General features: G+C 38.5%; 2 protein-coding genes across 6 annotated transcripts; both read right to left on the reverse strand.

Annotated features, from left to right (window-relative positions):
• Positions 1-10,381: 10,381 nt before the first annotated feature.
• RDH14 (retinol dehydrogenase 14) lies at positions 10,382-17,084 on the reverse strand. 2 transcript variants are annotated; one of them, XM_017871432.1, is made up of 2 exons: positions 16,695-17,084; positions 10,382-11,464 (listed from the first exon to the last, which is right to left on the reverse strand). In XM_017871432.1, exons 1-2 carry the CDS (start codon positions 17,058-17,060, stop codon positions 10,847-10,849), a joined length of 984 nt encoding a protein of 327 aa, XP_017726921.1. In that variant the 5' UTR covers positions 17,061-17,084; the 3' UTR covers positions 10,382-10,846. The 2 variants fall into 2 exon arrangements, with proteins under 2 accessions (XP_017726921.1, XP_017726920.1); XM_017871431.1 differs by having other exon boundaries at positions 16,246-16,842.
• A 1,828-nt stretch (positions 17,085-18,912) lies between these two features.
• NT5C1B (5'-nucleotidase, cytosolic IB) lies at positions 18,913-45,593 on the reverse strand. 4 transcript variants are annotated; one of them, XM_017871428.1, is made up of 10 exons: positions 45,455-45,593; positions 43,524-43,613; positions 43,015-43,194; positions 42,279-42,416; positions 40,522-40,986; positions 40,075-40,242; positions 38,844-38,973; positions 32,817-32,939; positions 32,228-32,412; positions 18,913-20,150 (listed from the first exon to the last, which is right to left on the reverse strand). In XM_017871428.1, the coding sequence occupies exons 1-10, from the start codon at positions 45,482-45,484 to the stop codon at positions 19,827-19,829; spliced, it is 1,833 nt and encodes a 610-aa protein (XP_017726917.1). In that variant the 5' UTR covers positions 45,485-45,593; the 3' UTR covers positions 18,913-19,826. The 4 variants fall into 4 exon arrangements, with proteins under 4 accessions (XP_017726917.1, XP_017726916.1, XP_017726919.1 ...); XM_017871427.1 differs by having other exon boundaries at positions 42,273-42,416; XM_017871430.1 differs by lacking the exon at positions 43,015-43,194.
• Between the last annotated feature and the right edge of the window lie 26,496 nt (positions 45,594-72,089).

A 72,089-nucleotide genomic window follows, 5' to 3' on the forward strand; every position in this document is an offset into this window, starting at 1 on the left:
TAACCAAGGATTCGGTCATGAATGTCTTTCTAATCCATTCACACTACCCAAAACACTTATGCAGGATGATCCATCACGAGTCATTCTATAGTCCTAATCATGCTGGCTGCTGAAGGAAGCCTCATATTTATTACATTTTTCCTAAATGGAAAACAGCTGTGATAAATTAATCTGTTCACCAGAAATCTCATATTAGGAAATGAAGTATCATATTTCTCATATAGGAATATCTATATCCTGATATAGATTTTTCTCAACTGTCAATGTCTAAAACTGTGAATAATATCTTCCTATACCTTAGCTGTGTCTTTGAATGCGACTGGTTCACTTGGCCCCTTGTACTTCTCTGTCATACAGCAGAGACAAAATGTTTCCTCAGTCAGGCTAGAAACATTTAAATGATAAAAACATATTTAAAAAGAAAATGTCACTCAGATGCAGTAAAGTCGGCAAAACAGAATGCATAATTACAAGGCCCACTTAAAGAGACACATCCAGAGCATAAATCTCCTGCTTAAGGTTGGGCCTAATGCAGATACTACTGCTAATGCCACTAAACATTCCGTCTCAGAAGTCACTTCCTGTGCTCTGATTCTAGAAGAACTAATTAAGATTCCGGGTATAAGTTGCCTTTCCAAATGGATTTTCTTTATTGGGATACATTTTGCTACCCAAAGAAAATTTTCCTGTTCTTTTGTTGGTTTCTCATTATTGACAGATATTTTGACAAATTCAAATATCTGAGGCTACTAAGCTAAGGCTTAAACATTGTAAAATTGTGATTAAAGAAATGTCATACTGATTGCCTCTCTTCCCCCAACCCACCCCCAGTCCTTCAAGTGGTAATATTCAATTTCTTTGTGCCTTCTATATATGCCGTGGCTTGGTCATTTGCAAAGTGATTTTAATTACCAACTTATGTTTTTCCTTTCTGGTCAGTAATCCTGCTAGACTACATTCATTATATAAAACAGAATCCATCCCAGATATTTTAAGGAGAGAGGAACAGAAAACAGTAAAGTAAGTATATATAAAATAATGGGAAGGGCTGGAAGAATTGCTTAGGTTCTAGAAATAGAAATGACTCCAAGAATACACAAGAACTGACCTGCGAGGGGAAGGTACTACTTCTGCCCAAATCTGCAACTTCAGAAAGGTGTAAGAACTAAAGGCTGCCAATGGAAATATAAGTTAAAACACATGGATTCATGTGTGTCATACTAGGATCAAAACATCAGGGAACTGGGATCAGGATACTACCGCCACTGCAACCTCCTCTCAACACCCATCAGGAGGTGAGTGGACATGGAATCATTGTAGACTCTGCCCCAGTTGCCTCTTGTTATAAAAACAAAGAAAACAGAAGTAAACCAAAAAATGACTCTGTTTCTATGGCCTTTCTTGCTAGCAGAAAATAGCTAAAAACAGTAGGTAAAAAGGCCTGCTCAATTGTCCCCTCAACATCTAATTTCATGGGTATATGTTTGCTGGAAACTGGTTTTCATTCATGACGTAGGCAACATAGTTTTTGTTTTTGTTTTAAATTGTCCAACTCATGCAAGATAAAAAAGGCCACTCTAGATGTAGGTAGGAAAGAAAACTGAATACCAATTCATCATATCCAAGATATTTCATGTTCCATTTGTCTTATGTTCCTATGTTCCTACAAATGTAAAATAACAATTTATGCGAGATACCCTATCTTGCACACAGTCTACTCTTTGCATGCAGTCTCTTAAGGCAGATGTATGTATGCATTGGAGAATATGGTTGAAATTGTACCCTGGAGTTGGTTGTAAATTATTATACTTAGTAGCATACTGCATGAGATTCTGTGTCATACTATACCTGAGGATGCTATAACTAATGATTAAGTATGTAATAGGTTCATCATTGAACATCCCTATGCCATATATAGGCTGAAGAAAAAGCCAGACAAACCTCCACTGAAAAAAGAGCACACTCATATGACTTTTACATCCCACATTTACTTTAATGAAATATGGATCCCCAATCTGCTGTTTCTTTCCTTTCTACTATGCTACAATACTTTTCCTATTTAAGAATAATCACTTTTTTGGTAGCTTCAGTTATTTGTTTCAAAATGTCCAATACAGTTATCTTCCTCTTTTCCAGTTCATAAAGAGAAGATGCAAACTGTGTGTTCATTGAAGAATGAAAATATATATCCAACCCTTCTCCAAAAGGCCTCAGTGACTTTTGCAACATCCTCAACTTCATTTATCTATAGGACGGCTTTTGATAGCTTTATGTAAGCTTTTTAAAGTTCAGCCAAGCCAGCTGCGTGATCAACACAAAGACAATAGCTCCCACACACAGGGTTACATGGATTAAAGAACCCGATCCATCAGTAAACCTGCCAGATGGCAGTGGAAGAAAGCTTGTAACTCTCTCACTTTCATTTCAACAGCAGCAAACAATGTTCAATGTTTAAAATAAACTCTTCCAGATGAGCTAAAGATAAACTCTGAGGTGGGTGGACTCTATCTTGCTAGGCTGCAGCTCTGAAGTGTTTGATTACATTAACACAAAACCCCTGGGTAGAACCCACTTCTGTCAACAGAATGCCTAGACTCAAACACCTACTACACGAAGCCATTTCCTGTGCTTTCATGGGTTGGTGGCAGAAACTCGCTTTGCTTTTTTCACAAACTAATAATGATTATATATTTTTCTGTGCTCAATATTTCCTCAAACCGTGTGGATAACTTCAAGATATAACTAAAATGCCAACATATATGTATGTCTGCACAGATAAAATATTTTGAATCTGTTTACAACTTAAAATTCTACTATTTATTCACCTTACTATTCTCATAGTAGCAAAAGCGGGGGGGCTATTAGGGGAGAGATTTTAGAAAAACCAAATTCCATTCTTTAAAAGCTGAGAACTATCACATCTGGTTTTTATTAACCAAAAAGAACAAGACGAAAGGTACAGTGGCTAAAGTTCAACATTATAAAAGGGAAGGTAGAAACTTCTTCGTTTTAATAGACTCTAAAACCAACTCAGGACAAAGTAGGCTGGAATAGTTCATATGTAACATGGCAACTTCCAAATATAAAATGACATACTGAAAAATAACTTTATTAAACATTCAGAAACTTATTTATCACAATAGGAGCTTTTTAAATGAGAGAGAGGGAAACAAAGCTGATGATGAAACTAAATTTTAAGAACTGGCTACAAAAACACTTTAGGACCAAATATATCAAGTTATCAATTCAATATATTGGTGCATTTTAAAAAGTAAAACTATTCCCAAATTTAGATTAGAACTCCTTGGAAAATATGCTTCACCACACAGAACACACTTATTGTCAATCCCACCAAACAAAAACTCTTCTGATATGAAGTGATACCCCTGCTGTACAATAGAAGCATTCTTATTTTGAATTGATTGGTTACATTTAAAAGTTGATTGAAGCAGAAAGTAAAAAAGATGAATTATATGTACCACAAAATGTTTGAACTTAAAACATATAACATGTTCATTTCTTTGTCTGTCTTCTAATATAAGGCTACGGGTTCAGCTGGTATCTTTGTTTTTTTCCTTTTTGAACATGGAATCACTTGGAATTTCATTGTCTTACATTGTTCAAGAATACCTTGTTTTATTATGCTTCACTTGACTGTGCTTTGCAGATACTGCATTTTATTTTTTAAAACAAACTGAAGGTTTGTGGCAACCCTGCAGGAAGCAAGTCCATTGTGACATTTTTTCAATGGTTTGTGCTCACTTCATGTCTCTATGTCTTATTTTGGTAATGCTCAGCAATATTTCAAACTTTATGGCCTGGGGCAGTGGCTGATGCCTGTAATCCCAGCACTTTGGGAGGCTGAGGCAGGTGGAATCACGAGGTCAGGAGATCAGGACCATTCTGGCTAACATGGTGAAACCCTGTCTCTACTAAAAATATAAAAAATTAGCTGGGCATGGTGGCAGCCGCCTATAGTCCCAGCTACTCAGGAGGCTGAGGCGGGAGAATGGCGTGAACCCAGGAGGCGGAGCTTGCAGTGAGCAGAGATCGCGCCACTGCACTCCAGCCTGGGCGACAGAGCAAGCCTCCGTCTCGAAAAAAATATGTATTTCAAACTTTATTATATTATCTGTAATGGTGATTTGTAATCAGTGGTCTTTGATGTTATCATAGTAATCGTTTTGGGGCACTAGGAGCCCTGCCCATATAAGATGGCGAATGTAATTGATAAATGTTGTGTGTGTTCGACTGCTCCAGTCATTCCCACATCTCTTTCCCTCTCCTCGGGTCTCCCTATTCCCTGAGACACAACAATAGGCGTTCAAGTGAAAGAAAGAGTCTCACATCTTTCAATTTAAATAAAAAACTAGGAACTATTAAGCTTAGTGAGGAAGACATGTCGAAAGCCAAGAAAGGCCAAAAGTGAGGCCTCTTGTGCCAAACAGTTGACCAAGTTGTGAATGCAAAGGAAAAGTTCTTGAAAGAAATTAAACATGCGATTCCAGGAAACACATGAATTATAAGCAAGTGAAACAGCCTAATGTTGCTGATATGGAGAAAGTTTTAGTGGGCTGCCTAAAGTGATCTTCTAAGATCAAACCAGCCACAATATTCCCTAAAACCAAAACCTGATTCAGAGCAAGGCCCTAATTCAACTCTATCTGGGTTGAGAGAGGTGAGAAAGCTGCAGAAGAAAAGTTTGAAGCTAACAGAGGTTGGTTCATGAGGTTTAGGGAAAGAAGCCATATCTGCAACATTAAAGTGCAAGGTGAAGCAGCAAGTGCTAATGCAGAAGCTATAGCAAGTTATCCAGAAGAGCTAGCTAAGAACACTGATGAAGGCGGCCACACTAAGTGATATGGTTTGGCTGTGCCCCACTCAAATCTCATTTTGAATTGTAGCTTCCACAATTCCCACGTGTTGTGGCAGGGACCCGTGGGACGTAATTGAATCATACGGATGGGTCTTTCCTGTGCTGTTCTTGTGGTAGTGAATAAGTCTCATGAAATCTGGTGGGTTTACAAGGGGAAACCCCTTTTGCTTGTCTCTCATTTTCTCTCTTCCCTGCAGCCATGTAAGACGTGCCTTTCACCTTCTGTCATGATTGTGAGGCCTCCCCAGCCACGTGGAACTGTGAGTCCATTAAACTTCTTTTTCTTTATAAATTGCCCAGCCTTGGGTATGTCTTTATCAGCAGCATGAAAATGGACTAATACACTAAGCAACAGATTTTTAATGCAGACATAATAGCTTTCCATTGGAAGAAGATGCGGTCCGAGGCTTTTAGAGCTAGAGACAAGTCAATGCATGGAAACAAAGCTTCAAAGGACAGTCTGACTCTCTTGTTTAGGGCTAATACAGCTGGTGACTTTAAGTTGAAGTCAATGCACATACTAAAAATTCTAAGGCCTGTAAGAATTATGTTTAATCTACTCTGCCTATGTGCTATAAGGGGAACAGCAAGGTCTGGATGATAGCACATCTGTTTACAGCATGGTTTACTGAAATTTTAAGTCCACTGTTAAGACCTACTGCTTAGAAAAGATGCCTTTCAAAATATTACTGCTCATTGACAACGCACATAGCCACCCAAGAACTCTGATGAAGATGTATAAAATGATTAATGTTTTCATATCTGCTGATACATCTAGTCTGTAGCCCATGGATCAAGGAGTAATTTTGACTTTAAAGTCTTATTATTTAAGGAAAACAACATTTTCTAAGGCTAAAGCTGCCACAGATATTCCTCTGATGGATGTGGGCAAAATAAATTGAAAAATCTTCTGGGAAAGTATTAACCATTCTAGATGCCATTAAGAACATTCATAATTCGTATGAGTAGGTCAAAATATCAACAGAAGTTAGAAAAAATCTGAGTCCAGCCCTCCCTCATGGATGACTTTGAGGGTTCAAACCTTCTTTGGAGGAAGTAAACACAGATGAGGTAAAAATCACAAGAGAATTGGAAGTGGAGCCTAAAAGGTGAGTGAACTGCTGCAATCTCATGATAAAACTTGAAGAGATGAGGAATTGTTTCTTAGGGATGAGCAAAGAAAGTGGTTTCTGGAGATGGAATCTACTCCTGGTGAAAAGGCTGTGAACATTTCTGAAATGACAGCAAAGGATTTGGAATATTACATAAACTTCTTAGTTGAGAAGGCAGCAACAGGGTTTGATAGGATTGACTTCAATTTTGAAAGAAGTCCTACTGCGGGTAAATACCACCACATGCTACAGATACATATTTCATAGAAGGAAGAGTTTATCTATTTGGCAACTTGCATTGTTGTCGGATTTTCAGACATTGCTCCAGCCAACCCAGCCTTCAGCAACCACCACCCTGAAGTCAGCAGCCATCGGGGTGAGACCCTCCACCAGAAGAGAGAGAATGACTCACTGAAGGCTCAGATAATTGTTAGAGGTTTTTTAGCAAAAAAAAGTATTTTTAGATTAAGGTATGTACATTGTTTTTAGACATAAGGCTCTTATACACCTAACAGACAACAGTATAGTATAAATATAACTTTTACAAGCACGGAGAAACAAAAAAGCTTGTGTAACTCACTGTATTGTAATATTTGCTTTATTGTGGTGATCTGGAACAAAATCAGAAGTACCTCTCAGGTATTCCTGTACTCACTTAAATAGTAACATCGGATTTCTAGTTTTGTCTTAAAATGGACTCAAAGTTTAAAGTTACTTGCAAAGCACTAACTACAGACTCCTTTTATATTTTTGTATTTATTTTAAGTATTTGATAGTTGTTTGGAAACTTTAGTCAACAGTAAATTTTTAATGACTTGCTTTCATTTACTTTTCACAAAACTACTTTTCTACTTTTCATATAAATTCCCTTTGTACTCACATTTCATTGACTTGCAGTATGATTAATAATTTGTAATATGATTATTAACCAGCACAGCTGACACATGCATGCACAAATTGGGTTGGGTTTTCTTTGTTGCCTTCTGCACGTCTGGAACTAGAATAATGCCTGGTTACATAATAGGTACTCAATAAATATTTGCTAAGTGAATAACAAATGGTACACAACTTACTCTTAAGTATATAATAGAACAAGAGGAAGCAGAAGGGCTGTTGTGTGCTAGAAGAAAGCCTATCAGCCTAGAGTTTCACATGCTATGTGCATTAGCATTTTTTTTTTTTTTTTTTTTTTTTTTTTAGAAAAGAGAATGGAGAATCAGTTATTATTGCAAATCTCTTAGATGGTAGTTGCTTAAAAGTGCTTCCACTGCACTTTGATTACACATCTGGCTTAGTAAAAGCTTTTCCTTACCGTCTGCATAAAACTAAGCATTCCGTCTTAGTTTCCTCTAGGAGTAAACTACCTTTCTCCATGTTAATCTGTAACTAATTTAACTCCCCACTGCCCAGAGAAGGTTTGTGGAACATCTGAAGCTATCTGTGGGGGACAAGCTCCTGAAGGGTGATTAGTAACATGTTCTCTCTTCAGTGTTCCACAGGACATTTGGAATCAATTAAATATTCAAATACAGAGTCCCTCAGATCTATGGCCAGGCCCAGCAAGTTTGTCAGGGGAGGGAGTTGAAGGCAGATAATTGCTCTTCCTCACACCAGAATCTATAGCTGGAGACAGACTTTTAAAATATACTCTCTAGGCTTCCTGGTCTGCAAGCAAATAGTTGTCCACAATTAGAAATAATATAGAAAAACAACAGCAGCCTTATAGAGTAATAGGAATCACAGCATATATGACGACTACTCCCAAACAAGGTGTTTTAAAGGTAAACAAGTAGGTGAGTACATTGGGCCTGGAAGACTGTACCAGTCATTTCAGTACAATAGTATGGTATGTGCTGGCTACAAATGGTTTTACATTTTAAAAGATTATAAAAGAAATCTGGCCTTTTAGATGAAGTCTGCTGAGGCTTGGTTTAGAGTTTTGTTTCCATCATATGTACTTGCTTAATCATTAGCATCGCTAATGACTATCACTGCTAATAGACAGTAATGATTATGTGCATTGTGGAAGGAGAAATGGATGTGTGCCCATATGTGCCAGGCACTTTGCTAAATGCTTTACCTACTCTGACGCTTTCATTCACTGAGCAATCCTTTAGACACTTACATTTCAATATAGAGCCAAAAAAAAAAAAAAAAAAAAAAAGCTCAGAAAGGTTAAGTAACTTGCCAAGGTTACAGGAAGCATTACACAGTAGAGTTGTTAGTCAAACCCAGTGTGGGGGTGTGTTTAAGCTGTGAAACCCCTTGTCCAATTAAATGCTACTGAGAACCCCACTATATAAAATAGTTACTCTGAGCGAAGTTGAAACAGAAGGCCAGCAACCTTAACCCTTCTCAGAATAAGCTGCTTGAAACAGGAGTCAATTTTCAAAAAAAAAAAAAAAAAAAAAAATAAAGCCGAAAACCAGAATGGAAAAGGGGTTTTCACCTAATTTTTTCCTTTTCTGGCACAATACAGTCTCCCCTCTAATATATTGCTGAGGGTGAGAACAAGTATCAAAACAACAGGACTGCCTTTTACTTATTTCTTTGCCCAGTAAAATGGTTTAAAGTGAGTCAGCAAAAGAGAGAATGAAGGAGGGGAAGTTAAGGACTTCTTCAAAATCTAACTCATCATTTTGGAGCTCTTAGTCCTCAATTCCATCAAACAGTGGTGGGAAGGACATCTTCCAAATGGCAGCTCATTTTACCTTCATAGTTGGTGTTTCCAGATAAGTTTCTAGTTTTCCATCATGGTAAGTTAATATATTGTTTTATTATGGTGCCACAAACAAGAACTCTGAAAGGCTCAACTCTTACAAAAGGTCCAAATCCCCTGAAAAGCATCAAGTATCAAAATGCAGCCAGAAAAGATGGTATTAAATGAAAAAAAGGGGCTTCCTTTTAATGAAGTCGAGGTGTAGGACAGATTTATTAGCTTCCATTTTTCCAAGTTGCATTCTGGTATATTTCCTGCCCATATTTCTAAGTTCAGCAGTTCTCTTTGTAGGATTACTTTTTAAAAATACAATGTTTCAAAGAACATGATGCAGCTATATCCACTACACCTGCAGAGACACACCTGTGATGATATGCTGTTTCTCCAATTCACAAGGCAATGCTCTAACAGAAAACAGACCTTCTGCATGATATGCCAAGATCCTGCCATTCTTGAAAATAACTGATACTCATAAGCTGATATTATAAATGGTCTTAAAAATAACAACCAATAAGAATTATCCCTGGACTAGTCATTAAATTCAGTGTAACTGTCTATACTTTAGTGTTATAATTCCTTTTTCCAATATGGGATAGTGAAACAAATAATTGAAATTAAGTACTTTTGATGTTGTAACACAGATGCCTACAATATTACGATTTGGGCTCCATTATTCTTATGCATGCCATTATTTACTGATTTTTTACTATGTGGTGGGCAGTATACTTGATTCTTGAGGGAGGAAAGCTAATAATAAATCTCTTTTCCTTAGAGAATTTCTATTCTGATCATCTAACTGAACCTGTGAATGAACTCCTAAACTCCTAGTAAAAGTACGAAGATCAAGGGGGGAAAAAAGAGAGAATTGTCTCTGCCTACAAGGGTTGGAGAAAGGAACACATTTGAAAGGGACCTAAAGGCTAAGTTGTATTTCCAAGGAGAAAGGAGAGGGTATTCCAGACTGAAAGAACACTATAAAGAAAGAAAGGCCCAAAGCTAGTGAGTAGGTGACTGTTCTAAAATCAGGACTGGGTTATCTGATGGGATGACCAGAGATGTACTGTCCAAGATACCAGTTGTTAGACATATGCCTATTTAAATTAACATTACATATAATTAGAAATTCAGTTCTCAGTTGAATTTGAAGTACTTAATAACCCCATGTTTCTAGAGTCCACCACATCAGATAATGCAGAGTATTCCTCCCCTAACTGCAAAGTTCTACTGAACAGTGCTGAGTGTGAGAGTATAGGGTAAGCATGGTGCCGTCTCATGGAGCCTCAACTCTATCTTCAACAGTTTAATCTTCAGTTGAAATAAAAGTGGTTTATAAACCACTATATTCTAAGAAATCCCTTTAGGAAGAGCCTTTGGGGACTCCACCTTGGCAGCACTGCAATAACCTGCTTTACCCCTCCAGCTTCTACATTTCAGTGAAACACTTCTTTTGAAGAAAGAATTCCGCAGATTTTTTTTTTTTTTTTTTTAAGGCTCAAAACCCACTGTTTTTTAAGCAGGAATGTGATAGATTTGGGTTTCTGTCAGAAATATTATCTCTCAGAGCAGTATACAAGATATGTGGCAAGAAGAGACTGGGCAGACCAAGATCAGCAGAGGCTAATGGTGATATGATAAAGGACTGTATTCAGTGAAGCCTCCAAAGAAATACACAGCTAAGAATTTGTATCAGTAAATTTATTCTAAGTAAGGCTTGTGTGCACACACCAGGCAGATTATTTCCACACAAACACCAAACGTTGTAGTAAAATAGTTAACTCTTTGGCCATGAAACTCAAAAATACTTGAAAAACTTCTCGATAGCACTTTGACTCACTTAATTCTGACAAATATTAATATGTCATCCATGCTTGCCCAGTTATAATTTACAATATAATTGTATTTTCCATTGTACTTATTATTCATTATACTTACTATATATATTTAAAAATCTTTGCTGAAATTCTCTTATCCCAAAAATAATTTTTCAGTAACTCCAAAATATCCACATGTACCTCTTAGCAGTGCTACTGCAACATCAAAATTCTTTTTCTTCAAGTAACAAGTTCTCAAGCCACACCATTCCTGATCACAGATATAACTGATATGCAGTTTTATAAACAGCTCTTTTACTCCTTGTTCCTATTTTAGCAGGCCAACCATCACTTCACTGATATCCCAGAGTTTTCTTGCAACAGATTCATCCACAGCTTTGGGCAATAATTCTTCCTCTTTACAATCCCCAAAATATCTTCCTGACACTCCTTCTACTTCAGGTGAAGAGGCCAAATAAATGGAAGTCTGGGCACCTTCTACTGGAGTTTTGAAAAAAGCCCATGACACCAAATTGAAGAGTGGTCTGACCAACAGTGGAATGTGTATGTGCCTCCCCAGATTTGTCCGTACAATACCAGGATGCAACACATTGACGGTGACATTCGTGCCTTCTAAGCGGCGGGCTAGTTCCCTGGTGAAAAGAATGTTAGCCAGTTTGCTCCGGCTATAACAAAAGCTTTTATTATAGCTTTGTTCACTGTTCAAGTCATCAAAGTTGATGTCTCCATATTTATAAAGTTTGGAAGAAACTACCACAATCCTGCTGGGAGCTGAACTTTTGAGGAGTCCAAGGAGAAGATTGGTGAGTAGAAAGTGCCCCAGATGGTTCACTCCGAACTGCATCTCAAACCCATCTTCAGTCTTCATGTAAGGGCACTGGAAGATCCCTGCATTATTGATCAAGACATCCAGCCTAGGCTCTTCCTTTAAATGTCGAAAAGACAATGGCAGAATTAAGAACACATGCCTTGTATTGCTTTTTCTGTTCATGATAATTACATTTTAATAAAAATGGGAACGTGAGACTAAAAGCATTTAATTTGTTGTTGATCTATCAATCAGATAACTACTTGAAACACTGGCAATTTTGTGTTTAATTAATGGGGAAAGGGATTCCTCTGCAGGATGTTCCTCAGATAAATACTGATATTCATGATCTTTCATTCAACAGCTCTTTTTTCTCATTTATTAAAATGATATACAGAAAGACATTTATCCAGTCATCTTCCAATAAAAGATGTAGAAACTAACTGTAAGACTTAATTTCTGGTTTTATGCTTTTATAACATTTACAAATATATAAACTTTAACATTGCACTAGAAAGTTGACTATGTGATCAGTACCAAGATCTTTCTCAAAACAGAAATACAGTCAATTTGAGGACAAGGTGCTCCTATAATCCCATATTTCTCCCTTTAATTTCAGTTAAACTAGGAAAATATCAATTTGGGAGTTATCAGGTTAATACTGAGATCGTATCAAAATTATAATAAGTGTACCTATGATAAAATGTTTAAAAATACTTGCAAACTACTAAAATTCTACCAACAGCCTCCATGAGCTTCCAATAATTGAGAGAAAAATAGAAAAAAAAAAACAGATGCACAAGCTTGATAGGAGCCTGGCTTTGTGCTTGTCACATGTCACCACATCTAATTCCAACAACTCTATAAGCAAATGAAGCTCATAGGCTAGGTGACTTAACCAGTATCAGAGCTCCTAAGTAGCAAAATAAGATCAGATCTGAAGATTAAGTCTTTGGCACCAAGGCCTATTTTCTTAATTAGTAAGCTGGCATGGTTTTCTAATTGGGATTTTCGAAACAGCTAGAGAGGCAATGAAAGCTAGACAGACCATATGCAGTAGAAAACAGATAAGCATAGTTTATTCCCAGAGCTACTAGTTATCAACACTAAAGGAAACTTATGGTTGCTTTATTCCGTAGTTCTCTCAGGGGAAATGGCACCATGGGGGTGGAACAACTTCAAGTCATTTTCTTAAAACTGAAACAAGCAATAGAAAAGGTCAGAAATGCAAACAACACTGGAGAGAACATCATGAATAAATCGAGATTCACAAAGAATAATCAAAGATTAAGAAAAAAATTAAATAGGTAATATAAAAATATCCAGCATAAAGGGGACTCTAATTTAGGAGATCTGTATCATCAACATTTTATACTTTGAACATATGCTTTTGTATCTTTCCAAATTAAAGTCCTAAAATTTAGACTGTTCTCATAGGGATATCTTTTTATTCCTTAAATCATGTAAGATCATCTTCTCTAGCCTTTTCTCGGTTGTTCTATGTTTCTTTTGATGGACAAAAAATGCACAACATGTTCCAAGTGTAAAGACACTGTGATGACCCATGATTAATTTGAGGTCAACTTTCAAATTTCACTGGCCCTTCTGCCAACTATAAGTGAAAAGAAAAATGTGTTACATTTCACAACTGTTATCAAAGCCCACCTGTCAGAGGATTAACTATTTCTCATTCTGCCCTGTCTGAGCAACTTTGGGTTTTCCAATAGTCAACTTCAAAAAGAAGGCAAGAGTTCACTCATGGGGAAAGAAAGGAGTATTCTTTTCACAAATCCTTTGGAAGAGTTTCCTGAATTAATCATTTGTTAGCCAGCATTCTTTGCTGGGCTTGTGTCATTTTAAAATTTTATCATTTACTATTTTTTAAATTCTAGGAGATAAATGAAATAAATACCAAGAATACCAACCTGTGGGAAATCTAAATTTCCATTTTTTTTCCTTCTAATTATAGTTACTTAACTTCAGTGCCAGGCAGGAACTGAAATACTTAGAAGCAAGGACAACTTAGTTATCTCTTTGTGTCCTCACTTTTTAATTAGTTCTGCCTCAAGTGCCAAAGAAGCACACCCAGTCCCAACTATATTTTAAAGAGGAACAGAAAGACCCACTTTTAATGCTTCCAAAATCTCACTGATGAGTATTATTTCTTAACCTGTGTTACACAATAATTAAATACTAGCAGTAAAGAAAAAAACAACTCTCTCAAAAAACCAACAAACAAAAAACAGCTCCCAAACTGTGGCCTACAGCATTTAGCAAACTCTCAGGGTGTTGTGGAATATTTTAAATTTTCGAGGGAAACACAGTGATACTTGCTCAATACCTCAAAAACTACTAGCTCCAAGTGGTTCACAGCTTGAACATTACATTGTGCTATATTCCTTTCAATGACATTATTTCTTTGTGGAGCTGACTTTTAAGCAGCTGTTAGCAGTTGCTGTAATAAAAAACAAGAACAATGCTAAAAATCTACCTAGAAGAGGAAATGAGGGTGGCAGTGTCCAATCTGATTCCAAGGTTTCAGACACTGGTGTAATGACCAACAGGGATACATTTCCCATTAGTAGTTATGGCTGTTTAAGAATAAAATAAAGATATTATTTTTTCTTTCAATTATATGCTATCTTCTCAAATAGCTACTAAGTTGTTAGGATGTAACTACTTATTAGGTTGTGTCAAAGGAAAATAAATCTCAGAACCCAAAATCACTAAGTCAAAGGTTAAAGTCAAGCTGGGAACTGCCTCAGACAAACGTGCCTCCCATTTTATTCCTAAATAAGATAGCTACAAAGAAAAAGAAGCTACATACCACCCTCACGATTTGCCCACATGGGCCTCAAGATCTTTACCCTAAAACAGTTCTGTTGAATTTCACCCTGGCAATGTATTAATAAATTGATAGCTCATCTTCACAAGTGCCAAACAAAAGACAGAACACTAAAGTCATCCTTCTGCTCACCTGAGACAAATGCTTATCTGATTGCTGCCTCTGCCCTATTGTTTATGTGAAAATGCAGACTCACTGAGCCAGTCTAAGACATAAGTGATTATTCCTCTATCCCTCCTGCACATGTAAATTGTACATTCAGTGAAAGGCTAATCAAAGACCCAAAAGAATGCAACCTTTTGTCTCCCATCTACCTATGACCTGGAAGCCCCTACTTCGAGTTGTCTCACTTTTCCAGGAGAACCAATGTATATCTTACCCATTTGATTGATGTCTCATGTCTCCCTAAAATGTATAAAACCAAGCTGTGCCCCCACCTTGGGCACATGTCCTCAGGACCTCCTGAGGTTCTGCCACGGATGCATCCTTAACCTTGGCAAAACAAACTTTCTAAATTTATTGAGACCTATATCAGATACTTTTGGTTTTACAGTTGTTTGGACTTAACTACGTAACAAATGAACTGGGAAATATTTCTGGGCTAAAGGCATCATGAAAAAATTACTGAGAAAATCTGGGAACCTCTTCTCTAGACTCAAGAGACTCCATGTCATATAGGCACCTTTCTTGTCCCAGCTAATTTTAAATTTCACTCTTCTGAACAAACGCCCTCTGAGTGCCAGTTATCCCTGCAAGAAACCCTTCTACCTCAGTCTCAGCAGAAAACATCCACTTACTGTGGAAATACTTACCATTTGCACAAAGAAATCCTCACACCTCACTGCCAGGCAGCAGGAGGAAAGAACAGGGGTTAAAAGCAACTGTTCTGCAGACAGACCACAAGCAAGTTTCTTAGCCTTCCTATGCCTCAGTTTCCTTGCGTTGTAAAGTGGGGATAATAATGCCTACTCCACAGGGTTACTGTGTAGCTTCAATGACAAGTTATAGGCAAGGACACTTCATTTTCATTTAAAACAAAAAGGAAAATCTGAGATGCTTGGCACAACTCCTGGCACACAGATCTTCAATAAATGCTGGATATTATTATTATTATTATTATTTTGAGACGGAGTCTCGCTCTGTCGCCCAGGCTGGAGTGCAGTGGGGTGATCTCAGCTCACTGCAAGCTCCGCCTCCCGGGTTCACGCCAGTCTCCTGCCTTCAGCCTCCGGAGTAGCTGGGACTACAGGCGCCCGCCACCTCGCCCGGCTAGTTTTTTGTATTTTTTTTTAGTAGAGACGGGGTTTCACCGTGTTAGCCAGGATGGTCTCGATCTCCTGACCTCGTGATCCGCCCGTCTCGGCCTCCCAAAGTGCTGGGATTACAGGCTTGAGCCACCGCGCCCGGCCTGGATATTATTTTTATTCCTGTCCCTGTATGGAGCATGACCACTGGATTCCAAGCTCTATTCTACTTGGAAATCAGGCCACAGTCCCGTTAAGGATGGTGCGGAGTTTACCGGTGACAGCGAGCGCCCTACCCCAGCAGAAAAGGAGCAGAGGACGCGGGAGGGAGAACTTTTTTTTAAAGGACTGATCTGAGGTCCTTGGCTAGCAACTTCCCCCAGTGCTCTGGGGTTCTGAAGACACAGCTCTGTGCAAATTCACTTCTGACACAGGAGAAACAATTCAGAGGCCATGGATCTACTCCAGGACGGTCCTCACATAACGAAATGAAATGTTCAGAACCTGGTTTATTTTTCTCTTGGGCCCATTTCTTTCTCGACATCCTTAGAGGACAGAAGGCAGCCCTCCCAGTTAATCTTTCCTTCTCAACCCTGCAGCTTCCCGGCCACCTCTAAGTGGCTTTTTGGACTCCTCTCACCCTCAGTGGTTCCCAAGGTGACACCCTGAACCCCAGGGCGGTACCTCGAGGCTCCGCCCCAGCCCGCAGTCCCCTCCCACCCCGTGCCCACCCAGGCCCTCCCCACCAGCCCAGGCCCTGCCCGCCAGCCCAGGCCCTGCCCGCCATCCCGGCCCCCCGAGGCCCACACCTGGAGCATTTCCTGGCAGAAGGCGCGCACCGAGCGCAGCGAGGCGAGGTCCAGCTCCCGGACTATGAGCTCGCCCGCCCCGCTGACGCCGGGCTCTGGGCCGCACTCTGCGTCCTGGCGGAGCTCGCGACGGAGCTGACCCGCCGCCTCCTCGGCGCGCGCGCGGTCCCGGCAGCCCATGATCACGCGCGCCCCCAGGCGCACCAGCTGCGCGGCCGTAGCGCGGCCCAGGCCGCTGTTTGCCCCGGTGATCAGCACAGTCTTCCCGTGCATGAGGCCGGGGTCCCCGTCTCCGCGCAGCCGCTGGACCCCGGACCCCGCGAACCGCCGGGCCGCCAGCCACAGCGCCCCGCCCAGAGCGGCCAGTACTGCCGCCGCAGTGGCCACTGCCATCGTCGGGCCGAGGGCCCACCAGTCCCTCCACGGGAGTTCCGAAGCCGCCGCCTTACCGGAACCCAGGAGACACCTGTACGCGGAGAACTCTGGGGCGCGGCGGGTCGGCCCCTGACGGTGTGCGTGGGGCATCCTGGGACTTGTAGTTTCCCTCTGGGGGCGCCTGATTGGTTGGGAGAGTTCAGCGCCCCGGGTCCTTTGCCGTCCGTGAAACCTGCTCCCAGCTTGATGATGGAGGCTGGGCACCCAGTACAGTGTTCAGGCTGCTGGGGTTCATACGTATTGAAATCCCAGAGTCGGGGCGCACTTCCCCGTGGGAATGCCTGATGAGTACTTTGAATTACAGATCTCTGTACAGGCCCTGTACAAATGCCACTCCTCAGGGCATTTCGTGTGTTTTCCTTTGAGGGCTCCTGGGACATGTAAATTCAGTTCAACTCACCTTCTGGGGAATGGGCCCTGACAAGCTGAAGTCTGAGGTAGGACTGTTTTTCATAGATGAGGCAAAGAATTAAGCAACATGAATCAGTTGGAAATAGAATGGGCGAGTAGTTCTCAAACTTAAATGCACATTAGAATCACCTGGAGGACTTGCGGTGGGGGTTCAGGGTGGGGGAATGAAACAAAACGAAAACAAAAAACCAGGGCCCCAGTATTAGGGTTTCTAATTCAATAGGTACAGGAAGGGGCCTGATAATTTGTACTTCTAACAAGTTCCCAGGTGCTGCTGCTGCAGATCTGGGAACCACACTTTGAGAACCACTGAACAAGGCATTATGTCACTGGTCCCTACTAAAAAAAAGAAAATAATCTTCAAATGATCTTGACACTGCCAGAGGTACAGTGGGAAAAGGTTGGACTTATTGTAAATATAGGCTTCTGAGCAGGCCATTTACAAATGCCCCCCACCCTCTCCATAGGACTATTACACACAACGATGGAAGGCAAAGTGCTTGGCTCACTGTAAAATGCCTCATTAATATCAGGGTTAGTGTCACAGGGACCCATCTTTAAGCTACAAATTTCATAGCTGTAGACGAAGCTACTTTTGAAGACTCATTCGTTCATCTGCCTCTCCATCCAGTATGTGTCTGGCCTGTTCCCTGTTCCCTGTTAGAGAAATGGGACACCATTTCTGCTCTCAGGGTGCTTACTTTCTGGAACTGGGATCTCCGACTTCCCACCCTCCACCCATTGCAGGTTCTTCAGACAAGGAAAAAGAGCCACAGCTTGTATAGTTTGAGACAAACTCCCCAATAATTGTGATAATCCATCTTCCACTCCCTTACATTTGGGAAGGATGTAACATGCAATAGTCAGAATACAAAGAAAAAGGGATGGATTCCAGGAGGTTTCTTATGATTAATGAGAATAGAGCTCAGAGGTGGGAAAGAGCACTCTTACTGGGGATTACACAAGGCACCAGGAACAGGAATCATGAGAGGTGGTCCTACACCACCCTATCCCCAATTTGAAGCTGCTACTCAAACTCAGTGATCCCCCAGCGTGTCTGTTTCCACTTTATTGTCCTTTCTTCCCATCCACATCTTGCCCATCCATCAAAATCACAGGCTACCTCAAGTCTTTCTATTATGACCACTTCCAGCCTATGAAGATCTCTGCTCCCTTCATGTGTGACCCTCACTGGCACTGAAGACAAACAGCCTTCTAGTGTTGACTGTTTGAGTTTGCAACATTTGACTTCCTTGACCAGATTGTTAAGGTTTTCAGTTTCCTAGAGGATAGGGTTTTGTGTGCATACCTCTTGTGGTCTTTGCATGGGAGGACACCTACAAAATGGTAGGTACTCAGTAAGTGTCATGTGTCACAACTGATATATTTTGGACTGCTTTACATAAAATTAGGGAGCATCAGAAGATGTGTTTCAGCTGTGGTCTTCTCTCATCTAGAGTCAGGGGTAGAATACATATGTCCAGGTGGAGTAGAGATGAAGGTGGAGGTAGAGAGAGCAGGAGAGGGTAGGAGGAAAACAGGAGGGAGGAATCCTTAGTTAATCCTGCGGTGTAACTGCTGTGTAGTTTATGCATGGAACTTAATGAAATGATTAATCTGTACCAGATGGGTCCAAAGGCCATGAAATTAATAACTCTATTTGGAAGGGAGGAAAGAGACCTCATTATAACTTTTGAAGTAAGATTTGAATTTGAATCTAATTAGTCTTAACACTCATTAGCTCTGTATCCTTAAACAAGCTATCTAATTAACCTTTTTGAATCTTAGGCTCCTCATTGATAAAAAGGAAGGTAATAATAATACTATGTAACAAACATTTAATTTGATAAGAAAATGAAGTAACATGTGAAAATAACCAGGTCACTGTGCCTAACATATATTTAATGACCAACCAATTTTCGTTGAAAACAAAACAAAAATTGCATGAGAATGACAATGAAGGACCAGGATTCTACACTTTATGTCACATTTTGAAGTGGTAGCGTAGGGTCTTTTTTTTTTTTTTTTTTCCATACAAATATGGATGTGCCAGCCTGCCAGGCCCAAAGCCAGAGACTTCAAATATGAAACTCTGTGGACCAGAGGCATTTAACCCACCAAGTAATTTTCAGAGAACCTTTCTTAAGAGTTTCTGTTTAAGGCTTATCTTAGAAAGTACCCTGGAGGAACAACCAGATGATTTATTTCTAAATGAGCAGTATCAAAATTGTTATGCAGGTAGAGTGAAATTCTCATTTTGCTTTGTTTAAAAGGCTGGCCATAGCAGTCACAGAATACAAAGCTCCAGTTTTCAAGAGTGTACTTAACCATACTCCTTCTACCTTTGAAGACACTATTCTACAATGCTGATGGGTAACAATTCATTCTTATCTACAAACATCCAAAAATGAGCAGTGCTGCATGAAACTAAGTAAGCTTCTAAAACAGTCCCTTAAGCATGCAAATATTCAAGTTCTAAACTTAAAGAGTCATCATTATGGCTTACACAGAGATAGGTGCAACGACATTCAACAATATTGGTAGTTCAAAGAGAAATAGTTTGATAGTAACTTGAGGGTTCAAAAGATTTTCCAAAAAATCAAGAGGAAACCTTTCCAAAGAAGCTAAGTTTTAAGGTCCAATTTTCTGAAATACCTATCTAATAATCCTAGAGAGTCAAAAGAAGTGGCTTCTGTAATACCAGACTATTACCACTTTATTTCTTCTCCCTGCCCCTAACTACTGAATTTTTTATTAAAGCCATAAGCTGCGATGGAACCTAACTTCTGTGCCCCTTCAATGTGGAACATGTGGTCATCAAAGAAGATGTGGGGCCGGATCTTCACCAAGATGGGACTTTTGGGGGCTCCAGCAAGGAAAAGAGCTTCGTCTATCTCTAGACCCCAGCGTCGAAGGGTCTTCAGCACACGGGCGCCTGAACTGGCTGCACTCCTAGCTGTAACCAGGTAGGTCCTGATAGGACAAAGTAACCGTTCATTTTTGGCATAGAACTTCTTTTGCAGTCTGCCTAAATCTTCCAGAAAGCCTTTCAGGGGACCCTGTAAAAGGAACATATATCACAGCTGTGATACAGTGAGCCAAAGAAAGTGAATGCTAAAAAGCAGAGACCCATAAGATACAATACAAAGGATATAATACAGCATGACATGCAGTGTTGTGAAGCTGATGGCAAAAGGCTAAAACTCGATAGGAATTTATGTGAATATGTTGTCTGATATGGAACCATCCTTGCATTCGTGGAATGTGCCTAAAATGACCATATGATTTAACATGTAAACCTATATACTTTAAATATGAAAGAATGTTCAATAAATAATTAAGCCAGGACAACAGACATAAACTATCCATGGTAAGCTGGAATAGCGGGTCATTCTAAATAAACTCTAATTAGTTACCAAAGCACTACTCTTTTAATTTGCTTTTTGTGAATGTGCATTTTAACTTTATAAAGTATATGCTTTTGTCTAGCTTAATGCTGTTTGACTTGAATCTAACTGTGTCTTTCATTTTTAACCTTTCCAAACACTTAGTTTTAGTATCTCTTGTGTAGAGCCCAGAATTGGATTTTGCTATGTGATACAACCTGAAAATCTTATTTTTTAAAACAATAGTTAAGTTTTTGTTCATTTACATTTCTTTGTATTACAAATATACTTGAGATTGTTTCTGTCTTGTGGTTTTATTGCATTTTCCATGTTTTAAAGATTTGAAAGGATTGTTCAATAATCTATGTATTTCTTCTTTGTAGTTGTATATGGGTGGTTCTTCTGACATTTAAGAAGGTTTACATTATTTCCTTCTATAAATTACCTTTACAACGATAACCTTTTATAGTACCCTCAGTCCTCTATTTTTTAAAAAGAATCCCAGATCTATTATTCTTCATAATGAGAAATAATGAAAGCAGGGTATTTCTTCAATGTGTCTGTAGTCCTCTATTTCTTCTCCACCATCTAATTTTTGTCATTTATTTACTTTTCCTTGGTGTTTATTTACTTTTGCATTATTATATTTTGTTTTATTTCTATTTATCAAGTTTACATTTCATCCTTTGATTGGCTATTGTAACTGAAAATTCCAGCATACTTCTTCCGTAGACCTTCTTTCCCCATATTTTTCCATTTTTTGTTAGTTATCTAATTTGTATATCATACAAATTTGTTCTTTTGTACAGTTGTTTTAGTTCTAATTCTATGGTTAACTATATTATATGAATGTTTGTGCCTTTGTGCTTCTAATTCTCCACGTGTTGGCCAAAATTTGTCCTGTAGTACTAATTTTCTCAAAAACATCTTATGGTAATAATCCCTGAGAGTATGGTATATTCTCAACTGTATATCTATTTCCTCTGTCTTTGAATAAACTTTTGGCTGGATATAGAATACATGATTTATATATAAGATTCTCCACAAGATCTTATAAGTAGTGCTCCACTGTCTTTTGCTTTTGAATGCCGCTCTTGAGAAGTTTGAGGGCCTCTTGTTTCCCATCTCACCTCTTCCACCACTTATATGAGTAGGCAGCCCAAATAATTATTTCTTCATTTTGAAGCCCAATAATTTCACTAGGCCTCTCAGTGATGGTCATTTTGATTCTATACCTCTATCACACAATATGGGCTTTTAATATTTAATATTTTAATCATTTAATATATAAATATCTTTTGATAATTTATCAGTTTTAATTTCTATTTTACATTAATTTGCATCTTTATATTTAACATCAATTCCCCTCCCCAACATGATTTTAAAGTTTTCTTCAGGGATTCTACTTAGGCATAGGCTGGGTCTTCTTTACCTGTTATCTATTTCTGTCATTTTTCTATATGTAATTGTATTTTTAATCTGTACCAGATGGGTAATATCTCTATTGGAGGGGAGGAAAGATTTACAGCATTCTATAACTTTCACATTTTATCATCTCTTCCTCGATTATTGCGTTTTTACTTTATGATCTTGCTTTAAGTCTTTAAAAGTCATAACAAATGTTCAGTCATAATTATCTGTATTATGTCAACTTTTTCTTGTAAGAGCTCTTCATCTGTTATTAGATTTTGTTCTTTTTTAATCTGCCTTTTCTCATAGTATCTTTGAATGTATTCAATGTCAGTTCTCTTTTTATTATTACTTGTACTGAAGTAGACTGGTTTTTCTTGGGACAATTGGTGGGTTTCTAGGGGAAGGTCAATGGGAGTATTTGGAGACTGACTTGTTTTCATGATTCAAAGGCTCCCTTCTTTGCTGTCATGGAAACAAACAGTTTTCTGTAAACATGACTTATTGTGTAACCATTTACTTAAATTTTCTTTAAGGTTGTATATCTTAGGAAAAAACAAGTAAATTTACTTTCTCATGGTAAGAGGCCATACATATAGATGAAAAAACTGGGACTGTTTTTTTGACAAGAGCAGCAAACTCATAGTGACTGTTGGCAGGAGCCACCATCATTGCAGTTAGTCTTTAAAACACAGAGGGGCACAGTTTCCCTTGCTGTTTTTGGATGGTTTCCAAATGGAAGAAACAGAGAATGCTGAGTTTATATCACCATATTCAAATCAAGTATCCATCTCATTCTCTTTTACTTCTATTTTGGGGTATGTTTTGTAATTTATATATTTGCACAGTAGTACAGCATATAATTTATCAATAAAAATATAAAATTACTAGGGAAACTTAGAAAAAGCAAATACTAGGGAAAGACTGTTACTCCATTTCTGATAACAAGAAAACTCCAATCTAAAAAATAACTTTTCTTGAGCCCATCAAAGAGCTGAGATTGCAGGGTAACCAACTAGCATGAAAACTAGGGAAAAACAGGCATCTTCAAGAAGATGTGGAGTGCAAGAACTGTGTACTTTTGGTAGAGTGTTGAAAAAAGTTATACCAGATTCCATACAAGCAAGTACAAGCAATTCAAGTAATTTAAAAAAGACATTGAGAAAGAACTAGGGTGCACCAATGAGAGAGCATAGAAGCCCTGGGATCCACAGGCACAAGAAGTACACACTCTTTTTTAGGCTTTTCTCCATGGACTTCACTAGATGCTGATGACAAAGACTGCAAGCAGTAGGGTGATAGAATAAAGCCATCCTTGATGGTACAGGTGTGGAGGAGGGGAGCAGCTGCCACTGGGGGCAAAGACTAAAACTCCCCCAGTTGCTTATACCCTCAGAAACAAAGAGCTTAGACTGCTAGAAGGGCTTCAAACACTGTTATCCTCCAGGGCATGAGTAAAGATCCACTGTTACAGAAGAAAACATTCTAACTTTGGGAGGATAAGAGACTATCAAGGATTGGTACCATTAGATATTGGCTATCACTGGGACATGGCAAGATCCAGGAGAATGTTCAGCCCTAAGCCCTAGGAAGATAGAAGAAATAGCTGGGAAGGGGTAAGAACGAGGAGAGCTTCTCTGCAGCAGACACACAGGGAAGGCCTACTGCTGAAAGTCGACTAGAAATCTTGAGAAAACCCCTCTGGCAAAGTTGATACTAGACAAGCTTGGATCTTGTGGTGCCATGAAGATAACCATAGCAACCACAAAATCTAAAACAAGTTTAACACCTGACTTGATTGATTCAATCTATCACAATAATTGCTAGTCCTACAGTAAAACAGAACAAAACAAAATGAACAATCTACTTTCAGGAGAAATTAAAAGAACTAGACTTATGACCCAGATGTCACAAATATAACAGAGGGAATTGAAAATAACTGTGATTAATATATTTAAATGTCTGCTTTAAAGGTGGATACCATACATGAGTAGACTAGCAATTTTGGCAATTTTGGCAAAGAGATTGAAATGATAAGAGAGTTGAATGGAACTATATAAAGAGTGCCTAATGGATGTATCAGTAGACTCAACACAGCTAAAGAAAGAATGAGTGAACTTGAAGACAGGTCGATAGAAATTGCCCAAACTGAAAAGAGAGAAAGAGAAAAAGAAAAGAGTGGGGAAAAAAAAACAGAGTATTGAAATGCTGTGGGACACACACACACACACACACATACACTTACACTCCCCTCTCATATTCAAGCCAAAGGAAATATAGACAATTATAAAGGCAGTCAGAGAAAAATAGACACATTACATACTAAGGACTAAAGATACAAAATTCATAACATTTGTCATCAAAATCTATACAAATAAGAAGACAATGGAAAAGCATCTTTAAGGTGCTGGAAGAAAAACATAGTAAGCCCAGAATATTACATTCAGTAAAAATAAAATATAGTTTTAAAAAATGAATAAGGTTAAGACTTTTTAGGCAAAGTAAAACAGAGATTCAGTACCAGTAGATTTGTACTACATGAAATGTTAAAGAAAACAAAATAAAACAAAAGATCTCCTGGCAGAAGGAATATGATAACAGAGAAAAACCTGATCTACACAAAGAAAGGAAGATCTCTGAAAATGATTAAAAGGAATTTGAATATGAAATACATATTTTGCCTCATCCTTATTTAGTAGAAGGTATTTAATTACCAAAAATAGAAATAGTAGTGGAAAAGAGAAATAAGTGTTGCAGTCCCCATGTCACTAAGCTAAATGGAAAAGTTAAGCCTGGAACAGCTTAGAGACGATCTGCCTTCCATTCTATTCAAAGTCACCCCTATGCTCACTGAGATAACTACATATAGGATTGCCTTCTTTGGAGGGGCTAATCAGAAACTCAAACCTGCCTGGAGTCCTGCCTTTCCAGACCAAACCAATGTTCATATTACATATGTTGATTAATAAATATCTCATGTCTCCCTAAAATGGATAAAACCAAACTGTGCTCTGACCATATTGGGCACATGTCGTCAGATCCTCCTGAGGCTGTGTCATGCATGCGTATCCTCAACCTTGGCAAAATAAACTTTCTAAATTTACTGAGACCTGTTTCACATTTTCAGGGTTCATAGTAGCAAAGTATAGAGAGTTTATAGCATAGATAAAATAAAAATATACGACAACTGTAGCACAAAACAGGAGAGGGAGAGTTTGGCAGTTCATTGTTGCAAAGTTCTTACAGCACATATGATGTTATAGAGTATAACATTGTTTGACAATACACGGTGATTACTTAAAGTTGCATATTGTAAACACTAGAATAACTAATAAAAATTTTAAATGAGTCATAAGCCAATAGTGGAGATAAAATGGCATGTAAAAACACACAGTAAGTTCTTAAGTAAATAGGGGAAAAAAGAAGAGGAAAAGGAAACTAAGAATAGTTGGAACACAGAGAAAACATAGGAAGATAGTAGATTTTAATCCAACCAAAGCTATGATCATATTAAATTTAAACATCCTAAAAATAGCAATTAAAACACGGGGATTGCCAGATTGTATAAATAGCAGTACCAACTATAATATCTATAAGAAAAATAAGTTAAATATAAACAAAATTTAAATATAAAGGCATAGATAAAAGTATAGAAAAATCATATCATACAAACATTAACCCCCCCCCAAAAAGCTGGAATGATTATATGAGTATCAGATGAATATTACATAATGAAAAGGTATTAATTAAGATTAAGACAATATAATAATCCTAAATATGTGGGCACCTAAAAAAAAAGATGCAAAATACACTGATGTAAAACTGATAAAATTGAAAGGATAAACAGATAAGTTCTCAAATATATTTGGAGATTTCAACACTGCCTTCTCAATAGTAGGTAAAACAAATAGACAGAAAATTACTGACAATATAAAAAACCCAAGCAATATGACCTGAATTAATTTACATAATCTAATTGACATTTATAGAATATTTAATGACAACAGAATATTCTTTTCAAATACACATGACATATTCATCAAGATAGACCATATTCTGGGCATAAAACATACTGCAACAAATTTAAATAATTGAGATACAAAATATATTTTCTAATCACAACACAACAGAATTAAGCTTTGTTTCAACAATAGAAAGATATCTGAATAAACTCCAAATATATGATAATTAAATAACCTACTTCTAAGTGACCTGTGGGTCAAAGAGGAAATCACAGAGAAATTTTGAAAATATATTTTGAATTAAATAAAAAAAAACCATCAGCTATCAAAATATGTGGGATGCAACTACAGCAGTGTTTAGAGGAACATTTATAGCATTAAGTGCTTATATTAGAAGAGAGGTTTCAAATGAACAATCTCAGCTTCCACATTTAAAAACTTAGGAACAGCTGGCTCAGGAAAATTGATTAACCTCTGGCCAAACTGACCAAGAAAAACAACAACAAAAAAGAAAAGACACAAATTACTAGTATCAGAAATAAACGTGCGGACACATCACTAAGGATCCTACAAATATTAAAAACACATTAGTAAAACACTGTAAAAGTTTATGTCCATAAATTCAGTCATTTAAATGAACAAATTCCTTGAAAAACATAAGCTCATAAACAGAGAGAAGAATGCGAAAAGGAAGAAAAAGATAAATGGAAGTTCTATAGCTACCAAAATAATTGAATCAGTAGTTAAAAGCCTTCCAACAAAGAAAAAAGTTCAGGCCCAGATGGCTTCTTTGAAAAATTCTACCAAATATTTAAAATAGTTTGTATCACATTTTATGAGGGTAGTACTACCCTGTTACTAAAGTCAGATTAAGGTATTACAAGAGAATAAAACTATAGAGGATGAACATGAAGACATAAATGAATAAATAATACAAAATATTAACAAATTGGATTCAGCAATATATGAAAAGGATAATACCACATGACTAACTTGAATTAATACCAACAACGCAAAGCTGCCTCAGCTTTTACAAATCCATTAATGTAATTTACACCTCAACAGACTAAAGGAGAGAAACCACATGATTTTTCTCAATAGATGCAAATCAGGCATAGTCAAAATTCAACCTTCATTTATTATAAAACCTCTCAAAAAACTAGAAAAAGAAGGTAACTCCCTCAACGTGAAAAAAGGGCATCTAGGAAAGACCTATGGATAACAGTTAAGAGTGAAAGACTGATGTCCCCCTAAGATCTGGGTACGTGGCAAGAGTGTCCACCCTCATCACTGTTCTGAACATTGTACTGGATGTACTAGCAAGGTAAAAAGGCAAGAATGATAAATAACAGATATACAGCATGGAAACACAGAAATAAAACATGTCTTTAGTCACCAGTCAACATTATTGTTGACTTAGAAAATCTCAATCTACAAAATTGTTGTGAGAACTAACAAGGAAATTGAACAAGGTTGCAGAATACAAAAACCAATTGTGATTCTATGTATTAGCAATAAATAATTGGATAGTAAGGATTTTAAAAGTACCATTTATAATAGTACCAAAATATTACAAAATGCATAGGTATAAATAAAAAAATGCAATATCTGTGTGCTGAAACCTACAAAAGACTAAAAAAAAAAAAAAAAAAAAGAAAATTTAAATGATCTAAATAAATGAGGAGAGGAGAAATACCATGTCCATGGACAGAAAGACTCAATATTGTTAAGATATCTATTATCCCAAGCTCTAGCTATAAATAAAACAAAATAAAATAAAATTCTCACAAAATTTTTCCCCCAGAAATAGATACACTTCTTAAATCTATATGAAAGTGCAAGGGAATCAGACTGTACTCTCTCTCTCTGTATATATTTTTTTGTTGTTGTTGTTTTGTTTTGTTTCTTTAAATTTTAACAAAGTTGAAGTACTCACACCACCTGGTCCTAAGAACTATTGTGGCCAGGTGCGGTGGCTCAGGCCTGTAATCCCAGCACTTTGGGCAGCTGAGGCGGGTGTATCACAAGGTCAGGAGTTCGAGACCAGCCTGGCCAATATGTTATTTTAGTCTCTACTAAAAATATGAAAAATTAACCGGGCATGGTGGTAGGCACCTGTAGTCCCAGCTACTCGGGAGGCTGAGGCAGGAGAATGTCTTGAACCCGGGAGGCGAAGGTTGCAGTGAGCCGAGATCACACCATTGCACTCCAGACTGGGTGACAGAGCAAGACTCCATCAAAAAGAAAAAAAAATAAAAAACTACTATAAAACTACAATAATCAAGATAATGTAATATTGATAAAAGGATGAATATCTATATTAAAGGAACAAGACAGAAAGTCACCCTTTTCAACAAATAACGCTTGAACAATTAAGATATCCAGGAAATTAGAATAAGCAGGAAAAATGAACCACAACTTGTACTTTGCACAAATACCATATTGACTCAAAATAGACCGTAATCCTAAGTTAAAAGACTAAAACCATAAAATTTCTATATAAAAAGTCAGGAGATAATCATTGTGGCCTCGGATTAGGCAAAGATTTCTTATATATGATATTAAAAGTGCAATTTCTAAGAGAAAAAATTGATAAATCTGACTTCATCAAAATTATAAGTTTCTGCTCACTGAAAAGCACTGAAAGATATTAGAAGAATGAAAGACAAGCACAGGCTGAGAGAAAATATTTGTAAAACACACACCTGATAAAGGATGAGTATCCAAAACATATGAGGAACTCTCAGAAGTTGATAACAAACCAAAAACCCAATAAAATGAGGAAAAGATTTGAACAGGTACTTCACCAAAGAAGATACATGATGGAAAAAAGCACCTGATAAGATGCTTAGTAACATTTGTCATTAAAGAAATGCAAGCTAAAACTACAATGAGATTTTTTTTTATAAACACGAAAATTGCTTAAATAAAGAAAGAAAAGAAAAATACTCAATACTACCAAATGCCAGCAACAATGCAAAGCAACAAAATCATGCATTGCTTTTAGGAATGCAAAATGTTATAGTCATTTGGGAAAATAATTTGACTGTATCTCATCAAATAATGATACAGTATACTACTTATCACATGACCTAGCAATTCCACTTCTAGGTACTTAAAAATGAAATGAAATCTTATATTTACACAGAAATTTGTATTCAAATGTTTAAAAGTAGCTTCATTTATAAATGTCAAAGACTGGAAATGACCTACTCCTTCAACAGGTAAAAGAATAAAGAAAACATGGTACATCCGCAGAATAGAATACTACTCAGCAATAAAAAGGAGCCAAGTACTGATACATGCAATGACATGCATTATGCTATAATAAATAAAATAAGTCAGATTGCATCCCATATGATTCCATTTATGTGACACCTGGAAAAGGCAAAACTATAGAAATAGAAATCAGATGAGTAGTGGTTGATGGGGTCTGGAGACAGGGTACTAGGATGACTACAAAGGGGCATGAGGGAATTTAGTGATTTAATGAAACTGTTGAGTATGTATTTTTATGTTATTTCACAATTACATATATTTGTTAAAACTCTTAAAACTATCCACTTAAAATTATAAATTTTACTCTATATAAATATACCTCAAAAATTCTGATACACACACACACATACACACACACACTTAGAGACCATTATCCCAGAATGGTGAGACAAGAGATAGGGATCAAATCAGGAGATATCAGTTACTTGTCACTGTACTACATTGGAGATTGGAGGCTCATAAACTACATTCAGACTTGTTCAATTAATCCGCTCCAGCTGTCCCATTTGCTGGTGACTTTCAGACCTCTTCCATTTGACAAAATTAAGATATTGTCATGACCAAACCACCACCCTACTAGCAACATACTTGAATGTCTTCAGTAGGAGTTGTACCTCATAGATTCTTTCTCATCAATGGAACACCCAGCAAAGCCTTCTGGCCTTTATGGAAAATCACCTTTTTTTATGTAAAAAATGGCATGGTTTTTAAACTGGCAGAAGTACTGCATAATAAAGGAAAGCATGAAATTTGTTGGGTATTCCTGCAATAAGTAGGGTTGGGATTCACAATTTTAATTGTTTAATGGGAGAAAAAGGCCATTTAAGGAGCAAAAATAAGTGAGAATACATAAAACTAGGAAGTTTCTGCAAAGCAAAGGAAACAGAGTGAAAAGGCAACCTATGGAATGGGAGAAAATATTTGCAAACTGTACATCTGATAAGGGTTAATTTCCAAAATATACAAAGAATTCTTACAACTCAACAGCAAAATAAAAACAAATTAAGCTGGTTAAAAATGGGCAAAGGACTTGAATAGACATTTCTCTAAAGAACACATAGAAATGTCAATGGGTATATGAAAAGGTACTCAACACATTAATCATCAGAGAAATCCAAATAAAAACCACGATCAAATATCAAATTTTACTAGTCAAGATGGCTATTATAGAAGACAAAACAAAACAAAGATACCAAATGGTGGGAGAGTATGTATAGAATGTGGAACCCTTATACACTGTGGGTAGAAATGTAAAATTGTGTAGCCGCTGTGGAAAACAGAATGGAAAATTTTCAAAAAAAAACTAAAACCAGAACAACTGCCAAATGATTCAGTAATCCCACTGTTGAGTATATATCCAAAAGAAATGAAAGCAGGATCTCAAAGAGCTATGTAAACTGCAATGTTTACTACAACATTATTCACAATGGCCAAGATTTGGAAATAACCCAAATGTCCATCATCAGGGGAATGCATAGAGAAAATGTGGGATAAGACACAACATAATATTAATCAGCCTTTAAAAAGAAGGAAATACTACTATTTGTAACTAAATGGATGAGACCTGGAAGACCTGCTAAGATGAATAAATTCTAGAGATCTGCTGTACAATGTAGTGCCTATAGTTAACAATAGGGTATTGTACACTTAAAAACTTGTTTAGTGGATAGATCTTATGCTAAGTGTTCTTACCACAAAACAAAAAAATTTTTAAAAGACAAAGAGAAAAGTAAGTTTTTGGGAGTGGTGGATATGTTTATTACCTTGTTTGTAGTGACAGTATCATGTGTGTATGTATATGTCCAAATTCATCAAAATGTATACATTAAATATGTGCAACTTTTAAAAATTAAGTATAACTCAATAAAACTGAAGAAAAGAACAAAGTACAACATGAGAAAAGAACTGAAAAATGTAAAATTTAAAAGAAATTTAGATTATTTACTTCAGATGAGAAAATACTACTTTAACATTTGTCTGGAAGCAATGCTTTCTTTGAAGTGTTTTTGTTTAAGTGTTCTTTTTATGGAGGATTTCCACATTTCAATAATGGTGAATGGCTCTGAATTTCAGCAGAGTAGACTGATGTAAAATGTAACAAAGAATTTTCTTCTCAATAGTAAGCTTTGTTAATACGGAACTTTATAACACTAGGTTAAGCTTTCCAAAGGAGCTATTTAGAAAGAGAATATGAAGTTGAACACATACACTCATAGTTTAAATATTCCTTGCTTTAATGAGAGGTGACAAAGTAGAAAAACTTTTCAACTTTCAGTTAGTCTATTCATACTTTTATAAATTTATATAAAATAGCACTATTTAAGTTTAAGTTCAGGAAGAACTGAGAAAAAGGACAATTAAATTTCTTGTGAAAATTGATAGAATAAAATTAAAAGACCTATAAGTTTAGATTCAGATTAAATGATATTTTGATCTCAGATTTCCTTTTGTTCAAATGTTATAGGTTCTGTTCATTTTCGACCTTGATTTTAACACTTCAGTTCATGGATGGATTGAAAGGTACTCAACAGCACTAATCCAAAAAAATCTAAATATTTAGTTTCAGTTTGATTACATATTCATAATTTGCACTTGTTTGAGGATCATTATTTGATTCAGTTCAAGTTCTTAGTTGTGCATATTTTCTCAATTAAGCAATGCCTTTCTTGAGTTTGAAGTCAAGGACAGAGATTCAACAAATGCTTACTCTAATCTATTGGAAATGACCCTACTATTTTGAGAATTTATTATGTAGTAGTGGCTTATTGATAAGTAGTATTTCCTGTTACTCTCAATTTGGAGAGGGTAGACTTCTTATTATGGAAAGATCATATAAGCATTTCCAAAGGTATAGATAAAATAAGGTTAAAATTAAAAATAAAGTTGTCAGCAGTGAATGCATCAAAGTGAGCAATTCATGGAAGAAAGAGAGAAAGCTCCAAAGATAAGACAGTAAGAAGGAGTGGCCTGCCTAAAATAACTTAAACATTCATCAGAATGGACCAATATTGATATTTATATAGAATAGAAAATAAATAAGTACATAAAATAAGTACATAAATAAGTACATAAAAATTAATTAGCACACATTGAACCTACCTGAGCAAGAGGCTTACTTTCACATAATGTATCATACTGGAAGAATTTGTCCAGCCCATGCTCCTTGGTAAAATGTTCAGACTCATCAGAGAAGAGGACAGCATCCCCATCAAAGGCTACACGGAGCTGGGTGTCACAGTAAGCCATGTCTTTGGCTCCATCAAACATTGTGGCAGAGGCAATACCTGATAGATTATGGAGACTGATTAATACTCTTCTCAGGTCTGTGAGTTACAGTTTCTACCATTAAAAAAACAAATTCTCCCAGACCTTATGTTTTCTCTCTAGCTATTACCTGATGGCTCAACTCCTCTTCACAACCACAGATCTCAGAACAGTTGTCTATGCACTGCCTCTATGTCTATAGGGATGGGAACATGTAAAATGGATTGTAGGACAATTACTGAGGATGTCCATTTCCAGGAAAGTCAAAGCTCTAAAGGACAGACTTAAGTGTTGCCCCATGTGGAAAAACTTCAGAAGAATATCCAACAAGACCATAAGCCTCATAATCATATGCAAAACTTAATGTAAGTAACCATTAGTGTAAACCTCTTTATTAACTAGAGGAATAAAATCAGACTAATACCTTCTTGTATTGCCTCTTGCACTTTTTCAGAATCTGCAGCAATATACAAGTTGGTAAGATATGCCTTCAAATAGCCAATTGGGTTTTTTCCACCGGTCAGACAGAAGCGGTCAATCTGTAAGCCTATTATCAGACAAGAAAGACTTTGTTATGACAGTGATTAAAGACAAAATGCTGTAAATCCAAGTAAAAGTTACCTTATAGATAACTGAGCTTATTTGTAAATTCAACTGGCTTTATTTGTGAACCTAAAGGAAAGTTACCTTAGAAATAAACTTTTAAAATCGTCTTATAGCACCAATATTTAAAATTCCTCAACTATTTTATGTAATAGTGGTTGTGTTTGGTACATTATAGTTTATGTGCATAGTATATTCACATAGATCATGCCATTTTATTCTCACAAACATACTGAAGGTATTATTATCTTCATTACAGGAAAGGAAAGTTAGACATAAAGACTTAATCTAACACACTGATTTAGATGCATAGAGCAGACTTGAGCCCAAGTGTTTGACTCTTGTCTAGGTTAGAACAGGGTACTTTTTCTTGAACTACAGCCTGCTCACTTACTGTAAAGGTCTATTAAGATGTGGCTCTTGAGATCGTGCTATTGGACTCCAGCCTGGCAACAGAGTGAGACTCTCTCTCAGAAAAAAAAAAAAAAAAAGGCTTTATCTCAAAACCATACAATTACATGGAAAGTAAACAACCAACCTGCTCCTGAATGACTTCTGGGTAAACAATGAAATGAAGGCAGAAATCAAGAAATTATTTGAAGCTGATGATAATAAAGATACAACATACCAGAATCTCTGGGACATATCTAAAGCACTGTTAAGAGGGAAGTTGATGGCATGAAACACTTTTATCAAAAGATAGAAAGATCACAAATTAACAACATAACATCACACCTAGGGGAACTAGAAAAAAAAGAAAGAAGAAAACTAACCCTAGAGCTAACTGAAGAAAAGAAATAACCATAATCAAAGCTGAACTGAATGAAATTGAGATGTGAAAAAATATACGAAAGATCAACAACACCGAAAGTTTGTTATTTGAAAGAATAAATAAGATCGATATACTGCTAGCTAGACTAACAAAGAGAGAGAGAAAAATCCAAATATACGCAATCAGAAATGACACAAGTGACATTACTACCAACCTCACAGAAATAGTAAAAACAAAAACCCCTCAGATTGTTACAAACACCTCTATGCATAGAAACTAGAAAACCTAGAAGAAATAGATAAATTCCTGGAAAAATACAATCTCCCAAGATTGAACCAGGAAGAAATTGAAACTCTGAACTGACCAATAACAAGTTTCTAAATTGAATCAGTAATAAAGAGCCTATCAACCATAAACAGCCCTGGACCAGATGGATACTCAGCCAAATTCTACCAGACATATAGGAACTGGTATGAATCCTACTGAAACTATTGTAAAAAATTATGGAGGAGAGACTCCTCCCTAATTCATTTTATGAGGTCAACATAACTCTGATACCAAAACCTGGCAGAGACACAGAAAAAAGAAAACTTCAGGCCAATATCCCTGACGAACACAGATGCAAAAATCCTTGACAAAATCCTACCAAATCAAATCCGGCAGCACATCAAAAAGCTAATCTACCATGATCAAGTAGGCTTTATTCCTAGGATGCATAGTTGGTTCAACATACACCAATCAATAAATGTGATTCATCAAATAAATAGAACTAAAAGTAAAAACTATATGATAATCTCAATAGATGCAAAAATGGCTGTCAATAAAATTTAACATCCTTTCATGTTAACCCCTCCCCCAAAAAAGCCTCAACCATGAAGGAACATACTTAAAAATAATAAAAGCCATCTATGACAAACCCAGAGCCAACATCATACTGAATGGGCAAAAGCTAGAAGAACTGGAATAAGACAAGGATGCCCACTCTCACCGTTTGTATTCAACATAGTCCTGAAGTCCTAGCCAGAGCAGTCAGGCAAGAGAATGAAAAAAGACATTCAAATAGAAAGAGAGGAACTCAGATTATCTCTCTTGGAAGATGATATGATTTTTCACCTAGAAAATGCCATAGTTTCTGCCCCAAAGTTCCTACCTCTGATAATAACTTCAGCAGTTTCAGGATACAAAATTAATGTGCAAAATCAGTAGCATTTTTATATACCAACAGTGTTCAAGCTAAAAGCCAAATCAAGAATGCAATCCCATTTGCAATCACCACACACAAAATTAAAATACCTAGGAATACAGCTATCCATGGAGGTGAAAAATCTCTAAAAGGATTACAAAACACTGCTGAAAAAAAATGAAAGACAACACAAACAAATGGAAAAAATCCCATGATCATGAATAGGAAGAATCAATATTGTTAAAATGGCCATACTGCTCAAAGCAATTTACAGATTCAATGCTATTCCTATCAAACTACCAATGACATTTTTCACAGAATTAGAAAACACTATTTGGAAATTCACATGGAATCAAAAAAGAGCTTGAATAGCCACAGCAAACCTTAGCAAAAAGAACAAAGCTGGAGGCATTACATAACCAAGCTTCACACTATACTACAAAGATACAATAACTAAAACAGCATGGTGCCAGTACAAAAACAGACACGTAGACCAATGGAATGGGTTAGAAAACCCAGAAATAAAGCCATACATCTACAACCATCTGATCTTCAACAAAGTCAAGAAAAACATGCAATGGGGAAAGGACTCTATATTCAATAAATGGTGCTGGGATAACTGGCTAGCTATATGCCAAAGATTGAAATAGGACCCCTTCCTTTCACCAGATACAAAAATTAACTCAAGATGGATTAAAGACTTAAATGTAAAACCCAAAGCCCAAGCCCTAGAGGAAAATCTAGGAAATACCAATCTGGACAGGCTCTGGTAAAGATTTCATGATGAAGACACCAAAAGTCATTGCAACAACAAGAACAAAATTGACACATGGGAGCTAATTAAACTAAACAGCTTCTGCATAGCAAAAGAAACTATCACCAGAGTAAACAGACAGCCTATAAAATGGAAGAAAATATTTTCAAATTGTGCATTTAACAAAGGTCTAAAATCCAGAATTTGTGAGGTATTTAAACAGATTAACAAGCAGAAACAACCTCATTAAAAAATGGGCAAAGGACATGAATAGATACTTCTCAAAAGACATACATGCAGCCAACAAGCATATGAAAAAAACGCTCAACCTCACTAATGATTAGAGAAAATCAAAACCACAATGAGATTATCATCTCATATCAATCAGAATGGCTACTGTTAAAAATCAAAAACTGACCTGCTGATGAGGTTGTGGTTAAAAAGGAACACTTACGTGCTGCTTTTGGTGGTGTAAAATAGTTCAGCTGGTATGGAAAGCATGTTGCAGATTTCTCAACGAATTTTAAACAGAATTACCATTTGACCCAGCAATCCCATTGCTGGGTATATGCCCAAAGGAATATAAATTGTTCTACCATAAGAATATATGTATGGCAGGGCATGATGGCTCACGCCCGTACTCCCAGCAGTTTGGGAGGCTGAGGTGGGCAGATCATCTGAGGTCAGGAGTTTGAGACTGGTCTGATCAACATGGAGAAACCCCGCCTCTACTAAAAAAATACAAAATTAGCCGGGCGTGGTGGCACATGCCTGTAATCCCAGCTACTCGGGAGGCTGAGGCAGGAGAATCACTTGAACCCAGGAGGCAGAGGTTGCGGTGAGCCGAGATAGTGCCATTGCACTCCAGCCTGGGCAACAAGAGCAAAATTCTGTCTCAAAAAAAAAAAAAAAGAAAGAAAGAAAGAAAAAAATATTTATATATACACACAAATGTTCATTGCAGGACCATTCACAATAGCAAAGACATGTAATCAACCTAAATGCCCATTGATGATGGACTGGAGAAACAAAATATAGTGCATATATACCATGGAACACAACCATAACAAAGAATGAGATCATCTTTTTTGCAGCAACGTGGATGGAGCTGGAGGCTATTATCCTAGGTGAATTAATGCAGCAACAGAAAACCAAATACCACATGTTCTCACTTATAAGTGGGAGCTAAACATTGAGTACACATGGACACAAAGAAGGGAGCAATAGACATCAGGGCCTACTTGAGGGTGGAGGGTGGGGGGCAGATGAAGATTGAAAAATTACCTATTGGGTAATATGCTTATTACCTAGGTAATGAAGTAATCTCTACACCAAACCCTCATGACATGCAATTTAGTCATATAACAGTGAATTATCATCATTAAACATTAATATAACATCAAATGCTTTTGTAAATCAGTAACTATTACAAAATAACACTGGCTGTCTGTAAGGGGTTTGTAAAATAGGCACCTTCATATACTATGGGTAAAAGTATACATTGGTACAAGCTGTCTAGAAAGTGACTTGATGATACGCAGCTTTGTACCTTTTGACCTAAGATTCCTTATTTTTGTAAAAAGGAATATTCTGAAATTCTGATAAAGATTTCTATAGAAAGGTCTCAGTTTAGGGTTATTTATAAAAGCAAAATGTTCAACAATGTGACAGTAGTTATATGAAGTATAGGATTATCCATATGATAGAATATGTACCAATTCAAAGGATTTTTTTAGGTATATGATAAACTGGGTAGCTACACATGATATAAAGCAGAATACTGTCTAGTTAGTTGTTTATCATCTGTATGGACCAGGAGAGTCGGTCAGGTCCGTTAACTGTCTTGGTGGAAGTATCTGCTTTGGTATTAGAAAATGCTCTCATTTTTTTGCTTATGTCAATGTTGGGCATATGTGGTACAAAAGTGTGCTCTACAAATCCCTAAATCATGTGAATTTCATCACCCAGAAATTATTTGGTGACACCGAGACTCTAGAAATGATTAAAGCATCGTCCCTCTTCTTAAGGAGATCACAGTTCACTGAGGAGCCTGGCATGTAAAACATTTGTTATAATAAAGACCCCTGCAGACAGAGATACGAATTGCTTTCAGTACCCACAGAAGGAAGTAACTAACTCTTCTGGGTCAAAAGATTTTTATTCCGTGAACAAGGCTGCATGAGAAGGTTGTACACAATCAGTTCATCAGCAGAATTAACAGGTAAATAACTGATTTCTTATGCTTCCAGCCTTGATAGGTCAGTGTGGTGAGGGATAGATAGACCTTAATCACCTACTAAATCAATGTTAAATTCTAGCTGTTGTTTACTAGGTGATTGTTATATGGCAGTCATTTATATTAAATTTTGATGTTCTCTCTTTTTACTTCATAACACTATGAAGACTACACTTTTAAAAGGCAAAATATTTTTAAATGTACTTCAATGATTCCAGCCTTATAGTTAGAATAATATAAAGTAAAACTCATAACTTATATCTCGATTATTTGTAAATATGCCCAATTTAAACGTTATTTTAACTTCACACACCAATTTAGAAAATAGGCCATTTGTGCCTGAAATAATTCAGGTAGTTCCATAATAGGAAAAGTTGGAACTTTCTCTTAAAGTCCCCAACACACTGATAGAAACACTGAAGGGACTAGAATCAATCATATTTTCCATGTAAATTATTTTATGTGTGGGGAGAGAAAGCAGCCAGGGACAATCAGATTTTAAGAGTGGAAAGGAGAGGTGAAAACCTTTAAACCTTTAACACGAATCTGTGGTGAGCAAGAAGTTTGATCACACAGTAAAAACCTTTGGGTTGACGGCTCCTTGAAGTCAAGTTCAGAAGTGAAAAACATAAAACAGAGAAATATATTGCAGGACCTAGGATTAAGACTTTGAAATTCACACTTGACAAGTTAAGTCCAGAGCTTTGAGCCCAACTCTGTGCTGAAGTTAAAAATGAACATGGCCTCTCTTGTTCTGACATAGGCAAATAAACATTCCTGGCGCAGAAGGGGGTGTCAGTATCAAAGACACTGCGTTTGGTTAAGCCACAGTTAGCAAAATAACATGGCTTCTCTCTTTCAGAGCAGAGAGCTGTTCTTCCACATGGTATTTATTTTACTTACCATAGTGATTGACGCTGTTTATAAGCCGCACTCCCACTTGGGCATGGTTATTAGTCATCAGTACAATATCAAATAAGTCCTGTTCATCAGGATATAGATCACGGAGTCTAGCATTGACATACTGTAGTGCCTGCAGGTTACAAACATGAATGTGTGTAAAGAGGGGCAGGCAAGGTGGTTTTGGGGAGGCTACAGAGGAAGCATCTCATCAGAGTCAAATTCAAGCTCTGAAGAATCTTCTCTGAGAGATTCTGGCTCCTTTAAGGAAGATTTATCCCATGCATTTCTGTATTATCAACCTCTCATTCATAGGAACTCAGTTAATCAGTAATGTTTGTTGAGAATTGTTTCAACTTTGGGTTCACTAGAATTATCTCTGGGGGACAGGTAAAGAGTAGGGTCAGGCTAACCGTTTTATGCTTTGTCTATGTTTGATTGATTTTTAAAATCTGCTTTTATTGATCATCTAATGATTGTTTTCTAATTTTGAAAAATATGGACTGCTTCATGAATCTGCATGTCATCCTTGCCCAGAGGTCATGCAAATTGTCTCTGTTTTGTTCCAATTTTAGTATATATGCTGTCAAAGAGAGTACTTTGTGTATTAACATGTATCTTTAGGTTTGTAGCTCCTGCCCATGCTTTTACTGTGACTCATAAGTAAATTCTACCAACAACTTGTAGAGGTGTCATTTGTTTTTGCATAGTTATAATGTTATTGTGTAATATTTATATAAGCAGATCAAAGTTGTAAGTGCTATACATTTCAGTGTAAGTTCAGAGAACCTTACCTTTTCTATTAAAATCACACCCCTAAGTGACAACAGCATCTTTATTTTCTTAATATGCTATGTTTGGGGCCAGAAGAGCTAACGTGAATTTCATTTCACTGTAATATGGCGTTTTATTTCTACTACTCAGGATTCTAAATTCATTATGGCTTCTTAGCACTCCTTCGAGGGAGAGAGGCTTCTGTTACAGGTCTCATGATTAGGACTTCACTTAGGGAAGGCTAACATACCAAATCTAGGGCCGTGGGCTGGAGTCCCTTCCTCCACAGTCTGGAAGCCTGTGCGAAATCATAAACTGACCTGGGTCAGCTAGAAGGAGACAAGAATGACAATGGTGGGCTAGGAATGATCTGGGAAATTGAATGCCCTCCCAAGGGTTGGCCTGGGTCCTTCCCTCGCCATCGAGGGTCCTGGCGGACCAAAGACAGGTTGCAGAGTACCTTGACGAAGCGGAACGCTGGACCCGGGGTCAGGATGACATTCTCATTGGTGAGCTGATACTCCATGTACTTTTCCAGACCCTCTTCCTCGTAGATTTTCCTGCCGTCCACCATGTTGAAGAGCGCACAGGATGAGAGCGCAATGGTGATGGCGTTCTTGGGTTTGGGCTGCAGAGAGGGACGCCAACGGGAGGACAGTCATATAGCCAGGAAGGGGACAGGGTTGGGGCTCCTCCACGGGAGGGTGAGAATAGGACCGCGGGTCCCTGCTTGGAGAAGTGGGATGCTGGAAACAGCTGAGGCTGGGACTCCCCGAGGTTTGGGGAGGAGAAGCGGGAGACTGGGGAGGACCTCCCTGCGCAGTGAAGAGGAGGGCGGCTGGAAGAGGCTCTGCTGCCCGCTGCAAGGAGGGGCGCCCCGGGTGCCAGGGGTGGCGGGCTCGCTCACCGGCCTGGGACGCGAGGAGCTCGGGTTCTTCTCATAGAACGACCTCATGGATGCCCAGTAGGCAGCCTCGTAGTCGTCCTCATCCTCCCGCTGCTGCTGCTGCTGCTCAGGCAGACAGTCGTGGTCCAGTTGGATGGAGGCGGGGTAGATTCCCCTGCGCTGGCTGGAGGACTTCCATTCTGTGGGGGATGTGCGCGAATATTCCCGCGACTGCGAGTCCCGGCTCTGGCGGATTTCCCGCACGATGCCCTGGGCCCAGGCCTCCGGATTCTCTTGCATTTTGGTGTTGCGCCGGGAGCCAGGATCGGGCTCTGGGGGCGTGGGAGGCCGTGAGTCCTGCGACCGGGGTGGCTGGGGCGACGCGGGCGGCTGGAGCGAGGGCTGCCCGGACAGTGCCGGTGGTGAGGAGTCATGAAGGCTTGGGGAGGTGGATGGAGTCCGGGAGCTCGTGGAGCTGCTGGGGAGCTGCAGCAAGACAATGGGCGTCTGAAGTCGAGGCCTGCCCGGGGTCCCTGTGGCCAGCTCTGCCCAGCTCCCGTCAAGGATCTGTCCTTTCTGCCTGTTCCATTCCTAGACCTTGGATGGGTGCTGGTTCATCTCAGCTCCTTAAGTAGGGCTTAAGGGAACCGGACATTTCTAGGCTTCAGCTGTTTGATATTTCTGTTAAACAGACACAGAGACTGTCTGCTTTCCTTCTCTCTCCCCTAGCTTCCCCATAAGCATTTCGCACATTTTTATTTGTTTGGAGTAGATAGGACCTAGTCCTCCTCCTCCCCCTTAGGCAGCTGACACATGGTTTGCAAAGTTCTGTCCCCTGCTTGGCATATACCTACTCAGTCAGAGGCCTGCAGGTAGGACAGAGGGCGTGCAGAATGGATCTTGCTTGGCCAGTGCCTTAGTGTGTGACCTCCAGTTAACTCCATGAGCAAAGTGGGCCAGACATTCTCACCAGAACACTCTACATATCTCCTTGGGGCATGTCTCTCCCCGCTCCCCATGTGAATGTTGGAGTGATGGCTGGGAAAGTCGCTTGTCGGGAGACTGGAGCATCTCCCCAGGGCCTTCAGAGCGCCTTGTGCCAGGGAACCACAGTTATATTGAATCATCTTCCTAAACAGGAAAGGACCATTCTAGAGAAAAATCTCCTTTACTAAGGTGAGCAAGAAGTTATTAGGCATCCATGTATGATTTCAGATTGTTTCACACATGACTCAAAAAAGGATGTTTTTGTTTAGATGATTGAGTCAAATCCGATAGAGATGATGAATTGGGTAGGAATGCATGCTCTCCCAGTGGCTGGGTCTGGATCATTCACTCTGCTTCCAAAATCTTAATCTCAAAACTAACTTTTTTTTTTTTTAATTGCTTATGTGGTCAGGCCTAATTAAAGACTCAAAGCCCCACACAATCTGACACTCTTTTTCTCTTGTGACCATTTACTTCCCTCTTCTGAGGGAATAACTATTTGTCGAAGTAAGGAAGGAAGGAGGAAGTGTGCAGCCTGTAGATCTAGAGCCCCTGGGTTTTCATGCTAGCTCTACAACTTATTAATGTGAAACCTTAAACAAGTTCCCTCTATACTTCAGTTTTCTTAGCGGTAAAATGGGATTTATGGGCAGAAGGGAGTTCTCCTGAGGGCTAAATTAGCTAACACATGTAAAGCACATAAACAGGGCCTTGCACATAGAAAGCATCAATAAATGTTAACCATTGTTATTATTTTATCATCTACTCCTCCCTTTCATCTTTACCTCTACCTTAGCACTGGTGTTCCTGCTTCTAGGCTCATCTATGGATGGAGCCTTGGTGGATGGGCTGCGGGATGTTCTAGACCACTGACTGCGCACAAGGTACCCTCGAGAGTCTGTCTTCCGCACTGATGATTCTTGTGATCCCTGTGATGGAAAGAAGAAACCCAAGGGTGTAAAACCCCGTCACCCACTCCTTCTATACATGTGCCTGCAGAATAGTCATGTCAGGCTGAATATAGCAGCACCCAGTGAGAAGATCCCTGGCCTCAATGACTCTTAACCTGAACTCTTGTGTACTGTTCTAACTCTGGTCTAGTCCTCACTTCTGTTTGGAGCATCTATGTGGGGGTCCACTTGAAAGAGCATCCAAAACCAAGATGCAAACATATTTTTTCACTGTGACTCCTCGTATATGGAACTTAGTATGGTTCACCATTGTTCCTCCCTTTTCCTCACTTCTTCCCTCAAGGATAAGCCTGTTAACAGATGCTGAAATGATATATCCACCGTTTTTTTACCAGACTCTAAAGGTGAGGACAGCTGGTGCCCCACTGAGGTTTCAGGAGGACTCTAAAGCAGCTGCTTAAAAGGAATGGAGCCCTCAAGCTTTCCTTTTAGGAGAAACAAGAATGAAGGAGACCAGGGAGCAGCAAAGTAAAAGAGTTTCTATTTGCCATATTCTTCCCCTCACCCAGATTGTCTGTGGTTCCCCTCCAGAATCAGTAGTGTGATCTCTGCTCACCCTCATCATGGTGATCTGCTGGCCCTGCTCCCACAACAGGCACATGTGAATATAAATACGTATTGTGCGGCAGGGGCCAAGGGCTGTTCCCTCAGCTGCACAAAGGCAGCGTCTACACGACGAGTGACCCCGGAAGGGGCAACATCTCAGCGAGTGATTCGGATTGACTGCACGCCTCATCTGAAAGATTGTGCAGAAAGTGGTCAATGCGATGGCCAGACCCCCTCCCCTCCCTGATTTGAACAAAGATCAGTCTCCTCCCTGTGTAGGCTGAGCAGAGGAGCCTGCTGTGGTTCCACACATTCTAAGTGAACACTCGGGTATGGATGGAGGGGAAGACAGGGCCCAACCTCTCCTAGTTCCTTAACCTCCTCATGAGGACATTAGGGATCCCTTAATACAATTCTCAACAGCTTGGTCTTCTCTCCCAGAACTCCCTGCCCCCTAACATTTTCCTTTATGCTCTCTGCTCCTTAATTTCCTCACCTCTGCTACAGAGATCGGCTCACCTGATTGCTCAGACGAACTCCTGGTTTGTCAGATTCCTTTCTTTTTTCTGCTTCTAGACTCTCTTTTGAGGACCTCATTCCGGGCTCATTCTCAACATGGAAACAAAGAATGTTTATTAAGTTTTAATCTCAGGGCATTAGGAATCTTGACTTTAAGAATACAGGGATAAAGAAAACATGGAATTTATTTATTTGCTAATATAAAAAGATATAAACTCTAGACCTTAGTTTCCCCTGTTCTAACAAGCATGAGTAAAAGATAACACATATTTTATTAAAAAGAATTATATAAACAAATTTTAATATAGAAATTTGTTGGTTCATATATTTGAGATATAAAGCATTTATTGTTTAAAGACTGATAACACAGGAAATATTAGAGAATTGTGAAGTTGTTTATGTAGAATAAGTTTTTTTTTCTGTTACTCTGAAGATTGCTAATTATGAAACTTATTTTTCCTTACCATTTAGAATTCAATTTTTTCTCATTTTCATCATCACTATAGCTCAAATTTTCTGTGGATCTAGCCTTGCCAATATTAGTTTGATTTCTAAATATAAGGACCTTAATCTCATACAAATTTATTGAAAGTCATGTCTTCTGTTCCTATCATCTAATTACTCATAGATGTAGAGTGGAAAGGGATTTCTTACCAACAAATTAACAACAGATAGGGAAAACCAAGTAACAGAGCACAAGAAGATAACTCACTTTGTGGAACTCTACTCAAATATTTATGTCTTCATTTTCATTTGGAGGAGATACTTATTGGAGTATTATTTGAACTGTTTCATGCTAAGTAAGTGGCCGCAATGTGATCAAGATTAGTGTTATTTATCTGTTTAAGGAGCACAACTTCTAGGTTAGACCAAGATCCACTAGAGCACTCTATATTCATCCATTTAAGCTCTATGTTTTGCATGCAGGAAAAATCTCATCAATGTTAGTTGCATGAGAATGTTAGTTGCATGAGAGAATGGCATAGCTGTACAGCTCCTGAACTAATTTTAAAATCTTTTCATCAACCCTCACCCCCCTTATACACATACATAGCAGTCACCATAATATCCTCTTACTTCTAATTCCAAATGATATTTTAAATCCAGTTCCTTTTTTCTATCTCTATTATCATTGCATTGTTCCAGGCCTCTGACCATCCTGGGACTATGTTTTTTGAATATAGCCTTTCGAGCAGGTTTCATGGCCTCAAATCCTCTCCACTTCTAGATCTGTCCACCGTATTTATTTAGAGTAATATTTACGAGATGTAAATCTAGTAATGCTTCATTCCTGGATAAACACTTTCTTCACTTGGTTCGCTCAGGAGCCTCATGATGTATTCCTGTGTACCTGCTACTTGCATGCCCTTCACTCTACACTTTATCACTATGTTCAACTAATACCAAGTGACTTGTATTTGCCTGCATACACCACCCTTATTTCCTTATGGTCACCTCTTCTCTCTTATGTTCTTCAAAACCCAGCTCAGTGTGACCTGGGGGAAGTTCCCAGAGTGAAATATTCCCCTGTGTTGCTTGTGTCTTTTGTATATACTTTTACAGAGCAATCAGCTGTCCTTTGTCTGTTCTCTCTCCTACTAGGCCATGCCTTCTTCAAAGACATCCACTGTTTTTACCTTTTACTACTAACATATGAGTATATGCTAAATGAATACTGACTTATTGGAATGATTTGCATACTACATGTTTTAATCTTTTTCTTTTCTGTCTTCGTTTTTTAAACATTTCTCCTTCTTCCCATTTCTCTGCTCTTTCCATTGCCTTTATTCTCTTCCTTCTCTTTTCCTCTACATGCAGCCATTATCTGAAATTATTTGGTTATTGCAGAGCCTTTGCAGAGGCAAATGATGGACTGATACCCACATTTCTTCAGCCCCATGGCAAGATTCTAAGATACTCGATTCACTCACCTTTTTCTGTTTGAGAGTTGTTTGACTCATTTTTTAACTGTTGAAATTCTTCTGTTGTTATCCAGATTTTTGTCTCCCCAGCTCCATTTCCTGTCACTTCCCTTGCTCAGTCTAGCTTTGCATTTAGAATGTCAAATTTGTGACATCATATGTGATTCCATAGTAACAAACTGACTCTGTGAATATGTGATTTACCTTTTCTTAAAAAATAAAAAAAAAATATTTCTTCATTTTTAATGTATCTGCTCATAGCCATTGTCTTTGTTTTCAGAAATTGATGTCTAAACATTGTTCAGATGTTCAATATGTAGCAATATCAATATTACCACTTCCTTCTTTTTAAATCTTTTTAAGCATTTCTCTCCCATTCATTATATTAATCCCATTTGTGGCTGTGTGTTTCCTGGTACTGCCAAAATGAGTGGCAAAGTCATTTGTGGATCCAGTCATTTATCCATGTTCATTCTGCCAGACAGACTTTGGAGGGCTTCCCTCAGATCTAGAGACTCTCTTTGACAGCTGAGATTTTGTTCTAGACGTGGAGTTTAGACTTGAGTTTAAGTTTAGCTTTAGTGTCTCATGTTTCTTTCAATGGCAGAACCTGTTGAGGAAGACACTGACAAAGCCCTTTCCCCATGGCTAGACTTAGTGTAGAATGTTACCTTTGCTGCCCCATCCTTAACCCTTAACCCTGGGCTGCCCCATCCTTAACCCTTTAAACACTAAAGCTAAACTCAAACTCAGGTTTAAACTCCATGTATAGAACAAAATCTCAGCTGTCAAAAATAGTTTCCAGATCTGAGGAAAGCCCCCCAAAGTCTGGGAGAGTGAACATGGATAAATGATTGGGTCCACAAATGAGTTCGTGATTCATTTTGGCAAGTAACAGGGAACATACAGCTACCAGTAGGATTGATATTTGTAAAAAGTAGCCCCTAACTCTGGTTTACAGAATCTAAACGTGTTCTCCATTTTAGTTTTCTCCTTTTATCTTCACCAAGGCTTTAGATAGGAGACATGTGCCATGCCAACCTGAGCTGATGAAATCATAAGGGACTGAGGCAGGTTTCTGGCCTGTTTTCATGGGATAAGTTGATAGCTAAGGATGAATATCGGAAGTTGTTGATGGTTTTAATTTAAGTTATCCAAGGAGTCTTTTAGTGAGTAAAACATTCAGACTGTAGATAAGAGTGCCTGGGTTTAAATTTTTTCATCTCTCCTCTACTCCCCACTCTACTCCCAACCCCCACCATTCTACCCAAAATTTGTACAGGGGTCTTTTGTTTTTGCATGGTTATGATGTTATTGTTTAATATTTTTATAAGTTATGTAGACAATCAAAGTTGTAAGTGCTATACGTTTCAGAGTAACTTCAGAGAACCTTACCTTCTCTATTAAAATCACACCCTTAAGTACCAAGAACATCTTTATTTTCTTAATCTTCTATCTTTGGGGCCAGAGCAGCTAACGTGAATTTCGTCTCATTGTAATAAGGTGTTTTATTTCTACTATTCAGGATTATAAACTCATTATGGCTTGTTAGCACTCCTTTGAGGGAAGGAGCAAAGGCTTCTGTTACAGGTTTCATAAGTAGGACTTCCCTTAGGGAAGCCTAACATCCCAAATCTAGGGCTGTGGGCTGGAGTCCCTTCCTCCACAGTCTGGAAGCCTGTGCAAAAGCATGAACTGACCTGAGTCAGAGGTTTATTCAACTCACACTCCTGCAGACTATACAGGAAGCATAGTGCTGGCATGTGCTTCTGGTGAGGCCTCAGGAAGCTTCCAATCATGACAGAAGGCAAAGAAGGAGCAAGTGTGTAACATGATGAGAGCAGGAGCAAGAGAGAGAAGGGAGGAGGTCCCAGATTATTTTGAACAATCAGATATCCTGGTAGCTCATTACCATGGGAGGGCACCAAGCCATCCATTAGGGATCCACCTCCATGACCCAAACACCTCACACTAGGCCTCACCTCCAACATTGGGAGTCATCTTTTAACATGAGATTTGGAGGGGACAAATATCCAAACCATATAATGGGTTGAGCATGTTCTTGTTGCAAGACTTAAATTTGCTGCTCCATCTGCTGCAGCGGCCCATATATTCATGTGCCTTAATTCCTTATTTTAGTTAACTCTGCTCTCAAGCAATCTCCTCAGAGAGGACTTCTCTGACTGCCACTACAAATGGGAACTCGGTTCCTTCATCTTTTAACCCTTACGTCACTTTATTTTCAATCATGACATTTGTTTCAACCTGACTTTGTTTCACAAGACTTTATTTGCTTATTGTCTTTTCTGGTCCTGCTGAAGCAAAAGCTACTTGTGAGAAGTGACCTATATATCTTTTCTACTGCTGCTTTCTTCTTGCCTGGAGTAGTTACTGGGAGGTACTTCTATAAACATTTGTTGAATAAATACACGAATCTTTTAAGAAATGCATTTACTTAACAATGATAAACAGGATACAGAATATTGTGTTAACAGTAGTGGTGGAATTTTTTTTTTTTTTGAGACAGTGTCTTGCTCTGTCACTCAGGCTGGAGTGCAATGGCATGATCTCGGCTCGCTGCAACCTCCACTTCCCAGGTTCAAGCAATTCTCCTTTCTCAGCCTCCCGAGTAACTGGGATTTCAGGCATGTACCACCACACCCGGCTAATTTTTTGCATCTGATAGAGATGGGGTTTCACCATGTTGGTCAGGCTGGTCTCTAACTCCTGATCTCAGGTGACCCTTCCACCTTGGCCTCCCAAAGTGCTGCGATTACAGACGTGAGCCACTGCGCCTGGCCATGTGGAAATTTTAAAAAGTCATTTCCCTATGCCTTTGAGGAGGACCATGAAGTTAGTGTGTGGGAAGAAAACCCAGAAAAGTGCTGTGTTTATTTCCTGTCCTTTAAAGCTTTTTTTTCTAGAGATCAGGGGTTCTCAAGCCTGAGAGTGCATCAGAATTTGAGAGCTTGTTAAGGTGACTTTGCAAGAGGAGAATGGTTAAACTATGGCACATCCGTACCATGGAACACTACTCAGCAATGCAGAGGAACAAACTATTGATACACACAATAACCTGAATGACTCCACAGAGAATTATGCTGAGTAAAAATAAAAGCCAGTCCCCAAGAGTTATATACTATATGATTTCATTTGTATAACATTGTTGAAGTGACAATTATAGAATGGAGAACAGGTCAGTGGTTGCCAGCATGAAGAGGTGGGTGAAGTTAAGTGGGTGTAACTAGAAAAGGGCAAAATGAGAGATCTCTGTGGTGATGGAAAGTCTGTATTTTTTATTTGGTTGTATCAGTGTCAACACCTGGGCTGTGATATTGTACTATAGTTTTGTAGAATGTCTAAATTGGGCAAAGGGTAATGGAATCATTCTGTATTTTCTTTTTTTTTGCAACTGCTTATGAATCTATAATTATTTGAAAAAATTTTTAAAGTTTAATTAATTTCTTAAAAAACACATACACACAAATTTTGGGGCCTTTTCCCCCGGAGTTTCTGATTCAGTAGACCTGGCTAGGGCCCAAAACCTAAATGTGTAACACATTCCCAGATAAAGCTGATACTGCTGGACTGAGCACCACACTTTCATAATCACTAAGCCAGAGTAATTAGGAATTCTTCATACTCACAGGTAAGCTCTAGCTGGTCCACTGACCCCATGTGAACAACATCAAATAATCCTCTCCCATCTTAAATATCATTTCCTGTAGTAAAGACTATCATTAGTGAAACAGTCTCTAGAATGGGTCTGTCAGACTCCAATGCTCAAGACAAAGCCTCACCTTTTTTTTTTTTATTATACTTTAAGTTCTAGGGTACATGTGCACAACGTGCAGGTTTGTTACATATGTATACTTGTGTCATGTTGCTGTGCTGCACCCATCAACTCCTCAGCACCTTTTTTTTCAATAGGGCCCTGTCTGATTGGCTGGACCATAAGCAGTTCCCAGCAACAGCTGCGTCCTTTTCTGACTTCCTTAGTTGGAAAGGAACTGTCCAAGTTGTAGGTTCACATCCTTGGCTGCACATTAAAATTACCTGAGAGCTTTTAAAAATCCCAGTGCCTGGGATCTTTCCAGGTCACAATCACAGACAAGTTTAATTAGAATCTCTGAATGTAAGACCCAGGTATCAGTATCATTTGTGTTTGACGGGAGGGCTGAGCCCTAGACTCTCAGTAGAATTTCTAAGGTACCTACCTTCCTTCCTCCCTCTCCCCACGTTGCCTTGGGTTCAGTTTCCCAGATTCCACAAAGGGAAGGCAGCACCTGCTCAAGAAGCTGAACTCCCAATAGTCTTACATTCCTTTCTCTCCCTTATCTGAGGTTCTTACAAGTTGCTTGTCTTTTTTCCCAGCAGTGTTTCTCAAACACCAGGCACCCTTGCATTCCATTAGCTTTTGTCAGGTCTTCATCTTTTCCAGTGAGCTGTGCAAGAGTCTCCTCACCAACCTCCTCAACTGTACTATTGTGTCCTCCTCAAATCCATCATTATATAGCCACTAAAGAGATCTTTCTAAAACACCAATAGATTCTTTCACTCCCTTATTTAAAACCCTTTGTGGAGAACCTTTTCTCCCCTTAGAAACAAATTAGTATGATATCCAAGACTTCCATGACTGAGTCTTTCTCCCATTCCTTGCCTCCTTTGAAAGCTTCATGTATCTAGATTTCCCCAACAAAACACTTCTTACTGCCTTAAAAAAATCTTGATTTATTGAGATATAATTAACACACCATACAATTCACCCATTTAAAGTGTACAATTCAATGGTTCTTAAAATATCTGTAGTCATGCAACTATAAACACAGCTAAATTATAGCATATTTTCAACAGATATAACCCCTATCTTCTCATCCCCTGCCCAGCCCTGAGTAATCATTAATTTACTTTCTTCATAACCCATTTTACAGATCGATGCATCACTACCCAGTAGAATTCTGAACTTTGGAGCAAGACTGACCTAGGTTTAAATCTTAACTTAGCTAGTCTATATGTTTGGATCATTTACTCCATCCAAACTTCAGTTTTGTTGCCATCAAAATTGGAAAAGTTACATCTACTTCTCATACAGGCTGTGAGGATTATTGACAGTATAAGAAGGTGCCTAGCAATAATAGATAGGTGTTATTATATTTTAGTGAATTATGAATATAAAAATTTGAAAAAATCATTGCTGTGATCCTATAACCAATAACTAGATACCCCATTGCAACAGTAACTACACTTTCAGATTTTAATAAGAATGTGGTCTAATGTGATATTTCAAATCAAGACTGTCTTAGAAAATTTAACATGATTAGCACTGGACTCAATCTAGGTCACGGGTTGGATAGTTTTGGAAATATCAGGCCTAAGATTAGTCAGCATAGGTGCATGATTCCTGAGGCTCACAGAAAGGCTGTGGAGAAGGGGAAAGGGTCACATTTTCTTATCATCTCCACCTGTCACTTAGATCAGCTTGCTGTATTAATTTTGCATGGCCATGTAACAAATTACTACTAACTTACTGGCTTAAAATAATGTGCGTTTATTATCACACAGTTCTGTTAAGTTAAAAGTCTGGGGAAACTCACCTGGATTCTTTGCTTAGAATCTGTTAAAGGTAAAATCAAGGTGTCAGCCATGTTGAGCTGTTACCTGGAGGTTCTGGGGAAGAATCTACTTCTAGTCTCATATGGGTTGTTGGCAGAATTCAATTTCTTCTAGTTGTAGGACGGAAGTCTAAGTTGCTGGATGTCAACCAGGGAATCACCCTCAGCTCCTAGAGGCCGCTCTCAGGCCCTTGCTCTATGGCTGCCTCCATCTCATTAATGGAGAACCTTCCTTGTGCTGAATCCTATCAGTCAGAAAAAACCTCCTTTTAAAGGGCTCAGATATTAGGTTATGCTCACTGGGATGATCTCTTTTTTATTATCTCAAAATCATCTAATGAGTAAGCTCAATTATATCTACAAAGTCTGTCTTGCCATGTATAATAACATAATCATGGGAGTGATGCCCCATTGTATTCCCAGGGCAGGGAATTACACAAGGGTGAGGGTCTTTGGAGAGATCATCTTAGAATTTTGTCCTCCACACTTATTTAATTGACTTTGCCTACGTGAATCCTCAAAATAGGGAATTAAATAAATAAAACTCAGACTTGCAAATTGGTGTCCACCATTATCTGTTTCAGTGCATATGGACTATCTGGGGATAGTATGGGCACTTGATTTGAAGATATATTCTGTTTTTAAAGGTATAGACTAGGAAATGTGACACATATGGACGTGTTAGAGCCTGTCACTAAGTACCCTGGATGTGCGTGTGTGGATATTTTTGGAGGAGTTGTGTACTTTCTCCTGCACCTTTCTGAGATCTGTGATTGTTGATGTGGGCATGGAACAGATCTAGGAGCACATTGACACCTCAGAGAAAGTTTACAAACTCAAGATGTCTTCATTGGAATAGTCCTAAAATTAAGTACAAGGATAAAGTCATATATCTTTCTTATTTCCTTGCTGTAGAAATGGAAGTGTATTTCATGGTTGATCTCTAAATATACTAAAGTAACAGTATTGGTTTTGGGGTCAAATAAATTTGAGTTTTAAAACCAGCCCTGTTACTAACCACTTGCTTAACATCAGGGAAGTTACTTAACATCGATAAATCTTTTTTTATGTCTATGAAATGGGTATTATACCTAGTTGGAGGGTTTTTAGGAAGAAATAAATGAGTAGCACATGTAATGTGCTTGGCCCAAAGTACTGGTTCATGGTTAGGGTCTGTGGTGAGTTGAGTCATGAACAATAATTTGAAGCTGTTCCCATCAGGAGCTGTATTCTATTTCCCATCTTTTGAATCTGGCTCTGTCTTGTGATATGTTTTAACTAATATAATGCAGGGAAAATAACATTATGGGAGTCCTTGAGCCCAGGGCTCCCAAGGCTTGCGGTGACTATCTTCTTGGAATGCTGCTTCCATGGGGTGGCTTGAAATCTTCGTGTTAAGAAAATAAGGACAATAAGAAATAATATTTTCAAGCACATGCTAGACACATTGCATTTTATACTATTTAGTACTTTTTAATCACCAAGCAGTGTAGAGTGAAACAACTTGCCTGAAGTTGTGAAGTGATGGTTGTTTAATCACACTTTCTCTTCTACAGTGGCCCGGTCTTTTATACGTATCTTAACAATGGGCCAATCTGGAATCCTATGTAATTAATTGGATAGTAAAAAAATTGGATAAATAAAGTCATTATAGTTTCTAAGTATGAGCTTCATCCAACGAGACTGTATCTCTATGTATTCGCCTATTTTCATGCTGCTGATGAGACATTCCCAAGATTGGGTAATTTACAAAGAAAAAGAGGCTTAATGGACTCACCGTTCCATGTGGCTGGGGAGGCCTCACAATCATGGCAGAAAGCAAAAGGCACTTCTTACATGGTGGCAGGCAAGAGAGAATGAAAGCCACGTGAAAGGGGAAATCCTTTATAAAACCATCACATCTTGTGAGACTTATTCATTACCAGGGGAACAGTATGTGGAAACCACCCCCATGATTCAATTATCTCCCACTGGTTCCCTCCCACAAGACGTGGGAATTATGGGAGCTACAGTTCAATATGAGATTTGTATGGGGACAGAGCCAAACCCTGTCACTCTAAAAGTCTCTACAGGTCTCAGATCATGATAAAGGAGCAGCTTCTCATGAGCTTGGCCCTGTTTATGGTGCATATGCAGAAGACTCTTGCCAAACGCTGGTAAGTGAAAATTCCTTCTCCAGAATATCGACTAGAGGTCAATGTGTATCTACTAGCCTCTTCCCAGATGGCAGTTACATCAACATTCCACTCATGTAGGTCAAAGTTGAAAAATACAAGTTCTGGGAAGGTTACCCAGAGAGGCGAGCGAGTCTCTCACAAGTCATCAGCGAAGAAAAAAGTTTTATTTGAAGTTCATAGTTCTTGAATCAGTCCATCTTGACCATCCGCATGATTCAGGGGTTACTATGGAGTCAGAGCACCAGAGAACTCTGTCCATGGACACTAGATAGAATGCCTTTGATGGATTGGGAAAAAATTTTAAAATTGAAAACACTTGTACTTTAAGAAAGGAATTTTAAAAAATATCCTGGGGAAGGTAGTCTCAAATGTAAAGATGCTCTATAAAATATAAGGTCTTAAAAAATAAAAGTGCCACTTACTTGCATAGATTAGGGCTCTGAAGTTCAATCTTATCTGTAAAATAGGAATTAAATGCCTATGCACATCTTACAGTTTTTTTGTGAAACGTGAATATGGTCATGCAAAGAAAAGCACAAAAGAAGTTCACAGGAAGTTCTTTATGACACATCCCACCAAAAATCTGCATGATGAACAAAGAAATAGGTCACTTGGAAGATGGCCAAAGGATTTGAAAACTGGGCAGTCTAAGTGGAAATTGGTGACCACTTCCTCATAAAGGTAAGGGAGTTTGGTGCCAGTGCAAGATCGATGTCTTGCTCTTTTTAAGAAAATCATGAGGAATTTTTTCCATGTTTTATTAGGCTTAGCCAAAATGGTACATGTTCACCTTTTCCCTCCATCCTGCCTTCAACACTCACTTTAGTAAGTAAAATTAACAAATAACCCCATTTCTCCCATTAGTAACAGCCATGAGTTGGAATGTTCGACACTCACCAGCATTAACCAAACCCTAATCAACCAAATGCTGTCTGCCACCCCCTCCTTACAATGCTCACCTTTCTTTCCCCACGCCTATGATAGCTTTCCTGAAAGACATTTGTGTGCAGAACTCCTGTCTTTGGTTCACTCTCCCTCACATCATTAATCAGTGTGCTATGCCTCGTCCAAAGGAGGGAAAATAATCCAGTTTCCTGCTTCACGCCAGCCAGATGAACAGGTGCTAAGTAGGACTTACACAGGCACTTAAGCTGCTGCACCTGGAATCGTGGTGCGTTTATGAGATCGTGTCTTGGATCTCACAGAAGCTGTCTTTGTGTTGACCAGTTCTGTATGATGTCCTCATGATTCTGCTGTCCAGGGTCAGGGCTTAAGTAGAACAATGCAGGAAAATAACTTCTAGCCTAGGTTCTTCAGGAGTTGATCAGTTTGCCAGGAGAACCTATGATCTGAAAGGGACTGTGGGGATGAGGAGACTTTATTAGGTAACTTTTAAGAAAGGAAAATAATCAAACAAATAGGCTCAAGACAGGTTAATCATACCTTGCCTGCATTGAAACCAAGGGATTTCTCGTGTGGGGGTGGTCCTTGTAGGAGCTTTCAGGCACGAGGAGCTCCCACGTGGCGTGTTCACCTCCTTGAGACAGGCAACATGTTGCCAAGAAAAGAAACATCTTCATACTCTGCAGATGTGCCTTTTCATATTAGTGCTATCACTTCCTATGTGTCTCTGAGAGTTGCTTAGCCTCACAGCCCATTTCCTCATTTGTAAAATAGGAATGATAATAATAGTGACTTCATAGAGAGAAAGGAAATGAGGAATGTAAAGGATCAAGCACAATGCCTGGCACAGGACAGGCACTCAGTAACCATCGTCTTCCCAGGTTCCCTGCCTCCCGATTCACCTGCATAAACATATTTCAGGCACTCTGGGTAGGGTTTTATCTGGACCCTGTGACCACCTAGGGAAGGCCCTGCCCTGAACCCCAGTGCCCCATGGACGACAGACTGTGTGTCTTGTCTGTTTGTTTTCCTTTGGCCTGTTTTTTTTATTTTGGGTCTGTGTGATTTCCTGGCAAAAGCCCCATCAGTGGTGAGAAAATATGTGTGTTTGCTGTTATATTTGAGGAGTGAGCAGCTTGTTCCTAGAGGTCCCCCAACCCCCGATATTGTTGCAAAATGTAGGTCAGCAGTGTCCTCAGTGCAGCACAGCTCAGAGTAGAGTCCCAAGTCTGGACCAGCTTGGATTCTATATTTTTGGTGATGAAAATGGATAGAATTCACTCTAGTGATGTTTTTCAGTTTTTTAACGTTTGGCTTGGCATCGATGACCTTCATTTTCTTTTCCACTTAGTTCCTTTGGCTTCCCACTTCTTCCTGTCCAGTAAAATTTTAAAAAGCTTGCTTTTGCTCCTGTGTTTCTGTTCCTGTGGCCAGGACCACCATCCTCCCAATCAATAGTTCAGGAAAGATCCCAAATTAATCACAGATTGCTGCATTTTCCTCCCTGTCACATCCTGTTTCTCTCTAGCATCTTTTGGCTTGACTTCCTTAATACCAGTAAAAATCAGCCACACAGCCGCATCACATGTCCAGTGTCTTACCGTGGGCCCTTCCGTGGCACCTGTGCATTCTCTGTCCTAAGCCCCAGGCCTGCCAAGTTATAATTACTTGTTCTTCTGTTTTTCTTTTCCACTAATCTGTGAATGCCTTTCAAGGACAGAGCCTATGCATTATTCATGTCTGCATCCCCAGTGTTTAATACAGTGTTTGAACAAAATGTTTCCTGAATGAATAAAAGAATGAGTAAAAAATCATGTGTTCCCAATTAGAAAGACTTTCTGTGCCGTAGGGTAGACAAGGGTTTGAGGAGGCACTTTCTAGGACAATAAAATGAGACTCCCAATACTATCTCCATCAACCCTGGGCTCTAATGAGACTATGCCTATTTGAATTTTTCCAACTTTAGCCAAAGCACAATCAGTAATTGATTAGTCTCCTTTAGAGCTTGGCAGAGGATATTCTAAGTAAACATAGGTATGAGTACTGCCCTTATGACCCAGGAATACCTATAACTTCACATGTCCAAAACTGGACTTATTGTCTAACTCCAAAATCTTTTCTTTGTCCTCTGTTTCTTATTCCAGTGAGCTCTGTTACCTGAGCAGGACTGGAGAGGCATGCAAAGCCTTTCCTGGCTCCACCATGAAACTATTCATTTGGTCACTGAGTTCTACTGATTCATCTTCTGTAATGTCTCTTGAATCTGCACTCTCCTCCTGCTCACTGTCTAGTTCCTGCCCTTCTCGCTTCTGATACAAACTTCCACACCAGGTGTGCTGACTTCCCTAAGCCGCGGTAATCACTTCTTATTTTAGGCCACAACTGTGCTGAGAGTAAAAATCTCTACTGATAAGATGTTTCATGTATTTGTTTAAATATATTTGTCTCTACTAGACCATTAACTGAGAACAGGAATTATGTTCATTCAATAAATAAATAATACAGGGTTGAATTTTAATATAATTTGAAATTAAATTATAAAAAGGAATTCTTAGATTTTTTAAACTCAGATTCATCAATTGTTTATATTTTATTCCACTTAATTTCTCTGTCTCTTTTTTCTTTCTTCCTCTTACATAGATGCTTTTTTTTCTAATTTGTGAACTAATTGTACTCAATGTGCCCTTTTATTCATAAATAGTTCAGTGTGCATTTACTAAACAAGGATGCTCTCTTACATAACCATAGTGTAGCTATCACAGACTTGAAACTTAACATTGATATAATATTATGATCTAATCTATGGTCTGTATTCACATTTTGCAACTGCTTCAACATAAGGTACTTTAAAGTTATTATTTTCCCTGTTTAGAATCAAATCCAGGATCGTATGTTGCCTTTAGTTTTCATCTCTTTAGTCTTCCTATCACTGGTATATTTCTTCAGCCTTTCTTTATGTTTTTTGACCTTGATTTTTTTTTTTTTTTTTTTTTTGAGACAGTCTCTCTTGGTCGCCCATGCTGGAGTGCAGTGGCACAATCATGGCTCACTGCAGCCTTGACCTTTCAGGCACGGGTGATCCCCCACCTCAGCCTCCCAAGTAACTGAGACTACAGGTATGTGCCACCATGTCCAGCTAATTTTTGTATTTTTTGTACAGATGAGGATTTTCACCATGTTTTCTTGAACTCCTGGGCTCAGGCAGTCAGCCTACCTCGGCCTCCCAAAGTGCTGAGATTGTAGGTATGAGCCACCATGTCCAGCAGATCTTGACTTTTTGAAAATTGTAAGCAAAATATTATGTAGTATGTCCCTCCTTTGGGGTTTTCTGACGATTCCTTATCATTGGATTCAGGTTGTGGATTTGGGACAGGAATGCCACTGAAGCGATGTTGTGTCGTTCTGAATGGTAATGTCAAGTTGTCCTAATATTATTTGATGACTTGGTTGAATTTGTGTCCTCCAAGTTTCTCAGTTACTAATTGTCCCCGTGTAAGTAATATGCAATTGTGATGAAATGTGTAAATATAGAATCCTGACCAAACTTTCATCAGTGGTTTTAGCTTCCATTGATGATTTCCTAGCTCCATTATTTCTTTTATGTTAATTAGATGGTATTCTATTTTAATAAAGTACTTCCTGTTCTCTCACATTACTCATTTCTGTAAGTATGGGCTCATAGATTCTTATTTATTCAATAGGTATGGTTCATGATTTATGCAGATGCTCAAATTGTCCCAGATTTGGCCATTGGAAGCCCTGTCAATTGGGTTCCCTTGCTTTTGAAATGTCCCCATGCTTCTTTCAGCACTTTCTTACTTTCTAGAGTAACAAAATTCTCCAAACTTATCTTGTACTTTTTCTGTCACATTCTTGAATTAGCCATTTCTTCACAGCTGTAATTTTTTTGGTGAACAATAGTATTTAGAAGTCAATATGTAGGCATTAAATGTTTTTTTTGCTTCTAGGCCCTGTCAGTGGATGGAAGTCCCCTTCACACACACACACACACACACACACACACACACACACACACACGTTTATTCCCATATCTCTTTATCTACCTGCCTATCTATGGTATTAAAAACTGTGGGTTTATATTGCTACCTTCAATTCCAACCCAACTTTTCTGTGTTCACATTTACTTTGAATATATTGTAAAGATCTTGTGGCTATCTGAAATCTTTGTGTTCAAGAACATTTTTTACGGTAATGAAAAGCCTACAATTCTATATATTTTCATTAAAATAACTTTTTTATGTAGTTCTTTTATATACACAGGTGTCTGAAATAATTATTCAATTAAAGTCTCACTCATATAGTTCTATGAAGGAAGTCAATGTTTTATTAAATTTTTATCTTGCTTTAAAAGATAGCCTCAAGAGGGAGATCTGGGTATTACCCCAGCTCTTTCATTAATGCAGACGAGAGAGTTTTGAAACAGCTGCCAAGCTAATGGCAGCTGTTACCAGGTTTGGATGCTCCTCGAATAACATCATGTGTGTTCCTCTGTTTTCAAACATATTCCACCACATTTTTGTTGTCATTTTATATGTCTGCCTCTCCTGTGACATCATGAACCCCTTGATTGTACTTTTTAGTTTGGTACTTTATCTCAGGCCTCAATAAATGTTTTTGAAGGAATGAAGGATGGGTGACTAACTGATGAAATGAATGACCTTCTCTCTCTCTCCAGGGTCTGTTTAACTCATTCATTTTAAAGCCTGATCTCAGGCTGGGAAGCTGTGGGATGAGAACAAAGGGGAATATACATGCATTTCTGCAATAGAGCTGTATGGCAACAGATAGATTATAAGCTATGGCATATATTGAGAACCTGCTAGGTACCAGATGGCTACGTTATGTATTTATCTTATTTAAGCCTTACAACAACTCAGTGATGAAGGAAATAGTAATCTCATTTTCAGATGCATATTTCAGAAAAGCTAAATAACTTTCTGAGAATATTGTGGAACTAGAATCCAAACTCTGGCTGGTTTAACTTTAAAACTTAAATTTCATTTTGCTGTGTGATGGTGCACATCAGAAATTGGATGACATCAGAGCTGTGAGGTAACAGAGCCAAAAAGTTAGCTAATAGATGACATTCTCTAGAGGGACATCACCAAAATGAGTGACCTTATCAAATAAATGCAATGGTGAATATAAACATAGTTTATTGTATTGGGGAGGAAGTGTGACATTTCTGGGGGAACAACAGACTTTAAAAAAATATATGGGCTATAGAGTAGATAGTATTTCAGATACTATCAAGAAAAATGAACTTGGCCAGGCAGGGTGACTCATGCCTGTAATCCCAGCACTTTGGGAGGCCAAGGCAGGCAGATTACCTGAGGTCAGGAGTTCAAGACCAGCCTGGCCAACGTGGTGAAACCCTGTCTCTACTAAAAATACAAAAAAATTAGCCAGGCATGGTGGCCGGCACCTGTAATCCCAGCTACTTGGGAGGCTGAGGCAGGAGAATTGCTTGACCCCAGGAGGCGGAGGTTGCAGTGAGCCGAGATCGTGCCATTGCACTCCACCTGTGTGACAGAGTGAGACACTGTCTCAAAAAGAAAAAAAAAAAAAATGAACTGATGTAAAATGAGATGAGGAAACTGAGGCCTAGAAAGAAAAAGTTATCTAAAGTCACACAGCAAGTTGATGTTGGAACTAGGACTCGAAACAAGGTCTTTGTGTTCTGTCTTTTATTACTGTACCTCACTGCTTTCTTTTATGTTATATCATTTTTTTCATAGTCTGCCTACCTTTTTCATTTGCTTTAATTCAATAGCAGAATGCTCATTGAGAACTTTGTATCAATCATTGTGCCAGGCACCGGAGAAACAAAGGCAGGAGCACAAAATTTGGGGTTAGCAAAGCACTTGTCTCTTGGTGAACAATGGACGGCCTCCTCCCAGAGTGCAGACAGAGGTCAGGAGATGCCAGCCCATGAATATGGCCCTGTGTGTTTTGTGGGCCTTGTTACTGTGCATATGTACTGAGGCTCAGTGTCACATTCTGCATTGCCCCCTGGTAAACAACACACAGAAAATGGGTGAGAATGACTATGAAGAGGGAGAAAATGTCCAGATGTTAGTAGCTCATAATGTTTTAATTTAGAGTAGTGCTTTCGCCCAACACCATCACCAAAGGTTTGTCTTTGGTTTATTTGTGTTATCACAACAGTTACGATGGAGTTAAATGCAGCCTTTGAAAAGAGGATTTTTGCTTGTTTCATTTACATTCTACTGTTCTTTCATGAAACATTTCTAAATATCCATGGGGCCCAATTCTTATAAAAATAAATCAGATAAACCTAGGGTTCTTGCCAAGTCAAATATCTACAGTTTCTGGCAATTATGTAATTTCCAACTCTGCTGCAATGACTATTGCTGATAAGTCAATCGTCATAAAGAGAAATATTCCAGACCAATCTTTATTAGTGTGTCCTTCACTGATATATGCAATGTCTTTTTTTTTAAAAAAAAGCAGAGTTATAACTTTTTTGGGGGGTCTCTAGTGAATGGCTTCTCATCATAACAATTTATATCTGGATAATATCATAGTAAAACACGAAAATGGTAAATTAAAACCAATGAAATTAGTTTCTGCTGTTATTAATAAGAATGGCTCTGGTTTTCACCATTTTGTTATGATGGCACTGTCATCTAATGCAGCTGTGCAGTAATGTCTTTCTGGCATTGCAGTTTGATTTGGCCCAGACAAAAGCAATATTGAGGAAGTTACTCTGTAGAGCTTCTCCTGGAAGAAGGAACTTGAGAATCACATGCTAATTTAAATCGTTCTTTCAAGTTGAGGTTAAACATATTATTGATTAGAAAGAGCTTTTATGGAGAGAGGAACTCTGCTATTCTTTATGAGTGGTATAAAATAAACAAACTGAATATACCAGCTCCTATTTTTTTTTCAGAGTCACATATCTGTTTGGTGCAAATATATATCACTAAAGATGTTTATATGAAAAAACATTACTTTTAAATCATCATTTTTTGCCCATGCTTTGAGAAAGATCCCCTGAGACTGACTCGCTGTAGCTAGAGCTCATAATGGTAAACACTTGCTTTTATTGGGGTCAACATGGTTTGTGCAATATTTCACTCACATTATCTCATTTATATCCTCCTACAATACCCCTAAGAGATAGGTAGGGTTTAATTTTATAGATGAGGAAGCTGTCATTCACGCTGCCCTTGCCCAAGGTTCTTTTGAGTAATTCTAGTAAGTAGCAGCCCTGGAACTCAAGTGGAATTTCTGACTCTTGACCACATCCTTCCCCAGTACTGTGCTTAAGAGGCAAGTAGTCCTTTTAGGTGCAAAACCATATGCATCCTAAAAGGACTACCTGTCTCAAGCGCAGTTCCTTTGATTTCTCTGAAGAGAAAGTAGCTTGATAGCACCGTCTTAGTTCAGTTGCTGCCCTCTTAGAGCACAGAGTGATCACCAAGATGAACATTCTTTTCCACCTCACACTCACAGGAGGAAGGAGCATACAGGAAGGTGGACATCTATGTCAGTGGAGAGCCCAGACTTTTAGCCTCTCTCAGAACAGGCTTGATCTACAAATTGTTATTACAAGAATCCTGCTCATGGAAACACAGATTTTCAATTTCTTGAAGATCTTCCAAGCCAGCCAGTTATTGTTCTTTATGGAAAAAATGTCCTTCTTTGCCAGTATCAGTGAAAAACACAAGCAAAAAGAATGGAGCTTATTCTTAGTGGCTAAGAGTTATTTATTTCAGATCTCTGCTTCTTAGGGTATACTATAGAGTTAGTTAAATGGAAATTTCCAGCTACAGTATGTTTGGAGACAATCAGTCTAGATAGGTAAGAAAATTTCAACAGAGAGGCCGGATTGGGTGAAGAGGACTGGAAACAAGCTTTCCACAGGTTCTTAAGGCAAGTGATAAAGGTATGGTATTGCAAAAGATGGGGCTAAAAGAAAATACAAGAAACACACAAAAGGGTATCATTGGCTTTGCAAAGAAATGCAACATATACATACATTTGTGTTTATGTATGTATGTGTTTATATACACAAATAGTTTTTGAAAGTAAAGGCTATTTAAATTGCAAAAATTAGAGTGCAGAGAGAATGACTGCTATTTTTGTTTTGCATTTAATGGGCATTGATTTCAGACTGTTGGACAATGGTGCTCATCCTCACTTTATGCAAGCAGGACAGTTGCAGGGTGAACTTGATGTATAATTAATCAGTTTGACTCTTAAGCTCTTTTTGTGACTGAATAGCAGGAGCCAAGCATGCTCCTATTTACTTGTCAGTTTTTCTGCTAGACTATGAACCCACTTTGCTGGGGTTTTATAGTGAGATATGTCTCACTGATCTATGTCCTTGGTTCCTAGTGTGGTGCTTGATGCATAGTACAACTCAGAAGAGGTTTGTTGAATGAATGAAGTTAAGTTACCATCAGACTTTAAGTGGAGGCATTTCTACTGGGACAGTTTTGGTCAACCGTGGCCCCCATCTTATTCTACAGCATTTGACACAGATGTTCACGTGTTCTTTGAGTCACTTTCTTTGCTTGGCTTGCTGGCCACTTGCTCTTGGTTCCCTCCTAAATCACTGGCTGTTCTTGTTGCGTCTTCTCTCCGTAACCCTCTTCCTCATCTGTGACTTTGAAAGATACAAGAATTTGTCCACCAACGTCTCTCTTTCTATAGTCATTTCTTGTGTGAATATATGGCACTGGCTCTGAATGTCATCTATACTTCTTCAGACCCAAACTCTCTTTAATTCCAGACTCAGAAATCTAACTTCCTATACAATATTTACACATGATTGTTGAATTGGCATCCACAATTGAACAAACTGAAAATAGACTGTTTTGATATCTAGCACCATCTCTACCCCCAAATCTGCATCTTCTCTGATATTCCTTATTTAAGCAAGTGGCACTTTTATTCACCCAGTCTCTCAAGTCCAAAACCTTGAAGTCAGCCTCCCCACCCCATTTCTTTCACACAAATTCATCCACTAGTTATGTCAAGTCTACTTTTGGAATATATCCAGAATCCCACCTATACTATCCTTTCTCTATTGCTATTTTCTTACTTTAATCCACCATTAGCTCTTAGTTAAGCTTAATTAATGTAATAACTTCCCTATATGCTCTCACTAATTCTTAATTCAACTTGCTCTCCATCACTTATTCTCTTCCTCATGTAGCAACCAGAGTGATCCTTGTAAAACATAAATGATGCTGTGTCATTTCTCATCCCTCAGCCCTTCAATGAATGATCCTCATACTTGGAGTAAAAAATGGGCTTGCCACCTTCTGCATAATCTGGCTACCTCCTGGATGTCACTCACCGCCTGTTTTCCTCATTTCTCACTGCAAAGAATGTATCTATCTAAAGATCTTGTTTCTGCCGGTTTCCTTTTGCTGGAAAGTCATATTCCTAGAGTCTCGTGAACTCTTTTCCATTTTATTCACTGCAGCCGTACAACTGGGTCTGTTCTCAGAGTGGGAGAGGATTACTGGGCTCCCACATATTTCATTAGGATTGCTTTGGAAATGAGGGCGCTTGGATTCCCTGCTGCTCTTGTTTTATTTGGGACTGTGCAACAAGGACAGGGACAGGAATAGGCCTGGAAAGGCGATTAACATGCAGCATGCACAGCTAATTTTACAAGCCTGGAGTCTCTTTAAGTGTCCTCTCTGGGAGTGTTTCCCTCTGAATTAGAAAGCTCTAGTTTTAGCTTGATGAACTGGTTTCTGGTAAATTCAGTTGTTCTAGCCCCTGCTGGAACTAGAGTGATGGATATTCAGAGCAGAGAATGTGGCTTTTAAAAATGACATCATGAATAGGGTTGCCAGATTAAGTAAATAGAAATACACAATAGCCAGTTAAATTTGGTACTTCAGATAAAAAGTGGATAATTTCTTAGTACAAGAATGTTCCAAATATTACATAGATCCTCTAAAAAATTGCAAAGGACGTTTATAATTAAAAAAAATAAAAATATTGTTTATCTGAAATTCAAATGTGATTGGACATACTGTATTTTATCTGGCAACCCTAATCATGAATAATTAAAAGTTGATATTGCTGTGTTGTTCAAAGGCAATAATTTGATTACTAATTAGGTTCACTGAAATCAATAGATATATTAGTTATTTGTCCTCATTTTTTAGGAGAATTGCATCAATAGAATAAAGATATGTATTTTATCGTTTTATATTGTGGAAAAATCAGATAGTTCATATAGACATTAGGATATTTGTGTTATCTGTATGATGAATTTCCGGTATTTCGATGTGTTAGAAAACGCATTGTTTTTTATTTAAATTGCGATGATGAAGGGACTGAATGCCTAAAATATGAAATTTCTGTTATTTTATGCAAACTAGTTACATTAATTAAACATGTAGGATTAAGTAGTGTGGGAGTTTTAAAATAGAAACGTATTTTCCTTCGGATTGTATATAGAATGATAGTAATTGTGTTTTATGAGGACATTTGGAAATGACATTAGATTTGATATTAAAAATAAGCCTATAATGTTTTTTATCTACTTTTTTTTGTGGAAAACCTTTTAAAAATATGTTGGGATTATGTCATAATATAATTTTGTTGCCATTAGAAATTTATCATTACAACATGTATCCATTTTATTTCATTAAAAGCATTTATGAAACATTTTAATAAAGATGTAATATTCTTTTCCTTTTGTTTTGTTTTGTTTTTTCCTGTTTCAATGTTAAAATGAGGATATTGGTACATAATTGTTTGAATCACTGGGTATTTTCTTTGGATTTATTTCTGGAAGTGCAGTTACTTGATCTAAAGATCAAAGTATCTCTAAGACATGAGCTGCTTGTTGCCAGTCTTGTGGAAGCCTATATACTCTATGCTTTATGTTTCCGTCTTCTGGCCAGAGGGACTCCCCTGGTCTTTTTTGCCCTCCCTGCCTCTACTCACTTCTTCCCCTTGGGATAGATGTGACTTATCTGATGGATAAGATTGAAAGCAGGAAGTATGAGTCAATTCCTTCTAAATTCTGTTTCTTTCAGATCTAACTATCCAACAGGAGGCACTTTTGCCGTGTGGTTAGATTACCAGGGTAGACTCTGCCTGGCTGCGCATGCCTGCAGTTGTTCATTCTGCTAATGAGGAAGTTGAAAATTGAAGACAATATTAAGGAGCCCATTGTGACTATTCATTTAATTTACACCCTCCTATCTAGTGATTTTAAGTACTACCTCTGACATCTGGTCTTTACCTTTCTGACATTCATGTTTAATTCTTAACTAGTTCCAAACTCAAACTGGGGGGAAAGATGTAATTAATTAGCTCAAGGTAAAACCCCCAGTACAAGCTCACTGACCAAATAACCTGAGGAGAGTGAGATTTTGGGTACTGCCAGCATTACCTTAAGGCATTACAGCTTTTGTTGTGTAGATCTTGCAGGCTTTGACCTTTCATCTTGGCAGTTTGGATGGTGTGTAATGAGGTTGTGCAGCTGGAATTATTAATTAGCATGGGTCATACAAGTTTTGGTAACTATGAATTGTGTGGTCCTCTATGTCTTACTTTGATCTCATTTACAAAGGTATGGTTTGGATGAGATGAAATTCCATCTTGCTAGGAAAGGAGTCTCTCGGTTCCTGCTAAAAGGTCATTTTAAAATCACTGTATAGACTTTTAAAGAATTTTCTGATAAAAGCCTTTTTCCTCCTCTCTACAGGGGAATTTTTTAGTTTGGACAGCAGGCCAAGAGCAAACACTTCAAAGATAGCTTCGGTCTGTGAGGAGTAGACAGCACCAGAAGACCAGTTTCATCAGCTCACTCTTGCAAGTCTGGAGACAAAACACATTTTTCATGAATTTTTCACTTCCCAGCTCTTTCCTTCGACTTCTTAGTAGACACCATTTTTATCACTTCTAACTCTGGTGCTCTTAGATTTATAGACAATTCTAATGTCTGAACTGTGAGAAAGAAATTTATGTGTTTCAACTTCATTGACAGGCCACATTGAGGTTTTGGAGGATTCTGAAGCTTAAGGGAAATGACAGAAAATTATGAATATAAAATTAGGCATGAAAGTGAATATTAAGAATGAGAAACAAAGTCCCAACAGATTTTGAGGAACTTGGACATCCAGATCTCTTTTTCTGAAGCCTCTTTGTCAATTTACCAGAAGTGCTTACCTTGAAGTACTTCCTGACTGCTATAGGAAATACTCCAAATTTCAAGCTTTTGCTTCTCCTTCCCTCTCACAACACTCTGTTTCTCCAGAGCTCATGATGTCGGGCCCCGATGCTTACACTTAGTTAATCTCCATCAATCTACCATTGCCTTCTTTGGAGTCTGTCCTTCCAGGCCCCATTAGTTATCTGAGAGAACACCCCCTCTTCTGAAGGGATGGTAACACTCTTGAGGGAGGTGACTCTCCCCACTCAGAAAATTCTGAAATTCCTCATCAAAAGCAGAAGCTTGGTCTAACACAAAACAAAGGCGCTCCATTCTGCAGAACTTATTCTGTCGTTATGGGCTGAGTTGTATCGTCTCAAAATTCATATGTGGAAGCTCTAACCCTCAGTACCCCAAAGCAAGACTGTATTTGGGGATAGGGCCTTTAAAAAGGTAATTAATGTTAATTAAGGTCATTAGGGGTGGGCCCTATTCTAATATGACTTCCATCCTTCGAAGAGATTAGGACACAGGCAGACACAGAGGGAAGACCATGTGGAGATACAGCAAGAAGAGGGTTATCTGCAAGCCAAAGGGAGAGGTCTCAGAGGAAACTAACCCTACTGATACCTTGATCTCTAGCTTCCAGCCCCTAGAATTGTGAGAGAATAAATTTCTGTTGTTTAAGACACCCAGTCTGTGACACTTTGTTATGGCAGCCCTAGCAAATCCATGTATTTGGATAGAGGCCAAAGGAGGGTCATTGCCTTATGATACGATTGCATCCTAAATTGAGCAGCTTCTAAGATTACAAGAATGAGGGAAGCAAGGGTTTGTTCTGAGTGTCAGGAGCCCGTGGCCCCTGTGTCGCAAAGAGCCGTTTTGAAGCACTTGGTCAATTCCATGTGAGCAGCTCCCAGTGGCAGCTCCTTGTCCTCAGTCTTGCACTTCGCTGACTTGCATTCCAGTTGGCTGCAAACTCATTATAACCATACCTCCTGCTGACTTTTCAGATCTCAGCCCTGGTAGGGGTAACCACTGACTACAGGCAGTGACTGTTTTCTAACTGTGCCACCTACTGATCCCTTCTCCGTAAATTCATGCTTAATCACCTGCTACTCAGTGAAATGCTGAATTGTTCAAATAAACATTGCTGGGAAAGCTAAGATCAACAGTTTAGGCCTGTGTGTTAGCAGCCACCTCCAAAAGAGAGCAGGGAGGCCCAGGCTTCTGGTCTTAGCTCTGCTGTCGCCGTCCCTGGTTATTCACTGCTTCCCCACACCCTTCACCGCCATTCTCCAGTGGGTTCGGCACTTCCTCTTTGAGATTCCCATAAATTAATTCTAGGCTTCATCCTAACCTGCTGCTTCCCACACTATATTGTGAATGTTTATTCAAAAGTGTCCCTCACTAGACTGCTAGTTTCTTTAATTCATGGGCTGTGTCCAATTCATCTCCACATCACTGGGGGCAATCACAGTGCCTGTCACAATGCAGGTGCCAAAAATTGAGCCTCAAGATAGCTCTTTATGTGAAAAAAAATTATGTTTACATAGCATTGACCAAGAGCATATTGTCATAGGCTTTGCCCTGTGTTTTTCCTTTAGGTCATTTCTATTCAACCAACTTGTGTTGAGTACATACCAGGTGCCAGGTGCTGTGTCAGGTTTCAGGGATAAGTTGATGAAACTGACTCAATCACTGATTGCCCCCAGGAACTTCCAGTCTACCAGAAAGAGAAAACAAGCGTCCGCATAACTGTGACACAGTGGGTGCTGTGTCCGTCATAAGAGGAGTAGGAAGAAAGCAAAGCACTATGCCCTGAGAGTCCAAAAGTGAGAAGGTGAGAATGAGGTTTACAAAGGGTGGCAAGAGAAAGGCTTCCTAGAGAATTTGCCATTGGGATGAATGAGTGGGAGATAAGATACATTAGTTTGCCAGGGTTGTCATGACAAAGTACCACAAATTGAGTATCTAAAAAACCAGAAATTTATTGTCTCATTGTTTTGGAGGCTGGAAGCCTGACATTTAGGTGTCAGAAGGGTTAGCTCCTTTGGGGGCTGGGAGGGATAATCTGTTTTATGCCCTTGCCTGGCTTTTGGTGGTTTGCTGGCAGCCTTCAACATTTCTTGGCTTGTAGAAGCATTATCTCAACCTCTGCTTTTATCTTCACTTGGTGTTTTCTCTGTGTGCATTTCTCTGTGTCTAAATTCCCCTTTACATAAGGATAACAGTCATACTGAACTAGAGGCTTACCTTGCTTCAGTACGACCTTATCTTAACTAATAACATCTGCAATTATGTCCCAAATGAGGTCACATTCTGAGGTAGTGGGGGTTAGAACTTCAGTATATGCATTTTGGGAGGGACACAATTCAACCCCTAACAAGTAGGTTTTCAGGAAGCAAGGACTAGAAGAGGAGCATAAGAAGGAAAAGTCTCCAGGAAGCAAGTACTATGTATACTTTCTGCTTTGAATAAGCAAGCTTCTGAATTACTCAGTCTCTGACCATTCTCTTTACTACCGCTTTCTCAACATTTTACTTATTTAGTTCCCTTTGTCAAGAATGTTGTCCTTTCTCCTTGCCTCCTCCTCCTTATCCCAGAACTACCTGTTAAATCCTATCTGACTGTGACACTAAGAGGTACACACTGTGACACTAACAGGTACTATTTTCTGTACAATCCAGTTTCTGTGCTTTGAAGAACTCACTCTATTTCTTAGCTGTGCTTCTCCATACGAGACACAATCTCATTAAAACCAAAAGACATATGTACTTCCTAAGCACACACCCTACTATTTTCTGCACTTTACACCATACTTAATGTACCTAAGGCCCCAGAATTTTCCACCCAAAAGGTTCCATGTCTGCTTCTGATATCTGCTTGGAGAGCCTTCCTAGGCCAGGCATTTGGAGGGCACGGACCATGCTGCCAGAAGCCACATTCCTAGAATGTGGTGGTGGGAAGGGAAGAGAGGGAGCTTTCTTTAATTGTGCTGTTCTCCCATCTGTCAGTGGTAGAGAAGTGGTTGCCTGTAAGAACCAGGTTGAGCACCACTTTCATTTTCTCAGAGAAGCCATTCCTGATCCTCTAGTCTCATTCAAATAATGCTAAGATCCTACCGCCTGCCCCACACATCAGCCTTTGTTTCTACTCTCCTGGCCAAGCATTTCCTTGGAACCTCTCTAAAACCACTTAGTACATTTTATCATAGTCATATTTGTGTTTGCTATATTTCCCCTTTATAATAGTTAATTTATGTATCAACTTGACTGGACTAAATAATGCCCAGATAGATGGTAAAATATTATTTCAGGGTGTGTCTGTGAGAGTGTTTCTGGAAGAGATTAGCATTTGAACTGGTTAGACTGAGTAAAGAAGATCCACCCTCACCAAGATGTATATTGGGGATAATTTCTCGAGGGCCTGAATAGACCAAAAAGGGGGAGGAAGGGTGAAATAGTTCTCTCTGCTTAAGCTGGAACACCCATCTTTTGCCTTTGGACATCCCCTTTCCATAAAGTCATGCTTAATCACCTGCTACTCAGTTAAATGCTGAATTGTTCAAATTGTTCAAATTGTGTGTTAGCAGTTAGCACCTCCCTAAGGTCTTTGACTTTGGTCATCAAGCTCTGGTCTTGGGTCTTGGGACTTGGACTGGGATTTATACCATTGGCTTCCCTGGTTCTCAGGCATTTGAGTTTGGACTGGAACTATGCCATGAATTGAGGGACTTCTCGGCCTCCACAATCACATAAGCCAATCCCTCATATAAATCTCTTTCTGTATATCTATAAATGTCCTATTGGTTCCATTTCTCTGGAGAATCCTAACTAATACATAGTCCTCCTTTTCTGTTCCTATACTCACTGTGATCTTTTTCCCTGAATTAACCTCTAAGCTACTTAGAAGCAGGGACTGTGCATTCTCATCTTTTTATGTAATGCAGCTAAATATGTAGATACTAAGCAAATATTCTTTAAATACATTCAGAGATTCCTGAATGAAATATGATATTTTGTAGACTCTGGAAGGAAGTTAGTGTAGCAGAAACAGCGTGATTTAGAGTTGGACCATTCTGGATTGTGCTCCATCATTTTGTATGAGGTAATGGGGCAGGGTCACTTATGAATTCTTTTAAAACTTAGTTTTTTCCCCTTTATGGAATGACAACCTCCAGTAGGAATAGCTTAGTTAATCATGCTCCTAGAAAGACAAAGCACAAAATAAGTGTGAGAAGCATCTTGCCAACCTGCTTAAGATTTACCAGAGGAAAATTTACATGTACAAGTATTCAGACCCAGCTCCAAGATCTGAGTTAGGAAACCTAGGGTGGCTCTTATTAATCTGTCCTTTTGTAAATAGCACTAAGTGATTCTGCTATGCAGGCAAATTTGGGAACTGCTGTTCTTTTTTTTTTTTTCAATTTTTATTTTAAGTTCTAGAGTACATGTGCAGGATGTGCAGGTTTGTTACATGGGTAAATGTGTGCCATGGTGGTTTGCTGCACTGATCATCCCATCACCTAGGTATTAAGCCCAACATCTGTTAGCTATTCTTCCTGATGCTCTCCTTACCCCATTCCCCTCCCACCACAACTGACAGGCCCTAGTGTGTGTTGTGGAACCACTATTCTTGACTATTCTCGTCGATCTTAGAATCTCTCATTAGATAATGGTCATTGAGGATCTCAGGTAGAGACTTATAGTCTTTAATAAACACAAAAGCCTTTAGTCACAGATTGCTTCATGAGGCTTATGTTTTGTGAAACATGCTTTGGAACTGCTATAGGAAATATTCCAAAATTCAGTAAACTTATATTTGATAACTTTTCCACATTTAACTACTAGGCACAATAAAATAGGTAGATTCTTTACTGGGAACCAACCAGCAGCAACAGCAAAAAAAAAAAAAAGCCAAGTTACATTAAAAAAAATTTATTGTACAACATAGTGATTATAGTTAATAACAATAACAATGTACTCTATTCTTGAAAATTGCTACGAGAGTAGATTTTAAGTGTTCTCACCACAAAACATGATAAATATGTCAAGCAATCCATATGTTAATTAGCTCATTTTAGACATTCCACAATGTATACATATTTCAAAACATGTTATATATGATAAATATATAAAATTTTATTTAATTTCAAAATGAATAACACAAAAGTAAAAAATGGAAAAATCCGTAAGTTTCTCACTCATTTGAATTAAGATTTCTGGTTGTCTAGTAGACACAACTACTTGTCTAGCTTGTTGATTCCTTAATTTCAGCAAAATTTCTTGTCCTACTTCTACCCTAGATAATTCCTTCCAAAACAAAGTACAACACACACTAAGGCATAATGATTTCTTTTGGGTCAGTTACATCTCTTCTGATGGGGCTTCCCAAGACTGAAAACTGCATCAGCTTGAATTCCTCCTTCATCTTCAATATCCAAGTAAGCACTCAGATTTAAATGAGAATTTCAATATCCAAATCAGCAATATCCAAGTAAGCATGCTGACAATTATTCCTTCATACATTGTTCAGGCACTGTCCCTTTTCCTCCTTTTCCACGGCTACCCATTCATACCTCTACCATCCACTTGCATTACCTATTATTTGTGAACTAAATTGTGTCCCCCAAATTCATATTTTGAACTTCTAACCCCCAACGTAATTGTATTTTGAGAGAGAGCCCTTAGGGAGGCAATTAAGATTAGATGAAGTTACAAGGGTAGGGCCACAATTCAACAGAACTTGTGTCCTTATAAGGAGGAAGAAAC

The sequence above is a fragment of the Rhinopithecus bieti genome, unplaced genomic scaffold (assembly GCF_001698545.2).
Source record: "Rhinopithecus bieti isolate Rb0 unplaced genomic scaffold, ASM169854v2 scaffold_4781, whole genome shotgun sequence".
Classification (NCBI taxonomy): Eukaryota; Metazoa; Chordata; class Mammalia; order Primates; family Cercopithecidae; genus Rhinopithecus; species Rhinopithecus bieti.

Excerpts from the sequence above, each read along its gene's own strand:
- RDH14 (XM_017871431.1), bottom strand. The coding sequence starts at position 16,770 with ATGCCCCACGCACACCGTCAGGGGCCGACCCGCCGCGCCCCAGAGTTC. Across the intron at positions 11,465-16,245 it reads TCTGCCAGGAAATGCTCCAG|GAAGAGCCTAGGCTGGATGT; the intron begins GTGTGGGCCTCG and ends CGACATTTAAAG.
- NT5C1B (XM_017871427.1), bottom strand. The coding sequence starts at position 45,484 with ATGAGTCAAACAACTCTCAAACAGAAAAAG. Across the intron at positions 43,614-45,454 it reads CAACTCTCAAACAGAAAAAG|AATGAGCCCGGAATGAGGTC; the intron begins GTGAGTGAATCG and ends TTCCATGTTGAG. Across the intron at positions 32,413-32,816 it reads GCAAGAGGCAATACAAGAAG|GTATTGCCTCTGCCACAATG; the intron begins GTATTAGTCTGA and ends ATAATCTATCAG.